The sequence below is a fragment of the Camelus dromedarius genome, chromosome 9, assembly GCF_036321535.1.
Source record: "Camelus dromedarius isolate mCamDro1 chromosome 9, mCamDro1.pat, whole genome shotgun sequence".
NCBI classification, from domain to species: Eukaryota; Metazoa; Chordata; class Mammalia; order Artiodactyla; family Camelidae; genus Camelus; species Camelus dromedarius.
The window spans coordinates 64,681,643-64,748,443 of record NC_087444.1 but is presented as its reverse complement, the minus strand read 5'-3'; the positions used below and the strand labels follow the sequence as shown (position 1 = coordinate 64,748,443).

General features: G+C 54.8%; 3 protein-coding genes across 9 annotated transcripts in view; all 3 read right to left on the bottom strand.

Moving 5' to 3' along the window:
- Positions 1-18,585: 18,585 nt before the first annotated feature.
- Positions 18,586-35,024, bottom strand: HPN (hepsin). The gene is made up of 13 exons (XM_031456900.2): positions 34,861-35,024; positions 34,220-34,289; positions 28,787-28,888; positions 28,651-28,692; positions 23,314-23,443; positions 23,103-23,225; positions 22,906-22,946; positions 22,553-22,718; positions 22,261-22,451; positions 19,822-19,917; positions 19,487-19,629; positions 19,140-19,304; positions 18,586-18,931 (listed from the first exon to the last, which is right to left on the bottom strand). The coding sequence occupies exons 2-13, from the start codon at positions 34,233-34,235 to the stop codon at positions 18,893-18,895; spliced, it is 1,254 nt and encodes a 417-aa protein (XP_031312760.2). The 5' UTR covers positions 34,236-34,289; positions 34,861-35,024; the 3' UTR covers positions 18,586-18,892.
- A 1,325-nt stretch (positions 35,025-36,349) lies between these two features.
- SCN1B (sodium voltage-gated channel beta subunit 1) lies at positions 36,350-45,026 on the bottom strand. 2 transcript variants are annotated; one of them, XM_064489285.1, is made up of 6 exons: positions 44,836-45,026; positions 43,053-43,219; positions 42,043-42,283; positions 37,674-37,815; positions 37,081-37,152; positions 36,350-36,995 (listed from the first exon to the last, which is right to left on the bottom strand). In XM_064489285.1, exons 1-5 carry the CDS (start codon positions 44,873-44,875, stop codon positions 37,086-37,088), a joined length of 657 nt encoding a protein of 218 aa, XP_064345355.1. In that variant the 5' UTR covers positions 44,876-45,026; the 3' UTR covers positions 36,350-36,995; positions 37,081-37,085. The 2 variants fall into 2 exon arrangements, with proteins under 2 accessions (XP_064345355.1, XP_064345356.1); XM_064489286.1 differs by lacking the exon at positions 44,836-45,026 and adding an exon at positions 43,980-44,496.
- Positions 45,027-48,101: 3,075 nt separating this feature from the next.
- The window catches only part of GRAMD1A (GRAM domain containing 1A), a 20,852-nt gene continuing 2,152 nt past the window's right edge, over positions 48,102-66,801 (bottom strand). For 3 of the 6 annotated variants that reach the window (XM_064489231.1, XM_064489230.1, XM_064489229.1), the window contains exons 2-19: positions 61,965-62,175; positions 61,855-61,875; positions 61,028-61,112; positions 60,790-60,893; positions 60,623-60,718; positions 59,832-59,912; positions 56,978-57,090; positions 56,658-56,808; positions 55,916-56,114; positions 54,762-54,905; positions 53,137-53,255; positions 52,906-53,048; positions 52,238-52,341; positions 51,978-52,151; positions 51,791-51,878; positions 50,477-50,584; positions 50,273-50,393; positions 48,102-48,568 (exon numbers count right to left, since the gene is read on the bottom strand). In XM_064489231.1, the coding sequence (XP_064345301.1) occupies positions 48,476-48,568; positions 50,273-50,393; positions 50,477-50,584; positions 51,791-51,878; positions 51,978-52,151; positions 52,238-52,341; positions 52,906-53,048; positions 53,137-53,255; positions 54,762-54,905; positions 55,916-56,114; positions 56,658-56,808; positions 56,978-57,090; positions 59,832-59,912; positions 60,623-60,718; positions 60,790-60,893; positions 61,028-61,112; positions 61,855-61,875; positions 61,965-62,066 (2,046 nt within the window). In that variant the 5' untranslated portion in view covers positions 62,067-62,175 and the 3' untranslated portion in view covers positions 48,102-48,475. Of the gene's footprint in view, positions 48,569-50,272; positions 50,394-50,476; positions 50,585-51,790; positions 51,879-51,977; positions 52,152-52,237; positions 52,342-52,905; positions 53,049-53,136; positions 53,256-54,761; positions 54,906-55,915; positions 56,115-56,657; positions 56,809-56,977; positions 57,091-59,831; positions 59,913-60,622; positions 60,719-60,789; positions 60,894-61,027; positions 61,113-61,188; positions 61,293-61,854; positions 61,876-61,964; positions 62,176-62,777; positions 63,658-66,801 lie in introns of those variants that run through there. The other 3 variants (XM_064489228.1, XM_064489232.1, XM_064489233.1) reach the window with 3 other exon arrangements.

Sequence of the window (66,801 nt, the reverse complement as noted above, 5' to 3'; positions counted from 1 at the left end):
CATACAGAAAAATTCCATGGGCCCCAAATCACTGCATTTTCACTAGAATATATGTCCCATGATTTTTACTTGGTTTGAGCCAAAGCACTTCTTTTAGCTTCAACCCATTCAGGCTTCTCTAAGGGACAATGAGTGCTTACCTTAGCCAGGTCCAATGTTCTCGCTCTGTAAACAAATCTGGGTCCCATTCACTTAAATAGACATCTTTGAAATGGACCTGTTCTTCTTTCCAACTTCCACCTTGAAAAAAGGCAATGAGCCAGAGGAGCCACAGGACCTGGCAAAGACAGAAGCACAAGTGCCTCGAAACTCAGCCATCCTCCCGTTGAAGGTGATGATGTGTGAGTGCCCAGAAGCCTGGCAGGTCCTGGGGAGAGCAGGTGGCACCCGAAGACCTCTCTCGGGGCCCCACATTTCTACCTCTACCTGGGCCCACCGGAGGAGGGTGAGGTAACGTAATGGTGTTGATGACTCTGGTGATGTTGATGGTGGTGATGATGATGGTGATGACGGTGATGGTGATGATGATGGTGATGAGGATGGTGATGGTGAGGAATGAGATGTTTAAATTAGTTCACATGTAAATTTAAGGGGAACATGCACTGGACATTTCAGGACTAAAGTTTCCATGAGGGGGAGGATTTCCTGCCTCCCTTTGGGTAGGCGGTTGAGTGGAGTACCTAAGACCAAGGACTTTGGCGCCAGGCTGCCTGGTTCCAATCCCTGTTCTGTCACTTTCTACTGTGAGAACTTGGGCAAATACTTACCTTCTGTGCCTCAGTTTCCCCATCCATAAATGGGCATAATAGTAGTTCCCACTACTAAGGACACCGCATGTTTGCTATTAGTGGCCTCTGTTTCAGCCTTGTCTGTTGGCCCGCTGTTTGCCCCCAGCCCAGCCTCTCCCCCAACCCAGGCCTCTCTGGTCCATTGTGGCCACTCACCCAGGCTGGCTGTCATGGGTCTGCCAGACATTGCCAACGTCAGCATCGCTGGGGGCGAGCACCCTGCGGGGGACACCTTGTCATCACCAGGGTCACACTGAAGTTGCCACTGAGGCCACAGAGGCAGCCCCAGTATTCGGGCCCCACCTGCTGGAATAGCGTGTTGCGGCTGTTGAACCACACCTGGAGCCGGGTGCCCACCTGGAGCATCACCAGGCCCTGCCCCCACCACGCATGGGCCTCAGGGCCCAGCTGCACCAGGAGGCTCACCACCTGGCCGTCAACCTAGGGGTGAGGGGCGCTCAGGGTCTGACTCCTCTTGCTACCCTCAGCCCCTGCCCAATGCCACAGGTAAGGGAGGGAGCACTAGGGGGCATCTGCAACTCCACACGTCCAAATCCTGGCTCCCATCATACCCCAAACCCTGCCCCCACCTTCTCCATCTCAGGCAGAGGCAGCTCCATCCTTCACGATGGAAGTCATCCTGGAACTCGCCCTTTCTCTCTCCTCTGATCCTTTCCAAATATTTCAGAGTCCCACCACTTCTCCCTGCCTTCTACTGCCCTCTCCCTGATTCCAGTCATAGTCACTTCCCACCTGGACTATCACATCAGCCTTCTCTCTGTTCTCTCTGCTCCCCTGTTGCCCCTAACAGCCTCCACATGAAACCAGAGGGAAATTCACCCCACTTACAATTATAACCCCCACCCCATACACACAGGTACTCCCAGTCTTCCTTTCATGTTTTATCTTTCTAGGACTTATTATTATCTGATATATTATATGTTTATGTTTTACTGCCTCCCACTGTTATAAAGTGAAGTCCAGGAGAAAAGGGACCTGTCTGTTTTGTTCTCTGCTGTGTCTCCAGAGCCTAGACCAGGGTCTGACTCAAAGTCAGCGTACAATTTTTTTGAACGGATGAACGATGATGGATGGATGGATGGTTGGATGGAGGGAGGCATAGACAGATCAATGGTGTGCTATCTTGTTGGAGATGGTTTGATGCATCAACGAAGGGAGGAACTGATGGAGGGGTAGATCAGTGGAGGAGCAGAAGGATGGAGAAGATAAGAGGGAGGGATGGAACAATGAAGAGATGGAGAGGTAGATGGATGGACTGAGGATGATCGTATGGAAGAATGGATGGATGACAGCTTGAATGCATGAGGGTAGGATGAGGGATTGGCCTGGCTGGGCTGACCGTGAGGCTTACCTTTCTGCCCTCTCACCTGAACTTGCTGCCCTCATTCCAGTATCACACAGGCCTTCAGTCCCAGGTTGCTGAGCCCCACCTCCACATGGTACAGGAAGCACACATGCCAGCTGCGGTAGTTTCTGTTGGAAGCCTCCAGGCTGAAGGAAGAGCCCCCAGGGTTGGGATCTGGCCCACAGGAATGGGCCAGATGGTAGGTGCCAGTGCCTTGGAAGCCTCTCCAACAGGGCACCAAGCCAGGCTGTAGTGGAAATGCCCTGGTCTGTCGCACCTGCAGCTGTGGGTGCCTGGGCTCAGCCAGACCAGGTCTCCCACCTAGAGAGGGAGGCCAGATGAGGCGCCCCTGCCGGGGCTGGCCGGCCAGAACAGGGCATGGTGGAGGCCTGGGGCAGGCAGAAGTGTGGGCCTGGCTGGAAAGAGCAGAGGTCGACAGGCTGGCTCAGTGAGGATTGGCATGAAGGCCATGTTCAGAGTCACCAATAGGTGCACTTAATGCTGATGCCCAGAGGGCAGCAACTGTGAAACTGTGTCCCTCGGCAGAGAGCACAGCCCAGCAGTTCAGAGCACAACTGGGGGTCAGAGAGACCTGGAGTCCAGACCTGGCTCTGCCCCTTGACTGCTCCGTGCACTGGGCAGTCTTGGCTTCCTCCTCTGCACAATAGACTCACACTGTTTGAAGGTCAGTGCAATTGTGGGCAGGAGGCGCTTAGCACCCAGCTGGCCCACAGTGAGCTGTTGACACACTTTAGCTAATATTACTATTAATAACCTACTGGCTCAGTGCTTGGTACAGAATGAGGTCTCAGAAAATACGACCAATTATGATGACAGGATTACACATGTCATAACTGACCAAAACATTTTCACCATTGTTGTTATTGCATATCATTAAATACTTAGCACAAAAACAGCAGACTGTACATATTGGCCATTATCATTGTCATCGTCATCATTATTTTAACACACTTACTTACAGACAGGTACATCGGAAATGCCCCAAATATATTAGCCATTGTTGCTGCCATTATTATTATTAAAATGCTTAGCCTAGACAGACACAAAGTACATACCCCAGACATTTCTTTCTTTCTTTTTTTTTCTTAATTTAAGTACAGATACAATGTATCAATTTCTGGTCCACAACCCTCCATACATTTTCATTATCACTAGCAGTAGTAAAAAGGGACCTGACATATATGGTCAGAACTCAGATTTGGCCACTAAAATAACACCATCAAAAACAATAAGAAGCAGAGGGTCTTGTACCTGTTCATGTTAAATAATTTTAGCTCTTGTGGTGATTGTTTTTTTATGATTATTATTATTGTCATTCTTACTATCAAAGTGTTCAGTTGGGGTCTTGAATTTTGTAAGCACTCAGCTAGTGGTGGCTAATAAAAACAGTAACACTGACAATACTCATCATCATAATAAGCACGTAGCACACAGTGCTGAGCCCAGGGAATGAGCTTGGTGAAAATGAGGAGCGGTATCAGAATCATCAGTAATATAGATGTAAATTGTAACACATAGTAAATTCCCAGTCCGCCATCCACACCAGTTGAGAATGCTGTCCTGGATTGGGAGCCCAACCTTGGCATGCTTTGGGGAACCCTGACCCTCAAGGTGGCCCGGCCCCCTTCACAGGAGCAAAGCCCAGACCCCCACTCACTTGGTAGGAGCAGCCGCCGTGTGCACAGCTCCAGACGCACGCACCTGGCCAGAGCCCACAGGAGCGCATCTTTGCAGGCACAGCAGGGCCGGTGCTAGGTGCTGGGCTGGTGCAGTGGGGCAGGGACTCAGAGGCGCAAGCGGCAGGGGGTCCAGGGGGTCCAGGCAGAGCTGGGAGCGGCTGTGCTTGGGGCACATCGAAGCTGAGAGGGAGGGGAAAACACAGAGATAAGGAGACCTAAGATCTGCAAATCCGGGTGCCCTAGTGCTTCAAATTTTGGCTCTGTCACTGACCCATGGTCCTGTGGCTTCACCTCTCTAGGGCTCAGTCTCCCCATCTCTAAAATGGGCTCTTAAGTACTGGCCTCAGACTTGTTTTGAGGATTAAGCAAGTTAAATTAAAGTGTTTGGGACCATGCCTGGCACATCATGATCCCACAATAAAGGTGACTCATTGTTATTCTAGAAACAGCCCCTGGCCTATCTTTCCCTCTCCATGAGCACTGTCTCTCCTCCCCCTGCACCCTCATTCCAAAGCTTTTGAGGTCTCTCTACTGCGTGGGTACCAGAGAGTCACATCCAGTTCTAACATCACAGGAGCAGAGCCCCCTGTCTGTTAGAGAATCATGCTGAAGTATCTACAGGCTTACAGGATGTCTGGGACTTGCTTTACAAAAAGTGAATAAATAAGGTGAGGACTAGGGTGTATAAAACAAGGCTGGCCACAACTTGGCCACTGTTAAGCTGCCTGATGGGTACAGGAGCCTCCATACTAGTCCCTCTACTTTTATGTTTGAAAATTTCTATAATATAGAATTAAATAAGAAACAAAGAGTTGAAGGATGTTGCTGTAATAGAACTTCTTCCATCCCTAGAAAAAGAAAGTCTCGGGCTCAAGTCTCAACAACATTCTTTATTAGTGTGGACAAATAACCTTACCTCTATGAGCCTCAGTTTTCCCAGCTGTAAAATGGGAGTAAGAAAAAGTCACTGCCTCTCACTCACAGGGTGTTTCCGAGGAGGGGACAGTCCCATGCTTGGGGCGGTGCAGATGCTCAGGAAGTGTTAGCAATTATTGGGATTATTATCTTGACATCTCTGGGAATTAGTAGATGGGCATCTCAAGTCAGGCTCTCTGAGGGTGGAAAAAGACACCCAGTCCACTTGACAAGGAGGCAGGGAGTAGCACAAGGAATCACACAGTCAGCTCAAAGCTGGCATTAAAATATACAGCAATCACTAGAAATGCTCCAAACCAAAAAGCGTGCATCCAGCTGGAGCCTGGGAGGAGTCTGGAAGCCCCTGCCGTGCCAGATTTTGGAACATGGGAAGTTGGGGGCTCTCAGGAGTACAGCAGAGTATCGGTCTGCTAACAGTGGACATGGCCATCTAGAGCATGCGGATGAGTTCCTGCCCTGCTCAACCATGACTCACCACAGAAGAAGGAATTCCTCCAGGGTTCAGTAGTGACAGTCACACCCTGGCAGACTGCGGCGTTCACCTGCCAGGTCAAGCAGAGGATAAGGGGTCACTGCCCGCAGCAAGACACAGATCACTGACACAGCTGGATGCATATGGATCTGGGTTGATTTCCCTGTGGCAAGAGGCAAAGGGCCCCTGGGGTCCTGCAGATGCCAGCACCACCTCCTGGCTGACACCAACCGCCCCTCGTCACTGCAGACTGGACAGGCAACCTTGCGGTCATCCCCAAGGTAGTGCGGGCCTTAGCATCATCACTGGGGGCGCCGCTGAAGTTGCCACCGAGCCCACAGGTATGACCCTCACTGGGCTGCAGCGGGGCGAGGGTGCGTCCATAGATGAGGTATGTGCAGCTGGGGCTGCAGCTCGGAACACGGCGAGCCTGCCCCCATCCAAGCCGACAGGGAGGAATGCTGCCTCACTTTCGCCTGAGGAACAGAGGAGAGGAAGGTTCAGGAGAACAGGACCATGCTTTTCGGTTCAGTGTTGCTTGGCACATAGTAGGTGTTCAGATACACGTAAAGTCTTTTTAAAGGGAGGGCCAAAGACAGAACATTCATAGTGAACATTTCTTGTTTTATCCTGCTCAGCATTCTTTTCTCCTTTCTCTGGATTTCCTGGAGAAACCGCCCCTCGAATCTCTAATTCACAGGAAGTTAACGCCACTGTAGCTTCCTGCGCTTGACCCAGGCCCAGCCAATCAGCTAGTCCACCTGACTGGGTCAGACATGGTCACATGACCCAAGCTGGGCCAATGACGGACAGCCCTGGGACTTTCAGGAAGAGGTCCTCTTTGTCCAGTGGCATTTGCTAAACTGGTATCCATCCTTGTCCTCCCGAGTTGGGGGCTGCACATGCCTGAAAAGGAAGCCACCATGGAGGAAAGTAGAGCCCAGAAACCACACCCCATGGGCCAAGCCTGACCCCCCACCTGATTCTGTACAGGCTGCCAGCTAAGAATGTGTGGTATAATAAAAATAAATAAATATTTGGTTTTTATCTTGGTTCCTGGCACACAGCTCCCCAAACCCCAGAAATTTCTGGCATGGTAAGAATGTCTTTTATAGGGTAATGAAATGGCTGGTTGGGGGGGTTGGGGGGGCACCTGGATAGCTTCAGTGTAGGGGCTGGTCACCCCTTGATTAGAAGCTTGGAACTTTCAGCCCCAACTCCCAATCTTCTGGGAGAGGGCAGGGGCTGGAGATGAAGCTAATCACTAGCGGCCAGTGATTTAATCAACGGTGCCTAAATAGCGAGGCCTCCGTAAAGCCCTTTAAAACAACAGGGCTCAGGGAGCTTCATATTTGGTGAATAATGTGCTGAGAGCGTAGCACACCCCAACTCCACAGCGACTCCTGTGAGAAACAAGAATATTTTTTGAGGCATGAAAATAATGTAAAATTCAAATTTCAGTGCCCATAAATAACACTTTAACGTGACTCAGCTCATTTGTCTATATATTGTCTATTGACTGCTTCTACGCCACGTCAGGAAACTGGAAGTCATTGTGGAAATGTGTGGCCCAGAAAACCTGAAATATTTATTATCTGGGCCTTTACAGTAAAACTTGTAAGAAATAAAAGATCATTTCAGGCTGAGAAACTAGGTTTTGTAACAGAGGGATGACCCTGTGGGCTGCATTGAGTCCAGTGGACAGACAGGCCTTTCTGCAGAGGAGAGGTTTTAATCAGGAGTCTGATGTGATCAGATATATGCTTTTAAAGGCCTCCTGCCAGGTTGCTGGTGACCCTGTGGTGATCAAGACAGATCCCATTGCTGAAGACAGACCACTCACCCCGTCTTAGGGGAGGTTTCAAAAATCAGGGGAAAGACAGATATTGGAAGAGAGATTGCATAGGAGGCGTGTGTGTGTGTGTGTGTGTGTGTGGAGGGAGAGTGTCTCCCAGTCTCAGAATTAATAAAGGAAATCAAGAAAGGACAAGTACTCTGGAGTAGGATGGAGTTGTTTTTCAGCTCAAAATTCATCTGGATTTGGGCGCCCAGAGTCCCGGGGCAGAGGAAGGATCTGCACCCTGCCTGGGCTGTTTTCCTGGGTTCCTGCTGCCTGGAATGCTCCCCCTTAGCCCATGTGACCTCCACACACACGCTGGCCATCCCTGACCCCGACATTTCCTACTGCATCTCCCCCGCCCCAGCCCCCGCCCTGCCTTCTTTTGCTGGCAGACCCTTTAATCCGTGTGTTTATCTGCACTCTGTCTTCTCACTGGACTGTCGGCCTCTTTAGGGCAGTGTTTTGTCTCTTTTGCTCACTACTGTGTCCCTAGTCAAAAACACTGCTTGGCATGTAGTAGATGTTCAGTTAACATTAGTTACTGTTATTGTGAAGTGAGTGATGACCTCAGGGCTTGTGTCTGGCTTTGGGAAGAGGGGGTGGGCCAGGGAGGGCAGAACCCCCAGCCCACCTACCACCAGTCCCTTCCGCTGGCCTTTGGAACATGCAATGGGCTGTTTCCTTTAGACAAAGAGGGGTTTTGTCTGAAGGTTGCTGAGCTCACTCCTCCTGAGAAGTGCGTGGGACTGGGGTGGGAGAAGGGAGTCACTGGCCTTGGGGGTTCCATGAGCTAAGGGGTCCCAGGACATCAGGATAAAGTCTTCACTCCATGCCTGTCATTCAAGGCTCTGCGGGCCCAGCACTGACCCACACCCAGCATCATCCCTCTCCAGGCTCCCTTCACCTTCTGCCTCCACTGCCTGCATCCCTCTGCACTTTAACTTCTCGCCTCTTGTTTAAAAACATTGTTCCTCCTTCCTGGAACATGTCTTCTTGTTCACCTGTCTGACTTTGACTTGTCATTCAGCCTCAGTTCAGAGGTCCCCTCCTCTGGAAACTTTCCCTGACTTCCCAGGCTGGTCCAAACACCTCCCAAGGGCGCCCACAGATCCCAAAGCATCCCTCACTGAGCCCTCATCGCTCTGCCTGAGCCTCCCTGACCCCAGCCCCAGCCGCCCTGGGTTGCTGCTGTCTGAGCACAGCTGTCTGCCCCAGTGGAGTGTGGGTTCCATGGGACAGAGCCAGGGACTTTCTTGGTCACTGCTATGTCCCTAGCATCGCCCAGGACAAGGTCAGGCCCTGAATGCCTCCTGCCCCACTCCCTAGCTATGTGATCTTAAGCCAGACCCCTTCACATCTGTGCCTCAGTGTCTCATCTGTGAAAGGGGTAACCCCTCAGGCCACCCCTCAGCTGTCTGCTGAACTGGGGAGGGTCTCGGCAAGGCTGACGCCAGGTTCCCCCAGAACAGGCTGACTCAGGGCTCTGGAACAACATTTGTCACCAACAGGGCCCTGGGATACAGAGCCCTGTGATTCTCATTTGGGGGCAGAGTGACATCAGTGCCGTGTATTTCCCTAAGGTGGAGATTATAAATCAATTGGATAATGACAGCTAATTCCTAACAGCATTCACTATCCTGCCAGGAACTGTTAGTGTATCTGATTCTCACAACCCCACAAGCAAGGTACCATCAGCATCACTTGTTTTTGTTAAAGGGGAAACTGGAGCATAGAGCGAGGTTACGTGACTTCCCCGAGCACAGCCAGCTAGGAAGTGGTACTTCCCGAATCCTAACCAGGGCAGGCTGGCGTTGGGATCTGTGCTCTCCACCTCAGGATTACACAGGTAACTTGGGCAATCCCTGCTTTTACAAAATAAAATGGAACAGAATAGAAGGGAATGGAAAGTACTATGTGTATGCATATATTGGTGTGGCCAAATAATGGCCTGATCCCTGGATGCTGGGAACCTGTTACATCACACTGGAAAAGGGACTTCGCAGAAGTGATTAAGGTTCTGGACCTCGAGATGAGGGCGATCAGCCTGGATTGCCTGGATGGGCCCAGGGTAATCACATGAACGCTTTAACAGTGGGAGACACAGGCAGAAGAGTCAGAAGGAGCACAGACAACGCTGGTGTCTGAGAAAGGGGACAAGAGCTGGACGGGGGGAAGGGACCAAGGGAGGTTTTCCAGGATGGGACAGATCGGAGCCTGTTGGAATGTGCTGAGAAGGATCCAGTAAAATGGGATGGACTCGGATCAGTGGGGCCCAAACTTGAATATGAGTCAGAATTCCTGAGAAGCCAGTTAAAACAGACGATAGGGTGTCCCCCAGAGGGGTAGTCTGGGAGGGGACCCAAGAATTTCCATTTCAAACTAGTTCCCAGGCTTCGCTGCTGCTGCTGCTGGTCTGGGCTCCCCTCCCCCAAGGAGAACCACTGATGTAAAAAGAGGGGTGGCAGGAAGATTCCAGGGAGAGTTTCAGGAACAGTCACAGAGTGGAGGTGGGGCCGCCAGGAGCACAGCCATCTCCCATCACCGCAGCCTGGAAGGGAGGGGGGCTCGGGCGGAGCTGCAGGGAGGGTGGTGGCGGGGCTCACAGACGGTTTCTGTCCATGTTTCCCAGTGAGATCCTCACAGCTGGGAGTGAAGTGATGTGGTCTGAGGGGAGGGGAGTGAACGGATCATCAGGGAGAGGGGGCCGGTGAAAGTACCAGGGAGGGGCTGGTGGGATGGCCCTGCAAGCTCATGATCACAGGCATGAAGGTGGCCCAGGGGTGATCAGCTGCCTGGCCGGGTGTTGCAGGAGGAGACGGGAGCCTTCTGAAGTGGCGTATGCTTGATGTGTGGGAGGGAGGGCACGGGAGGTGAGGGTGGAGGCCAGGAGGGACCACGGGAGGCGGGGGACCTAAAATCCGAGAAGCAGAGGAATGAGGAGGAAGCAGTAGGGTCAGTGGGTTTGGAGGCTGGATGGCCAGTGAGGTTGACCAGTGGCTAGAGTCAAGGAATCAGGGGGTGGGAGCCAGAGACTGTGTTGTGTAAGAAGGAAAGTCAGGGTTGGAGAGGTGACCCTGAGGCCCTAGAGGCCTGCCCTGAGGGGCAAGGCCTGTGGTAAGAACCAGGCCCTGGAGGGTTCCATCTCTCCTGGGACCATCTGTCTGCCTCAGATGAGTCCACCAAGTGGTTTACCATCTGCTTACCATTTGTCCACGTGTCCGCCTGTCTCCCTAACTTCTGTCTTGCCACCTCTTCTATTTATCCCAATATTCTGTCTTTCTGTTTTCCATCAACCTGACACTCTCTCTGTCCATCTGCCCGTCTATCTACCTAACCATCTTATCTTCCTGTTCATTGGTCTGTCCATCCGCCTGAGGGGCTGTCTTCTTGTCCATCTCTCTGTCTGCATGTCCATCCGCTGTTTGATCCTCCACCTGCCAGTCTATTTGACAGCCTCTGTGACAGCCAGTTCATCCAATTGTTCCTGTCACTCCATGGATGCCCCACCCTCTAGCCCAGCCCCCAGCCTCACCAGCGTGTGTCCTGTTGGGCCTTCAGATCTCACCACCGCCTCCTGGCCGTGGACCACCAGCCGCACTAGGGCCTCTGGTGTTGGGGCGCCCCAGCCCAGCTCCACCTCCACGTGGATGCCAGGGAGCAAGGCCCGGCCAAAGTGGCAAGGCTGGAGCCACAGCTGCTGTCCCAAGAGAGTGTGCAGATGGCCCTGCGGGGCCAGGCGGCAGGGGAGGTGTGTGCAGGCACACACTGCTAACCCACCTGGCAGCCCTCCAGCCAGCAGCGAGCCTGGCCTTCCTGTCCACAGTGGCACCGGTGGCCAGAGGCACTGCTATTCCAGAAGGAGGCACCGAGGGGCACAAACTGGGCTGTGGAGAGAGTAGGGCTGGGGTCGGGGGCTGGGCCTGAGGCCTGCAGGCCTGATCCTGAGAGAAGAGGGGACGAGAGGTCCTGACTCCTGGGTCTGAGGATGGAAAGGGCAGGGGACCCGGACCACTTGGTCCTGAAGGAGGAGAGGGCTGGGGCCTCAGGCTCCCAGTCCCCGTGGCCTTGGTCCTGGGAACAGGCAGGTCTCGGGCAAGACCCTCACCACCTCACCATTGTAGGCATGGCCATTAGGAACCATCAAGGCATCGATGCGGCAGGCCCAGAACCCCAGGACGCCCATGTGCTGGTGTCTGCCACATGCAGGACATCGGGGGTCCTGGAGCCTGGGATGGTGACGTAGTCCCTCTGCTGGCCGCTGTTGGAGTCCTGGGGTGAGATTCAGGGCAGGGTCATCCAGGCCATCTCCTCTGCTCCCTGAGGACTGGGCAGCCTCTGCTCTTTCCCTATCCACCTGGGCTGTGATGCACCCCCAGCCATTGTGGGGGCTCCCACTGCTGGCCATGCCTTTGGCCCACTGGATGTCCTTGTAGAGAAACAGTGCCCAGGAGGTGACGTTGGCTGTGGCCAGCACCACCTGGAAGGTGTTCACCTGCAGTAGGACAGCGGGGGGAGCTGGTGCATCACCGGCTGGTCCAGGAGCACCCTTGGCGTCCCTTGTGGTCTGCTCCATCAAGCTGAGCTGGCTTCTTCCCAGCTCTCCCGCCTTCCCAGTCCCCTGTCCAGGTCCCCCTCCCTCAGAGCCTGCGTCAGCCTCCCTCTCATTTTCCCTGAATCTCTACTTTCTATTTCTCTTTTTCTGCCTCTCCCCGGAACATCACCCCCCAACCCCCTACCATCTACCCTTTTCTTTCTTTTGCTCTCTCTCCACCTGATGGTCTCACTCCCCTTGCTATCTCTCTGTCTTTCCTTCTCCATCTCTCTCAGTCTGTGTCTTTCCCTCTCTCTCTGCCAACCATTTTCTCTCTCTCACTGTAGCTTCCCCTATGTCTCACCAGCTCTCCCATCTCTCTCCTGTTTTTATCTCTTGCTCTTTCCCTCTGTCTCTGACTCTCTCCCTTATGGTGTCTCCCACTTGCCAGGAACCCTTCTTCCCCAGGGGCTGTGCCCTTCTCCCCCACCCTCTTCCTCACCTAGGGGCCAAGGGCTTCAAAAAAAGGAACTGGGTCCCAGGTGGCCATAGACCAGGCTCGCGGGGTGGGAGGGGAGAGGGGGAAGGCACAGGCCGAATCTTGGGCCGCCCACTGCAGCAGCTTGGACTGGTGGCTCTGCTGGTACCACACGTGGCTCCATTCAGTGTGGACCCATCTGCCCAGAAAGGGGCCACAAAGGCTTGGCCCACCTCCAGGGGAAAAGCCTCAGGTGGGAACAGGGCCAAAGGCTCCCCAAAGGACACCAGCCCACAGCAAACCTGGGGGAGGCAGGGAAGGAAGAGACGGGTAGAGCGGTGTCATTGGGTCAGGGATCAGAGCGGGGAGGGAGCCCGGGACTCAGGAGGAAGAAGCAGATACAGACCGTATAAGGCCATAAATTAGGGCCCAGGGACCAATGATCAAGGGTCAGGTCACTGGCATAGGCCGTCCTGTGCATGACATCAAGGAATGTAAAGGGCTCCAGCAGCTGCACCTCCTCAGAGAAGCCACTGTCCTATGCTGGGGGTGCCTCACTCCTGTGCTTCAGCCCATAGGAGTACAGGAGCGAGGCTGGGGACACTGAGACCACTGAGGCCCCTCTAAGCCCCACCAGAGCGGGGTTATGTCCCCTCAGCCCTGCCTTCCAGTCCTACCTCCTCACCAGGAGCACGGGGAGCATGTCTCACCTCTGAGCCCCTCGCTCCAGGTCACTTGGTTCTTCAGGACTGAGGGGAGGGATATCAGCTAGCGACGGGGGTCTACCCGCCACGGCTGACCCTCTTCCAGAGCACCTGAGCCCACTCACCCACCAGCAGTAGCAGAGCACCCATGGTGGCTCCATGCGCTGGCCGGCTGCTCTGGCTTGTACCTGGAGTGGAGGTGGGGGCCCGGGCAGGGGCCTGTAACTCAGCTCCACCAACTCATTGTTCTGGAATCCAGTGGGCCGGGGAAGCGCCCAGGGATCCTGGTTCTCCTCCGGTCCGGCTGAGGCTGGGCCAGGCCTGCGGGTGGGAGGAGGGGCAAGAGGAGACGGGATGGCTTCCAAGGCTCTCCCAGTGGGCCGGGTTCTCAGGCACCGAGGGCCCAGGAGGAGGTCCTCACCCCATTAGCAGGGCTGAGCATCAGTCAGGCAATCCGTAGATGGATAAGCTGGAGCTCTGTCGCTGGGTCACCTTCTGGGAAGAACCAGTCTGACTCCATATTAGATCTGTTCCTTTGGTTCTAACCCTGTGCTCTGTTTCCTGTGCTTAGTCATGCTGGTTCTGCACCTTTTGTAAAAGAATGTTGCCTAGAGCCTGAAGTATCGGGGATAGCCCATTCTCAAGGCTCTGACCTTTAAGGGTATAACACTTTTCCATTCACAGAGAGATAAAAAGTTGCAGAACAGAAAATAACATTTGGCTTCTTGGAGGTTTACAGGAAATCATGACCTGGATCTATGCAGAAAGCAGCAAGAGCAAAGGATTCTGACACCTAGAAATTTGCAACAACCAGCCACACCCTCTCCCCCTTTTTAGTATAAAAGGAGCCTGAATTCTGACTTGGGTGGTTCTTTAAGGCATTAGTCTTCCATCTTCTTCTTCTTCTTTTTTCTTTAAAGTGGAGGAGGTAATGAGGTTTATATATTTAAGTGGAGGTACTGGGGATTGAACCCAGGACTTTGTGCATGCTAGGCAAGCACTCCACCACTGAGCTGTCCTCTCCCCCTTTGTCTCCCATCTTCTAAGTCTGCTGGCTTTCCAAATAAAATCGTTATTCCTTGCCCCAACACCTTGCTTCCAGATTTATTGACCTGTTGTGGGACGAGCAAATGAGTTTGGACTCAGTAACTGCCAGTTCTCTCCCTAGCAGGTTAAAGATGAACTCACAGCCTCCCGGGACCTAAGCGAGCATTGCTGGAGAGGGTGGTGGAGATGTGCACCTGGGGAGATGAAGGGGCTGCAGACCAGCCAAGGGATCCAGAGGGACGTCTGCAGAGAATGACGGGAGAGTCTGTGGTAGAAAGTCATAGTTGGGCGTTTGGGAACACGACTGGGGGACGTACGGCAGAAGGAGCAATTCTCCTGAAGAGATGAGTAAGGGATGGGCAAGGGGAGCTCAGACTGTGCACCTGTGGAGATCAGTGAGGGCCGCCCTAGCAGAGGAGATCCAGAATTAGGCAGTGAGGACTCCGTCTTCAAAATGGGGATCCCCAAGCCACTGCTCTGGCTCCCCGAACCCAAGCCAGCCCTTCACAGAGTCAAACCAGGTGGGACAGAAGGGCCCATTGGCCCTGCCCTGATTTATAGGCTCTGCCCGCCCCAGCATGAGTGAGCAGGCCCCTCACCTGTCTTCCAACTCTGAGTCATCTCTGATGAAGGCTTCTCACCTTCATCCCCAGAATACCCCCAGCATCTAGATACACAGGCTTCCCTGGGGACCCATGGAACCCCGGGGGCAGGGGCCAGTGTCTAAACCTGGTCACCCAAGAGGGAGTCGGTGGCTCAGTACTGTCTCCCGGGATGCCCCAGTCATGGTATGGGTCCCAACTTTGCCCCCTCGAGCAGATTCACAGCCCTCCTGTCTCCGTTGAGGATTAAAACCAGAGAGTGGCACGTGGGCCACTGGTGCGGGAATTCCAGGACCGTTTAGGAGGGTAATGAAGAAGCATTTGTCGTTATTTTACTGGTATTTGTTTATTTAATTTTTTTAAAACAGATTTGTGAACCAAATGAAAGCACACATTTTTGGCCTGTATTGTTTGTCTTATGAGGAGGAGGTAATTAGGTTTCCTCACTGATTTCCGCTTGGAGGAGGTACTGGGGATTTAACCCCTGACCTCTTGGGTGCTGAGCATGCGCTCTACCACTTGAGCTATACCTCTCCCCTTAATATTTTTTATTTATATTGAAAAAGGTATGCCATTGCCACGTGATACCCACTGTTCCATCATTACTACTGTTAAAATCAAGGCTAAGTTGAAGAAAAGGAGAGCGAAGAAAGAGAAGGGGAAAGAGTTGATCTAAATAATAATATAAATGGTCCCAGTGTATTTGTTCCTGGTCTGTCTCTCCTGAAGGCAGCCCCACAAGGCAGGGATTTTTATCTGTTTTGTCTCCAACTCTGTTCCCAGTGCTTAGACACCTAATAGGTGCTCAATAAATATTAGTTGACTAAATGAATGAAAGAAAGAATGAATGAATGGTAAAAATTAAGGAAACTATATTCAAACATCTAGATTTGGGGCAATACTGAAGTAACATGCATAAAACTCTCAGCAATGCCCAGCACATAAGAAAGGCTCAAAAAATCATAAATATGCTTATTATTCTAAAAATCATTACTTCTTAGAAGTACAACAAGGAGGCATTCTTGCCAAATGCTGACTAGCTGAGTATTATTATCAAGATACGCCCAGAGCTGAATATCATCATATTATCACTTCTGAGACATAAAAAAATCTGAAAATGTACTAAAAATGTATTACTGTCACAATTTTATTATGCACAATGGTGGCAGGCGAATCTTCCAGGTTGAACGCTTTAGTGAGGGGTAATTTCTCCCCTTGGTTGGCAGCCAGCATGCTTCTACAGTCAGTAAGCTGAATTTTTTGCCTAACCTCCCACCGTGAGGAGGGGTCTGTCTCTGTTTCCTCTCCTTGAGTATGGGCAAGTTTGTAATTGCTTTAACCAACAGAGTAGAAGAGAAGTGAGGCCCGGGTGTACAGGGCAGCATTTGCTGGAACACTCACTCTGGAGCCCCAAGCTGCGTGAGAAGTCCACATGTCCCAGGCCCAAGTCCCTTGAACAGACAAAGCAGGGGTGGGTCCAGCTGAGCCTGGCCTCTGGGCTGTTCCAGCCCAGGCACCAGACGTGTGGGTAAGGAGACCCTGTTCACCAAATCACTCCACCCTTTAGGACTTCTAGCTGAGGACCTGGACATCGCAGAGCAAGACAAGCTGTCCCTGCTGCCTGCCACCCCCCGCCCCCGACACTGCCATCCAATTTTTTGAGCATAATAAAACACTTGCTATTTTATGGCACAAAGTTTGCAGTGGTCTGTTACGCAGCAGCAGAACTGGGACAGCTGCTCAGTAAAGTACTGCAGCATTTAAATAGTGTTACTTTTTCTGCAGACACCAAACTCTATTCTCGACTGACAGCACTATTTAACGTTCACAATAATTATCTCTGAATACAGAATTCATGGCCATCACAATCATGGTTAATTACGGTGGCAATTTACTTGCAGAGTAACTCCGATGGAAAAATCACTATACGTTTCTCCTTCAGCTTGACTGGGAGAATGCCAACTTGTAAACCACATATGGAGCTTTCCATTCCCAGTTACATCCAGAAGGCTTTCTACATTGGAAAGTGAATATTCAGATATAAACACTTGCCAAGAATGCAAAGCCTTACTTGTATTCCTGAGGGGGTTACATGAATTAGATAAAATGGGCCAAATACTTCTGGTGTGGGGGTGCATGGCAATAACGGAAGAATGAGTTTTGCTATTGGGCCTTTCTGAAGATGGAGATCTGAGCAGAGCTTCAAAGCAACCCTATGATTGTTACTGTTATTTGAATATCTGCGTGCCTCTGTGGGGTGGGTGGCAAGGTCGGTGGGAGCAGGAGAAACTGAGACTCACTGATCCCTGGCAAATGAAGGAGATGGGGGAATGGCTGTTGAGTGAATCACAGTCTCCCCACCCCGCTTCCTGCTCCAAGAGCAATAATGCGGGCAGAACCCAGAGTGGCACCCTGGTTAACATCTTCCCACTGGACCCTCTATGGACTTTCAATGTCCAGACTTCCACCAGATTCTCAAATCTGGCTGCATCCCCTCAGATCTCCCAGGGCTGGACCATGCCCTCTTTAGTCCCACACAGAGCAGTGTTGTTTCTACTCAGACTGGCCCCCTCCCCGCCAGGGTGAGCTGTGTCTCCTCAGACCCCCAGGAAATGGTCACAGCTACTCAGAATCCCCAAGGATTCCATGTTCTCTCTGAGTCCCCAAACTTCATAAAGCACATCTACAGTACATTTTTCAGCTGACAATAGCAAAAGGGAATTTAGTCCTTTCCCTGTAACTCAATACATTTCTAGCAAAGCTGTGTGTGAGTCAAGTCTCAAATTACATCTCCAATATGATGGGTAGGACAGAGCAGCCCCGTGCAGATGTTTGGAAGAGCTGCATGGCGATGTGGGGCCGGGATGCTTCTGATGGACAAAGCAATGGTGGGGATCAACTTTGCTAAGGATTTAGAACAGATGCTTGGAGTATTTTCCAAATGGAAAGTCTGTATGTTATTCAAAGGCGCTGCCCTGTGTCTATTTAACTTTTAGGAAATTGCTTGGGGGCTTGTAGTTGATGGGCAGTTGACATTGTAAATTTTTATTTTATCATTGAAACTCAGGAGAGAGGGGTGGGTATAGCTCAGTGGTAGAGCACATGCTTAGCATGCACAAGGTCCTGGATTCAATCCCCAGTACCTCCATTAAGAAATAAATAAATAAACCTAATTATCTCTCCCTTACTCCCCCAACCCAGATAAAAAAAGTGTTTTAACAAAGTCATGGGAAACAGGCATATGGTGGGCGCTTTCCTGCAGAGCATCTGGTGTTCAGCAACACCTGGACAAGATTAGCCAGGAAACACCTTAATTTCTCACAGTTTAGGGGCAGAAGTGCCCCCTGTGGCCATCAGGGGTCCCACAAGATCTGCATATGCTCCAGGGAACAGAGTCCCCAGAAGCTAGGACCTGATCTCCAGCCCAGATGAAGGAAGAGAAGAGGGTCTCAGGCTGTGCTCGGAGCGCTTGGCACTTCTGTATCACCCTATAAAGCCCTGTTTCCCATTCTGATCTGCAGTGGATGTCTTTTTTTTCTCACTGGGCATCTGTGTCCCTTTTTTTTCTGGAAACAGCACCCCATTTTCCTTTGGACAGTCTTTCACACTCAATTAATATAGTTCTTGGGAATCAAATCTCCTCTCCACCCCATACACAGGTGCACAGTGATTTGATGAAGGACAAGCATATGACCCAAATCTGTCCTGTGAGAGCCAAGCCTGGGGCATTTTTGCTGTAGTTATTGGGAAAGAAGCATTCTTTTTCCACTGGGGCTGCTAGGCAGTCCATGGCACATAAGCCTAGAGTTTGGGTGGGTTGGTGGGACATCTCTATCCCTGGTTGTAGGAGAACTTGCTTAGAAATAAAGCTGACACAGAGAAAAGCAGATTGAGAGAGGAAATGAGGCACAGTCCTGAAGAAAAATAATTGAGCAGCTGGATCCAGCAGTACCTGAAGCCTGGATTCCAGTTAAGCGAACCACTTAAAATCTTTTCTCTTAAGCCAGTGGTAATTGGAGGATCACACTCCCTGTCTGATGTGTGCCAGGCCCGAATTGCTCTCTTCCCTCCCTTCAAAATGTCCTCATTGCTGCTTGTGTTTGCAAACTCAAGAGACCACATTAATCAAAACCATTTTTATTATTTAAAGAGCATCCTGTCATCAAGGGCACTAGATGGGGGTTCCCAGACGGCAGAACAATATTTACATGGGGATCAGGAGGGTGAGGCTCAGGTGGTCCCAGGGCTGAGTGGGCCCGCCACTGTGGAAGAGAGGACCTTGAAGGGAGGGTATCCTTGGACCTGTGGGCTGGGCCCAAGAAGAAAAATGTTCCATCCCTGGCCCAGGGTGAACCCCATCATGTGGGGCTGGAGCCACTGAGATCCGCTCAGGCCCTGGAGGCATGTGCATCGAGGAGAAGCCACAGGTCAGAGCTGGGTCATCATGCCGCTAGCTTCGGAGTGAGTCTGGGGAAAGACAACTAGGGGCTTCTGAGGTCTGAGAGGCTTCCCCCGAAGTCCCACAACTGACTTCCTCTCCCCAGGAGCCCTTTGAAAGCGATCTGTTCCCTCTTATAGGCCTGAGCATAGGTTTCCGGAAAACCCTGCCTCCCCTCCCCCACTGAGAGTCCCAAACCATCCCGCCCTCTGGCTCCCTTCTGGGCCCAAATTTCACCTTTATGGCCTGGAAGATCCACTCCCGGAAGTCACTGACTTTGGTGTAGACGCCTGGCTTCTGGGCCAGGGCACAGCCGGTGCCCCAGCTCACAATGCCACACAGCCGCCAACGTGGCATCCGAGAGATGTTGTCCTCACACACGAAGGGGCCACCACTGTCGCCCTGGTGTGGGAAGGAAGGCCTGGCTGGAGACCAAGATGGCTGGCCGGGAGGCCCTCCTCGGGTGGCCGTGGGCCATGGTCACAGAGCCTTCTGGCCCTGAGACAGGGAGCCCATCTGCCCACTGCCCTGTGTCTCCAGCCCTGGAGAGGCCGCGGCTGGTGCTGCCCCCCGTAGTCCCTCACCTGGCAGGCATCGATGCCACCCTCAGGGTAGCCGGCACAGAACATCTTGGGCTTGATCTGGTTCCCGTAGAAGTCAGGGCCGTTGCAGACATCATTGCTGATTATGGGGACTCGGGCCTCCTGGAGTACCCCAGCCTGCTGGCCTGGGGGTGTGCGGGCAAGGCTGGCCGAAGCTGGGGAGCATGCACACTCCCCTTCCCTCCTGGTGGCCCCCGGGACTCCTCAGTGTCCCTACACCCTGGGGCCAAGAGGCATTCAACCAGGCCCACTGCCCGTCCCTAGCCCGGTTCAGACTCTCCCTAATGGTGGCTTGACGGGCAGAGGACCGGACTCACCATAGTACTGTGTGTTGCCCCAGCCAGTCACAGTGCAGATTTTGCCGTCCACCAGGGCCTGGCCGGCCGCTGGGAGGCACACGGGCTGGATGTATTCTGTAAGAGAGACCATGCTGGTCCAGGCCCTGCTGGCCTGCTCTTCCTGGGACACACCTCCGTCCAGCTGGCTCCAGTGCCCCGTGCCCGCCCTTTCCTCTGTTATTTTACAACAACCACAGCAGCAGCTGCCTTCTACTGAGCGCTCACTATGTACTAGGTGCCCTCCTGGGTCACTTCCTCTACTATCCCATCAGCCCAGGGAGGTAGGGGCTCCCCCATTTAAAGAGGGGGACAAGGCCATGTCACTTATCCAGAGGCTCAGAATGAGTCAATGACCAAGCCAGAATTTGAATCCAGGTTGGCCCAATTTCCAAGCCTGTGTTCTTAACGATGGCCCATGGAGCTGCCCTTGCCTAGAGGGTGCCTGTGTGAGAAATTTAAACAGGCACCCTATCTTGAGATACTGGACTTCCACCTGTCAAAAAATCATAAGAAATACACCAGTCTACCCTATCCATGGGAAGAAGGGCGTCCCTGAGAGGTAATGTCCTTGTGCAGTGCACAACCCACACAAGAGGTCCTGGCAGCCCTGCCTACAGGTGACACAGCTCAGGCAGGTGAAGCCTGAGCTCAGGGCTCTCAGTGGAAAATAGAAAGAATAATCATTTTCCCCCAGAGGGGTATCATGACAAGTTGGTGAAGCGTTGAATAGCATGCCTGGCTAATAGGAAATGCTCGCGTAAGTAGTAACAGTAATAAACAACAATAGCAATGATTGTTAATATTAACTGAGTGTTGGCATGGCTATGACTCTTGACTCATATTCACCTTTTCACTGTCTCAATAACCCTCAGAAGTGATCTAGCAGATGCGAGAAACTGAGGCATGGAGAGGTGAAGCCACGTGCCCAAGATCGCAGAGCTGGCAGGTACCTGACCCCAAAGCCCATGCTGTTCCCCCTCAGCCGTGTGTCTCAAACCCAGGCCACCCCTGCCCATCCACCTGGATACTCCCCCACTTCAGTCTTCTTAACCCTCTCACTCCATTCACTAAAGAGAAGGGTTTGTTTTGTTTTAAAAAAAAACCATGTCTCACACTCTGAAACACAAAAGCAGTTTCCATGGATCATTAAAAAGAAAATAATCATAAAAATAAGAATAATGCAAACCACAAAATGGTACTGACTTCCCTGGCGGTGCAGCCTGGGGTTTACAGGCACGGATTCTAGCACCAGGCAGCCAGGGCTCAAATCTTTGCCTTTGCCAGTTGCGGAAATTGGGGGCACTGTTTACCTTCTCTGTGTGGGGACCTTTCCCCTTGTAAGAAAACAGGATCATAAGGGAACCCACCCTCCCCGGGTGGCTGTGACAACGAAATGAGTGCATGCTTGGGACAGGCTGAGAGCAGTGCCTGCGCACAGGAGGCGTGTGTAAGTATCAGTGTTCATCCCACCATCATTATTCTTGTATTCTTTCATCATCATTATCATTTATCAATAATCATTATTTATTCTTATTACTCCTCCTCCTGTTTCTCCTCCTCCATCGTAGCCTTCTGAAAGCTGAAGCCCACCGTCTGCTCTTATCTAAAAGGCACGTGTTGGTGAGGTGTTAAAGACACGTTGGCACCCAGGTGAGCCTTGCTCATTGAAAGCAAGGAAACAAGTCATTGGTTTTTAGAGGGGTTTTAGATACAGGTAAGTGGCCTGCCTGGCAAGAGGAAGGTGCAAACAGCACCACAATTGATTTTAGGACATTTCATCACCCCCCCCCCCACCTTTACCTATGACCTCTCAACATCCCTAGCCCCATGCCACCACCGCCAGCCCCGGGGAGGCACTAATCTACCTTCTGTCTCTACACATTTGCCTATTCCGGACATATCACACAGATGGAATCCCAAATCCTAGTGGTGGCTTGGTGTCTGACTTCTTCCTTAGCACAATGCTTAAAATGGTCATCCATTGTGTATTATGAATCAGGACTTCATTCCTTTTTATATAAGGCCTCATATGATTCCATTGTATGGATCTAACACATTGTGTTTATCCACGGGTCAGATGATGGACATCTGAGATGTTTCCATCTTTTGACGACTGTGAACGACTCTGCTGTGAGCATTGGGCACTAGTTTTTGTGTGGCTTGGTGTCTTCATTTCTCTGGGGTATGCACCTAGGGGTGGAACTGCTGGGCCAAATGGTAACTCCGTGTTTCACTATTTGAGGAATTGCCATGTGGTTTTTCCAAAGTGGCCGCACCAAATTGTTCCTGTCTAGTGAATGCCCAATTTGTGCCCTTCAAGATCATCTTCCTTATCACCATGGATTCCTATGGCCTAGCCCCTCGTCTGTCCTCCCGGCCCCCAGAGTCCCCAGGCCAGGGATGCCCCCCCCCACTTACCTGTGAGGGGCAGGGCACTGGAGAGGTGGACCAGGGCGATATCATTGCTGTTCTCCTCGCTGTTGGGGTCCCGAAAGGGGAGATAGCCCCCATGATAGATCACTGCCTGCACCCCCAGCTGCAGACCATGGGGTGAGGTCTGGGCCACAGCACCGGCAAACACTCGCCATCGGGACAGGACCCGGTTCCGCCTACCAGGGATAGGAGGGGAGGGTGGCAGCTTGCCCGGGTACAGCTGCCCCCACCTCACCGTTCCCCTGCCTCCCCTCTCAGCGGTGTGGGAGACACTCACTCAGGGAAGCAGTGGGCGGCTGTCAGCACCCAGTCTCTGGAGAGCAGGGATCCCCCACAGAGGTGTGCTCCGTCATAGCGAAGACTGACTTGCCATGGCCACCTGCCCAGGCTGGTGTCCTGGCCTCCCACGATGCGATCAACGGGCAGCTTCCTGTGGCCACAGTCTGTGGGAGAGGGGGCAGTAGGGGGCAGTGGGAGGCCGGGAGCCCCTGCCCCAAAGGGTCCGAGAGGACATGGCCCCACCCTGGGGGGCTCTGAGAAAACACAGCCCCATCTTTGGGGGACCTACGGGTACATGGCCTGGCCCTGGGGAGGGTCTCAGAAGAGGGCTCTGAGTTTCCAGGGTCTCACCTAGGCAGTTGGCAGCCAGGAAACGGCCCCGGGGACAGTCGCTGTGAGAGAGGCAGGGATGGAGACACGGAGGGGGACAAAAGACGGATGATCAGCCAATTAAGACTGAGGAAAGGCACATGGGGGGAGCGTGGTGCGGGTGCCCGGGGGCTGTGGGACCCGCGGTGTGCGCCCCACCCGCCCGCCGCCCTCCTCACCACACGGAGAGGACCTCGAGCAGCCTCTGCGCGTGCGGCAGCCTCCCCTCGTCCACGCAGAAGAAGCCCGACGTGCCGTTGGCGCCCGCCGTCCGCACGTCCAGCTCCGAGTGGTTCACGGCCCTGGGGGGGGGGGGGGAGTCAGGCCCGCGCCTCCCGCCCTCCCAGCGCCCCCCACCCACAGGGGCCCCCCCACCCCCGCCCCCAGTACCTGAGGAAGCCCATCTCCTCGCAGCTGAGCCCCGCCGCCCTGGCGTTGGAGCGCGAGGAACACAGCAGGCGCCACGTGCCCTCCGTCTCGTCGAACACGGTGAGCCGAGCATCGGACGGGCCGACCTGCACTGCAGGGCGACAGGACGGCTGCCTGGGTCGCCTCCCCGCCCGAGCCCTCCTGGCCTGTTCTCCGCCCGCAAGTGCCTAGTCTTGAGGCGCCAAAGGCCGGATCGGAGCACCCAGGGTCCCCCACATCCCTGACTGCGTCTGTAAGGGCCCAGGACTCGAGCTGGATCCTGGGACTGGCTGCCTCACTGGAACCCGGGGGCTTCTTCCCACCACCAGGATTCCTGAGCTGGCGGCCCGGGAGCTGGAAATCTGGAGCTTTGCTGAGACATTTGGAAGGAGGGCAACTGTTTTAACCAAGCTCCCAGGAGAATGGCATGCGAGCTGGATCTACTGGGGCCCATCTTTGCCCCTAGGAGGGGAAAAATAAGCCTACATAGAGAAGGCCAAGAGATTTCTGATAACATTTTTAAAGTCTCTTAATGGATCAGGCCTGAAGAACACCCAGAATTGTTACTTAAGTGAGTTAATCATTTCTCTTTTTGTTTAGCCAGTTTCTTAGTTTTTCCTTTTGTCTTCTGCAGCCTGAAGACCCTTCACTAACACATCACATTGCCAAAATATTTAAATAGATTTCCTACAAGCTTAAAAAAAATCTATCCTTTCTGGAGGACTTGTCAGAGCCTTGAATACACACTAAATTGCACGATAATTCTCCTAGCAGAGGATGCAGTATTCATTCATCTGTTCATTCAGCAAGTGTTAACTAGACACATCCTCCATGCCCAGTCCTGTGTAGGGTGATGCTGGGGAGGTAAAGATGACCAAGAAAGCCCTGGGCTGTGCCCTCACCAAGCCAAAGTCTACGGGTGGGTGAGACAGACACCGGTTAAAAAAAAAGAGAAGAAGTAGGGTGGAGATACACAGGCAGGCTGGAGAGAGTTTATGGGGAATCCATCATGCCTGGGGCTTACTGTGTTGACAAGTGATGCCCCCCTCAGCCCTTCACAGGCTGCTTCTCACACATGGCCAGAGGACCCTAAGCCAAGTCACAGCCCTTTGGTGTATTTATTTACATTTAGCAGACACTCAGTATGTACCAGGCTCTATTTTGGGCAATGAACAAATCAGACAAAACCCCAAGCTCTGCGGAGCTCCAAGGCCAATAGATGAGATGAATAACGAATGGGACAGAGAAGTAAAATAGGTGTGTCACAAAAGAAGGGGCCAGGGAGAGAAATCAAGATTGGCAGAGACAAGGGAGTGCTGGTGTTGGGGGTGGAGAGGTTGCACTGCCAATGGGTGCGCAGGGAAAGCTTCGCTGAGCAGGTGGTATGCAAGCACAGATCTGAAGGAGGTGAGGAAGAGAGTCGTGAAGACAGGTAAGGAACAGAGAATTGGGCCAAGGGAACTGCAAGTGCAAAGATTCCAAGAAGGGGGGTGTGGGGGGTGTCGGGGGAGATGGGAGAAAAGACGATTTGGCTTTTCCCAGGAGTGAGGTGTAGCCAGGGGCGGGCTCTGAGCCAGGAGGTCCCTGATCTGACTTAGGGGTTCACAGGCTCCCCCTGGCTGTGTGTGGGATACAGACTATAGAGGGTGGGGATGGGAGCAGGGAGACCAGGGAGGAGGCTGTGTGATGGTCCAGGAGGGAGAGGATGGAGGCTGGGCCTGAGCAGGGGCAGTGGGGATGCAGTGTTTAGATTCTAGACAGAGTCTGTAGATGGAGCTCAAAGAGACTGGAGGTGGGTGTGAGGGAAAAGAGGGGTCGAGGGCAATTCCAAGGTGTTTAGCCTGAGCCACTGGAAGGATGGCGCTGCTGTTGGCCGAGATGGGGAAGTGGGGGAGGAGTAGGCTTGGGGAAAGATCAACTGTGAACCCCTTTTCTCCTGAGCCGCCTGCATGGCTGGTATTCAGAGAGCACATTCTAGGAAAGTGAATCTGGTGCAAACTCAATTTTGCATCCTCTTAGGAAGAACTTGGCGAGGCCACACTCCAGCTGAGTGGTCTGCCCACCTCGTCACAGATCTGGACAAAGGGAGGCAGGACTTCCAGGGAGAACCCTGTCCTGCTGAAGACAGAGACAGGCAGAGAGAGGATTTGCATTCAGGCCTGAGTGACTTCAAACCCCAGGCTTTTAACATTGCCCTAGACAGCCTCTCAAGTGACTTTCCTCCTTAAGGTTAAAAATAATAACACAGTAATAATAACACAGGCTATTATGTTTCCTGGAGGTGTCAGTGGGCTGACCCCATGCTATGTGTCACAGCTGGAGTCCCACAACCATCATGGGAGGTAGAGATCATTTCTAAGCTCATCTTGCAGTTGGGGAAACTGAGCCTTGGAGAGGATATACTTGCCTGGGGGGATACAGCTAAGAACAGGCAAAGCCAGGATTTGAATACAGGCCTGCTGACCTGTATACTCCCTGCTCTTTCCATGGGTCTCACACTGACCCTTACCTGCCCCCCAGCCCAAATATACTCACCCTCAGCCCAGACTAGCAGCTTTCTGGCTGGCTTGCCTTAGTCATGGCCTCCTGCTCCCAGGTCAGGACAGGGGATGCTGGGCATCTCTGCTGGGTGGTACCCACCATCTCCTAAGTTCCCACACCAAGACTTGGGGTTTGAAACACTAAGGGAGGGTGGGAATGAATTCTTATTGTTAAATGACTTCTAAGGGCTCCAGAAATGTGATTTCCAGAAAGTATGAGGTTTTAGGAAAGAACTATCACTTTATGGATGTATTTGGAGGGAGGGGAGAGGGAGGGAGGACGGATTATCAAATGCCCCCTCCAAGTATTTTTAAAGCTACATCCTGTGCCACTGTTTCTCACTTTGGAACTCTTTATTCTTATTTGTATTATTTTAAGCAATGCAAAGTATGTTCTGGGTCACCTGGTTTGCTTACCAACTCATCTGGTATATTTAGAGATGTGAAAATCCCAGAAAAATGAGGTGGGGAATATCGTTTCTGGACTGTTTTTGTTTGTTTGTTTTGGAATTTCCCAGTGTTTTTGAAAACCCCAAGTACAATGGAAGGGCAGGGTACTGGCATTGGCCAGAGCCTGGTCTGAATCATGGCCCAGCTACCTTCCAGCTGGAGGCGTGGGACAAGTTAGTTCGTCTCAGTGATTTGTCCTCCTGCTACTCATTCAGCAGAGATTCCTCAGTATCTACTGTGCACTGGACACTGTCCGGGGGCAGTAAAAATAAATGCCTCTGCCCTCCTGAAATTCACCAGGAATAAATGATGGATGGGGAGCGTGAGGAGTTTTCCTAAGGGTGACAGGGTGGCCTGTAGGGGAGGGGAAGCATAGAGTCTGGGGGCCGAAAGGCCTCGCTCAGGAAAGTTAAAACCTGAAGTGTGAGATGCCAAAGCCAATGGTAACAAAGTTGGTTGAAACCCAAGTGTTGCGTGGATCATTACCACCTCCGATTCTTACCCCAAGTTTCCAGACTAGGACACGGAGACTTAGAGAGGGCAGGACAGGTGTGAGCCTCAGCTCACCGTCAGCTCAGTGATGGTGCAGGACCCTGAAACTGGCCTCAGGATGTGAGTGGGAAAGGGGGTAGTGAGCAAAGGCTGAGGGCCTGACAGCAGCCTGTGGGCTGGAGACCGGAGAGCGCCGGGAGTGAGCGTGAGATGAGGATGGAGAGGGGCGGCCCACTAGGAGACTTGGAACCTGCCAGGAGTTGGGATTTTAGCCCAGTGGCGGTAGGGAGCCATGGAGGGGCTTCCGACAGGCATGCAAGCCCTCCACCCTGCCACTTTTTTGACATGCGGGCTTGGACAAGTCAGTCCACTTCACTGGGCCTCAGTTTACCCCAACTGCAAAATCAGGGTGATGACAACAGCCCCAAGTTCACAGGGCTGTTGTGCAAAGTTTGCAGCCAGGGCCCTGCATGTGTTAGCTGTCACTATGGCAACGCCCGCGGCTGTTTCTTGAAAAACAATAGAGGATAGTGTTCTACACAAGGGCCGGATCCAGGCTGCCTGGGTCCCGATCCCAGTGACCTGGGGCAAGTCACTTGGTTTTTCCATGCCTCATTTCCCCATATTAAAATGGGCAGTGGTGAGGATTTAATGAATGAACATCTGCAAAGCCCTGAGGCTTGTGCCTGGCACAGACTAATACTCTCTGAGTGCGGGCTATGGTAGTTGACCTTGATGTTGGCTTTCCTGGTCTGGATGTTCATTTCTTCTCTCTTTTTTTAAATCGAAGTATAGTTGATTTACAATGTTGTGTTAGTTTCTGGTGTGCAGCGTACTGATTCAGTTATACATATAGACACATTCTTTTTCATATTCTTTATCATTGTCGGCTATTACAAGATATTGAATATAGTTCCCTGTGCTAAACAGTAGGACCCTGTTGTTGATCTGTTCATTTCTTCTCTTAATGTGAGCTGAGTTTTTAATGGAACTAGATGAGGCTTCTGGGGGTGAAAAATACATCCCATCACACAACTTCCTCCTTCTTCCTGCTGCCCTGGGCCGTGGAATGGCAGGTTGGAGGTGGCATTGGGGAAGTATTCATTCATTCCACAGTTTCTGCATCTATTTGTTCATGTGGCCTTTCCTTCCCACCTGCCTTTCCTTCCCACCTGCCTGCCGACAATCTCTACCAATCACGTCTAAGGGCAATTTCTGGCCCCATCATTCATCAGCAGCATGTCCTCTCTGGTCCTCACTTTCCATATCTGTAAACGGGGATAATGACAGCAGCTACCTCCGAGGAGAGCTGGGAAGTTCACTGAATTCATCCAGCACCTCTCAAACACGTTTTGATCACACTCCGCAGTAAGAGACATTCTACATTATGATGTCACCCTGACCTTCTGTTTTCTGGGGCAAACTATTGCATTGCTTTAAGCCTCAGTTTCCCCCTCTGGAAAACGGAGAGAATAACAGTCCCACTCTCATAAAACCAAAAGAAAGATGAACAAAGCTCTTTCTTACTGAGAGAGATGCACTCTGCTATTTTAATTTAATCATCATCAGACTTTTAAAAATATGATATTCAACTCACTAATTTAATTTCATGATGCACTAATGGGCAACACATTTAGAGTCTGAAAAACACTAGGTTAGATAAACGAGGTGCTCAGGGCAGCATGTGGTCCAGGGCAGGCCCGTGATGTGAGTGTATGAGCACCAGCAGCATTTCTGCAGGCGTTTGTGCATTTATTCAAAAATCCTTTCATTGGGTTCCCACCAGGTACGGGTTTCTGTGGGGGCTCCCCAGAGGGTCCCCGCCTAATCTACTCACCTGGATACAGTGGCTCCTGCTCGCTCCTGAGTAGAACGGTCACTGCAGAGAAGGCAGAGGTGAGGGCAGGCAGGCTGGGGGCCGCAGGGGGCCGCAGGGGGCAGGGGAGGGTAGAGGCGCAGGGAGCCACTCTCACCAATGGCCCAGGACGCCGCCCCGATGCCTGTCAGGAGCAGCACGGTCCCCACAGTGAGAGCTGCCACCTTGGGTCCAGAGCAGCACGGCACAGTCCGGCCACCTGCAACAGACACTGTGCTGGGGCCACCGCCAGGTCTGTCCTCACTGTAGCAGGATTTGGGCAGGGGACCAGCTCTGCCCTGCCCCCCAGGGCTAACTTAGCATGCCTGAGCCTGCCGGGTCCTGGGCCCGGTTCCTGGGGCTGAGCAGTTGTCAGGGCCATCCCTCCCCTGCAGTGAGGACAACCAGGTGTCCAGCCCTCAACGGGTTCCAGCTGGGAAGGGGCGTGGCTGGGACAGCTGCCACCTTCCCAGCCTCCTCTCCTGGCACGTAAAGGATTTCTCCTCCCTTGAAGTGGCCCTTCTTTTCTCCCTTGTCACATTGTGCTTTTTCTTAGACCTCTCACTTCTGCTCAATTTCCCAGAGGTTCTTGGAGCCTCTTGGGGGCTGTGACCCCTGACCTTTGCCCTCTTGGCAGCTCTCATCCCTGCTGTTGGCATTTCCTCACTGCCTCAATTCTCTCTGCTGTTCCAGACCCTGTCCCTGGGAACCCACCAAAACCAGAGCTCTCCCAGAGGACCCAGCTCCAAGGTCAAATTTGCCCTTGGAGGCTGAGAACCTAAATTTGGAAATTTCCAGCCTCACTTAAAAATATTGGCCTTATCCACTCCTATCTGGGACCTTGGGCCGGTGGCATCATCTCTTTGAGCCTCAGCCTCCTCATCTATTTTATGGGTGTCCACCTAGCACTCACCTTCAAAGATAATACTTTAAATTTCTTTTTAAACATAATCATAGCCAAACTCTTATCAGATGCTTTATGTGCCCAGCACTGCACGTTCTTACTCAGTCCTTATCTCTGTGAAGATTCCCATTTTTCAGACAGGGAAAACCGAGGCTCAGAGAAGTGGTGTCACCTGCCTAAAATGACTCAGTCAGGAGGAGGCAGTGCTGAATCCTGAACCGTGGGTAGATTTGGTGCTGGGGCCCAAGTGTATAACCACTAAGCCATGCTGCCCCTCCCTGTGCTGTAGTACTTGGCAGATAACAAGTTCTCAATAAATGCTTGCAAATCATCAGAGCTGTGTGGCCCTGGGCAACTCCCTTCACCTCTCTGGACCTGTTTTCCCCTCAGTAAAATGTGGCTTTAATCGTTCGTTATCCTACTGAGCATCCACTGTGTCCCTGGCACCATTCTAGGCTCCGGGGACTCATCCCCTAAGAAGACAGATGAGATGCTGGTTCTCATGACACCCACATTCTCATGGGCATAAAGTGAGAGGGAGACATAAGTAAGTGAACAAGGAAATGAACTTGATCATTTCCAGACGGTGGCAGAGTCTATGAAGAAAATAATGCAGGTTGAGGGCAGCAGGTGCTCAGTGAGGGCCTCCCCCCAGAAGTGACTTTTAAGCTGAGACCAGAAGGGTGAGGCCAGCTGGGCAAAGACCTCTCATGGAAGGGCACAGCGGGCAGAGAGGACAGCGCAGACAAAGGCCTTGAGGCAAGAATAAATGTCATGTGTGAGACGGTGAGAGAGGCCATGGATGTGGCCAGAGAGGCATGAGTTTTGGGAAGGCAGTGGGGCCAAGGCTGGGGCCAGCTGGGGAAGCCTGGCAGCCTGAGGGGAAGAGGGATTTGATTCTCAAGTGCAACGGGGGCCCATTTGCTAGGGACTGTGGGACAGCCAAAGAGAAAGGGCAGGTGAGAGCCTTTGCCAGGCCGGGTATGCGCCTGACTTCTCTCAGCATCTGCAAGGCCCACCTGGGCTGCAGGACCACCCAGCTCTCCCATCTGTGTCGTGGAAGTACGGCTATGGGCACAGGGCCAGGCCAGTGCCTGGAAGGACTGCCATCCTCGTAGGACCTGGGATGGCCATTGTCTGGGTGTCTTCAGAATTTGAGAGCTCAGCCGTTTCCGTGGGGCACTCCTCCCTCCAGAGGCCCCAGGGGGCCAGCCCGGTCCCACCCCTGCTGGCTGACCCCCTTACCCTCCGCTGTCTCCCTGAGGGGGCCTCTTAGGCCCAGTCCCCACCGAGGCCCCAGCCATCTTCCCGCTCCAGTGGGAGGTCATCACTCCCAGAGCCATCAGGCCAGTCCTGGTTCCTTTGTTTTCAGATATGCCTGCCAGAGCTTTGGGCCACTCAGAGCCCAGGCTAGAGGCTCTGGTTCCTCTGCCGGAGTGGGAAGCATTGTCACCCCGTGTCTCTTAGGGTAAGAGGAAGAACCTGCTTCCAAGCCCTCTGGTTCAGGGGACTTCGGGCACCCCCCAAACAGGTGCCTCTGGTGGGACAGGAAGTATCTTGCTCTGGGTCCCCAGGGTGAGAGGAGTCCTCACTGCGTACCTTTGCTGAGGCAGGAAGGGTGCTCACTGTGTAAGAGGCAGCATCTTTGTGTGATTCTTTGGGGGCGGATAGGGCTGAATAAGCCCCCGACCTCCCTGAGGCTCTGACTCTGCTCCTCTGGGGCCACTAAGCAGCCCTTGTCTTCCCAAAGGACAGTTCGTCTGCCCCCACCATGTGGCTACAAAACCCTCACAAGTGATGTCTTTGGCTCCTTGTCTCTAAAACTCCACTCAACTGACAGCTCCATGTCTCTCCTCAACGTACCCAACTCCAACTTCCTGAACAAAAGTCTCTCTTCATCTGACCTCGGGGACACCGCCTGACCCTGATTCACCTCCTACTTTTCCATCCCCTGACCCTCCACACACTCCTTGAAATCTGGGGTTCACAGGGTGGCCATGGCCTCCTCACCCTCATGCCTCCCAGCTCCTGTCTATCCTACCCACACCCACAGCCTGTTTCCCTTTTCTGGGACTCTCCTTAGTCCCAGATCAGGGGTCCTGCAGCCTCTTAGAATCCCATAGGTCCCTCACACCTCCCATGTCCCATACTGGCCTCAGTGTCCCCCCAAATCCCCAGGTCCCGTCTCAGAGGCCCTTATCCTCAGGACTGTCCCTTATCTGTAGGACGCCTCACTCTCCCCACAGTTACAGGCCTTCGGAGTGTCCCCCTTTCAGCTCTCTCCTTCCCTCCCCCCTGCCCCATCCAACCCCTGGGTTCATTCTCTCCTGGTCCAGCCTCCACACGGAAGCCTAGGGCCTCTTCCTAAACACCAAATCCAACCTGTCCCTTCTTTACCTAGGACCCTCCATGACTCCCCAGTGACCCCCAGGACAGAGGCTAAGACCCTCAGGACCATGGTACCAATCCCTGTATGATATAAACATGGCTACTAGAGATTTGGGGGGTTGAACATTTTCCATCAAATTCCCAGATAGCCATAGGGATCCTTATCAGAGAACTGATAGAGCTTCCCAAAAGCAACCAAAACCACAGGACTTGTAAAATACAGGTTAGAAAACAGAAACAAAGAATAACCACCAGCGCCATCTCGTGGAGAGACCCAGCACCGCCCAGGCATCAGCCTGCTGCTTACCTTGGTCTAGACCTTCCTTGGTCCAGTTTGCACACTTCATCACCCTCCCGGCTCCTTTTCCAACTTTACCCCCAGAAATACTGAATTATCTACTGGCCATTGCACTGCACTGCACACCTAGCAGTCTGTCACCCCCAGCTGTCAGCCTTGCTTCTCCCTCTGCCGGACGTACCTACCTACTCTCTCCTCATCCTGTGTGTCAACTCAGATGTCACCTTTCCCGAGTCTGAGTCCCTAGGGAGCAACAAGAACCTGGCCTTGGGCATATGTACTTCAACAGCAGAATGGTGACACAAACATTAACACAACCGCAGCCACAACGGCTCTCAGAAGCGCATGCCAACCCTAGCCCTGTCCAAACCCCGTCCTGCAGTTTCCTGAAATCCTTGCAACTGTTAATGAGGACGGTATCATAATCACCATCCCTGGTTTACAGACGAGGCAAGGAGGACCAGAGAGGTGCAGCCACCTACCCCGGGTCACCCAGCAAGTAAGCGCAGCACCAGAACTTTTCAGCCTCCATGTCCAGGTCTGACACGACTGCAGGACTACCCGCCACGACCCGGCCCGGGCTGCCTGGGGGTGCGCTGGAGCCCAGTGCGCCTCGGTTCTCTCTGTCCCCAGGCCAGGCTCTGGCCACCCTTCTGGGCACTCTCTGCTTGTCTTTCATTCACCTGTAGGCCCCAGGCCTGGTGACTCCCTTCAGTTGGCTCCGGGGAGGAATCATCACCAAGGTGCAGGGCTCTGCAGCCCATCTGCTCAGCAAGAGCGCAGGGCCTTCTCTTGAGTCCCTGGGAGACCGGTTACTCTGGGCCTCAGCTGAATGGTCTGGGGTCTGATTTGCCAACTATGCTGAGACTCCAGGAGGCCAGAGATCCATGCTGATCGTGTCCACCAACACACTCCACGCTTCCTCCTAATCATGGCATTTAAATCCTCACACCACCCTGCGAGCTGTGCGCTGTTAGCCCTGTCTCTGTTTTTCAGAGGAAGAAACGAGGCCCAGAGAGAGTGAGCTGCTTGCCCAGGGACACACAGCTAGAAACTGCTACTGCCTGGGGCCGAACCCAGCTAGCCTGGCTCCAGGAAGAAGAGAGGGAGTCAGCCTCAGCTGGGGAGGGCGGGAAGGAAAGGCCACCCTTAGCCGGGCCCCTCCAGGCTCCCAAGTGTGGAGGAGGCTGAGAGAGAGCCAGGCTGTCTGGAGCCCCAGCCAGGGGCTTCCACAAGCCCTCAAGTGCCTGCCACACCGGGGAGTGGTTTCTCTGTTGTCTCTCTCCTCTCCATCCATCCAGGTCAAGTCCAAAGTCCTCCCTCTGCTCATCCACCCACAGTGTGAAGAATGTCAGGAATTGGTGGGGCTCTTGGGTCCGTGGGACTCCAAGCCGACCTCTGTCGTGACAGCTCTGGCACATGGCATGATGTGTCTTACACGCTGAGCCCCACACTGGTGCCTCACGTGTGTTCCATGCTCCCAACAACCTCGCGTAGGTAAGCGACAGCATTAGGATCCATGCCTGACCCAGCGGGAAACTGAAGCCCAGAGAAACAACAGACTTTCACAAGATTGCACAGTAAAAAAAAGTGGCAGAAGCAGATTCAAACGCAGGCCTGTGCACTCGACTCCAGAGTCTGTGTCCTTAATGGTGATAGCTAGTCTGCTTGCCTTGGCCCCAGGTCGAGGCCAGGTCCAAGGTTAGCTGAGAAATCGCTGGGGAATGAGGGGAAACTGAGGCAAGGAGCCAGGAAGGTCATATGCCCTGGCAGGGAGGCAGGGGACGGCACAGCCCCACAGAAAATTTGGTTAATAGTTAATCGGGCGGAGGAGGCTTCAGAAGTGGGTGGGGATGGGCCCAGGAGGGGTACCAGAGACAGGGGTCTCTGAGGGGGCAGATGGAAGAGAGCACAGAGGGAGGGGCGCCAGGTAGAGCCCAAGTCAGGGAAAGGGGACTCACCCTCCTTCTCCGCCATGTCACGGCCTCTAGTTAATGATTCCCCGGCTGACCTCCTGGGCCGGGGTGGGACCTGTGGGGAGATGAGCAGGGAGGCAGGGCCTGGGGAGCCCAGCCCAGCCCCAGTGCCCCCAAGTCCCAGGCGCCCATCCAGGGAGGCAGGAGGGACTGGGCCCTGGCCAGAACACGCAGTGATCACGGACACAGATTGGGCTGGGTTCAAGGATGGGGTCAGTGTCTGACCAGTAGCCAGCGGGGGTGCCTGGATTTGCAGGGTTGAGGGACCCCATGCCTGGGCCTGGGTGAGGAGGGGAATGAGGGTCTGAGCTCCTGGGTCTGAGGGAGGACAGCTGGGGGCCTCACCTCCTGAGTCCTGGGAAGAGAGGGATGGGGGCCAGCACCCTTTCTATGAGGGAGGAGGGGCATGGGGGCCTGGTCTTCTGGGTCTGAGGGAGGAGACTGGGGCCTGATCTTGGAGTCTGAAGAAGTGGGGCTACAACTCCAAGGTCCTTGGGGAGAAGTCAGACAGACAGCCCACTCTTGGGGGCCCTGGGAGCCACTCTACTGGGAGGTAGGGTATGAGGTTGGGTGCAGGTGAGGGGACCCATGTCCTGAGGACTGAAACTGAGGACCCTGGTTCTTACCCTGGGGTCCAGCAGGTGGGGACGGAGCTGAGAGATGGTGCCGGTTTAGGGTCAGTCTCCAGGCCTGGGCAGAAGCATGGTGGCCCCGCGCAGCGGTGGCCCCGGAGGCAGCGGCAGCGGCAGCAGCAGCGGCGTGGGGCCTGCTAGGCCTGGCTGCCTCACCTGAGGAGGAGGGGGCTGGGCAAGAGGCGGGGGAAGGGGCGGGGAGGGGCAGGGCAAAGGGATTGGCAGCGCTGGAGGCCACCTGGCTGGTGGGGCAGGGTTTGCAGGGGCTGGACCAGGCCGGCCCAGCAACCGGCCTCTGGCCTGGAGGGGGCCCAGGTGTGCCAGTCTGAGGGGAGGTGGGAGCAGGGACAGGCTTGGCCTGAGGGCTGGGAGTTTGGGCAGACAAGGCAGATTGGGGTTGCTTACAAGGACCGAAGGAAGGAGGTACGAATTGGAGGAAATCCCATGGAGGGGCCTGGCTGCCCTAGCCCACCCAACCGCTTCTCCTGCCTCCTGCCCAGCCCCTGCCCTGCCCCAGCTCAGCCTAACCTGTCCCTGTCCACGTCCTGGACCCTTCCAACACCCCAGCTCCAGACCCCCCACTGCCTCTGCACCCCTTGTCCAGCACAGGTGGACAACAAGGCAGTCCCAGTTCCAGGCCGGGCCTCACTTGGCCCAGCCTTTGCCCCAGACTCTTCCAGCACCCCAACTCCTGCTCCAGCCTCCGCCCCTTCCCATGTCCCCAGCCCAGCCCCAGTCCCAAGCCTGCCCCAGCCCCCTCCCCCCAGCTGCTTTCCTACAAGTCACGGGGGCTGGTTTGCTTTGGCAGCCTCTCTGCTGCCTGCCGCAGTGACCTCTGGAGCTGGGAAGTCCGAGACAGGGGGGATGGGGACTTGGCCTGGAAAAGGCAGCACTGAGGGCTGAGGCCCAGGCCAAGTGGCCGGAAGTGTCCAGAGGCAGATACACACTGTCCCGCCAGCAGCCAAGAGTCATCCACGTCAGACCCTGGGGCCAGATAAACACCCAGACACACAAGGGTCACCAGCAGACACCTGCCTGTGGACAGCCATGCACCTAAACACAATCAGACCACCACTGCTCACCCTAGATAGGCCGGCCCTGCACAGCTGGACCCACCCGCTCGCCTCACGCACCCCATCCACTCAGAGCCACAGCGTCCCCCAGGGGGACACGCTGGTGTAGCCTTGGCGCTGCCAGCCCCAGTCTCTCTCCGTCTCTCTGTTCACAGCCCTTTCTCCTTTCCTCTCCCTTTCCCTAATCCACTGGTCCACCTCCTTGGCTTCTGTCTGGTTCCCTTGAAACTCTTGGTCCCCATTGAGCTAATGACTCCCCCAACCCCAACATTAATCAGGTAGTAAGTGACTGCACCCGCTGGGCCGGCAGGTCGGCACTGAGTCTCAGACGCTGCCCCGCCCAGGAAAACGGAAGCTCTTGGATTTGGAGGGGGTGTAGAAGGTGATGGGCTCATGAGAGAGACTATGAATCAAGTCCAAGAATCTTTATTTCATGAACAAAACTACTTGTGTAAAGAGAGACGAGGCTGAATGGGCCCCTTTCTAAGTGGCCACAATCCAAGGCTGGTGAGAGAGGGCGGGTTGGGCTGGGGCAAGATTGCATCACAGGGAGAGGAGACCCCAGGTCCAGCCAGAGGAAGCAGGAAGGGACATGTCGCTGGGGGTCAGAGTGGGTCCCAGAAGCCCCTGCCCCAAACTGTTCCAGCCCATCACAACCCCCGCTGGGCAGGGAGGGGGCGGGGAGGAGCTGGGTCCCCAGCAGTGCGTGTCCGTGTCCGAAGCGGCCAACGTGTGCAAATCAGCAAGAAGGAGGGGTGCGGAGCCGCTGCCCCCACCTCACCGCCCCCTCCTCCCAAACAGGCAGCAGAAGCAGGGGTGGGGGCAGCGGCAGTATTGCTTGACCCATCATGCATGGCGCGGGTGGGTGATGGGGCAGGAGGAAGAGGCTGGATTAGGGGTGTGAGCCAAGCCCCCTGCCCCTCCCACCCTGGAGGCTCCATTGGCAGGTCTCTGAGGCTTGCGGAGGCCCAGGAATGGCCAACCCCCATCGTGGGGAAGGCTGTGCCCGGATGTTCCCCATTAGGGCTGGCTCTTCCTTGAGGTGGAGCCCAGGGCCTAAAGGTGAGGGAGACACAGGATCAGGGACCTAACGGCTGACACCTCCCAGACCCTCCAGCCCCTGTCTGCCCACCCAACTTACCGGGGCTATTCAGCCACCTGGACGCCCGTACAGTTCTCCTTGCTTTCTGAGGTGATGGCCAGGTATTCCGAGCTGTGGGGGCAAGGACCATGTGTACAGCAACCCATCACCAGGCTGGCCCACCCCCAGGAGACTGAGGGTTGAGGTCTCTGTCCCAGGCGTACAGGGATCCAGAGTCAGAGAGAGGAGGGGGTTGCAGGCTGGACCCGAGGGATCTGAAAGAAGCCCAGGCTGGGGACCTGAAGTCGAGAGTGAGGAAGGACAAGACTGGGGAGGGGAGTGGGAGGCTCGGACTCCTGGGTCCTGAAGAAAGAAGGGGCTGGGGCCTGGACTCCTGCATCTCTAGGGCAGAGGATACTAGGACTGAGCCCTGGGTCCTGACAGAAGTAGGGGCTGAGAGTCCGAGGGAGGAGGGGCTGGGAACTGACCACGACCTTGTCCCACCTCTGACAACAAATGCTCCCCTCTAGGGAAGACTGGCAGACGGCGCCCTGGGTTGCTCCCCTGCTCGCCTCCCTACTCAGCTCATGCTGCCCCTGGGAAGTGCTGGGTGTCCTGGGCCGCCTCTCCCCCTCCTCGCCGACCCCACTTACGCATTTTCTTGTGCAGCAGCCTCCGTGGCAGCAGCGATCTTCTTGTAGCAGTAAATCATCTCTGCCACGAGCCATATGGTCAACACCACGATGAGCACGTACATCATGATCTCAGACACGATGGACGCCATGTCTCTGTTGGCTGCAGGGGCCAGGCGGGGTCAGGTGGCAGCCTGAGTGTGCCTCGAGTTTGCTGAGTGAGCCTGGGCAAGGGGTTTGACCTCCCTGGGCCTGGTCTGCAAACAGGGCCATGCTGCTTCACTACAGTCACTGTTGTCACTGTGGTTCTCAGCCTTGGACGGGCTTTGGGATCACCCTCAACCTGCCTCCCTGTGTAACTTGAGGGTACCTCCGTGTCATTAGGTGGCTGTAGGTGCCTAAGAGCTGAAGCTCTGTAACCAGAAGGCTCAGATTCAAATCCTGGCTCTGCCACTTGCCAGCTGTGTGACGTTGGGCAAGTGATTCAGCCTCTCTGGGTCTCAGTTTCCCCATCTGTAAAAAGTTGATAATCACAGTATCTCCTTCGTGGGAGTGGTATGAGAATTACATAAGCTTTAAAAATCCTTAGAATAGTGCTTGACATGTAGATAGCACTCGATCAATGCTTACTACTGTTACAATTATTTCTGTTATTATTGGGGCAGTACAGCATAGTAGTTAAGAGCAGGGGCTCTGGGGCCAGACTGTCAAGGTTCAAATCCTATCTCTGCCTCTTATTAGCTGTGTGACCTTAGGCAAATGACTCCACCTCTCTGGGCCTCTATTCCCCCTCCCCCCGAAAATAAGGATGATAATACTCATGTCTTCTCATGGAGTTGCTGGGAGGAGGAAATGTGTTATCATCTGTAAACAGCATCCTTGGACGTGCTTGCCATCAGCAGTGCCTAAGTGTTGGCTATTTGCTGGTGGTTTCCGGAAACCCTCTATCCTTTCCGCAGCACTGGCTCTTGCCAACGTCAGCTTCCTTTCATTGAGCCTAAATTTAAACTAAGGGAGCATGCTCAGCCAGGGGACCAGAGTGGAAGGCCACTGTGGCATCCTCGGCCGGATTTCGCAGGTGTCCCCTCCGCATCCCTGGCCCCCTCCTTCCGGTGGCCGGGATCTCATTTTCCCCGGTTCTCACATGGTCTTCCTCCCCTGGGAGCGGGCACTTTCTGCCGCTCCACCCGGGGCAGATGGCACCAGTGCTTTCTGGGCCACCGTGAGGGGGGTGCAGGGCCAGAAGTTTCTCTCCTGCTTCCCAGAGGAAGAGCTGAGAACAGGGTTCCACACTTCATCTTTTTGTTCATTCGTTCTTTCACTCAAAAGATACCATGAATTTGTCTCATGCAGTGAGTGTCTACTCTCAGCCAGGCTCTGTGCTCAGTTCTTTATCTGAGCATCCCCTGGACTCTTTGAAACAACCTCAAGGAGAGAGACAGTCCAGGCTTGCCATGTCAGCTGACTTCCAGAAGCACAACGAGTTGGATACATGTTGGATAAAGTCAAAAACTGGAATTCTCACTCCTGCTCCCAGAACTCAATGCCCAAAGGGATTCAGGTAATCTGGTATCTCCTGCTCTCCCAATCAGATGAGGACAGTGACAGGCACGGCTCTGCAGCCCACCTTCCAGACAAGGACACTGAGGCCCAGAGAGGGGAAGGTACTGGACAAGGATGCACAGCCAGGATTGCTCTCAAAGTCAAGATTCAACCCCAAGTATAACTGACTGCAGGGTCCGAGTTCTCATCTGCTCTGGGAAGCTCCCAGAGCCTAAGAGAGACTTGGGAACGGCTGTGGCATGTGGGGCGCAGTCTCCATTAACCCACCGGACATCTCAGGAGGTGGGACTGTCAATCTCCCACTGCCCAGATGAGGAACTGAGGCAGAGGGGCGACACAGAGGAGCAGAGGCACCTTCTCCAGGGAGACCTTTGATTTCTTCAAAACCCCAAATCTTCTGAGGGCTTCACCTGCCTGCCCACACAGGCAGCCAACAAATCTGAAGCCCCAGCCTGCACCTCTGCAGGCAGGAGGCCTCACCGGCCTCAGACACTGCTTCACCTCCACACATTCTCCCCTCGTACTGGGTGCATCTAAATAGATTTAGCCCTCCTGTCCCCCGCTGCCGGCCCCGCTCCTGGTGAGGGACCCTCAGGTGCTTCCTGCTATCTTCGGCACCTCTGCCAGGTCAGCGAAGGCCCCACCACCTGCACCCACTGCCCCTCCTTTGGAAATGACTCAGTTCATTGCTAAGGGGTTATTACCAGGAGGCAATACAGACTGACTGGGAACATTTGAAACTGCTGTGAGACACTGGATTATAATAAAAAAAAAAAAAATACAGCACAGCCAGCAAGGCTAACAATACAATAACATCACGGGGAATGAAAGGAATAGTGTAGAGTGATACATAATGTTAAAAATACTACAGTATGATGGGTGATGCTGAGTATAGTATAGTAAACCAAGCAAAAATTTTAAATACTACAATCTGATTGATAGTATTTTAGAATTCTCTAGCACGGTAGGTAATGATAAAAATATGATAGTATGGCTGATAACACTAAAAAGACTCTGGTATGATGGTTATGATAAAAAAGACTGCTGTATGAAGTGGGACGGTATAGCTCCGAGGTAGAGCACATGCTTAGGGTGCATGATGTCCCAGGTTCAATCCCCAGTGCCTCCTCTAAAAATAAATAAACATAATTACCACCCTCTCCGCAAACACACTGTTGTATATATGTGAAAACAGTACAGCATATAGTATAATACAAAATACTACACTGCCCTGGGTGGGGTTTAAAAAAAAGCAATACTATGGTGGATAAAAAACAAGGTATGGTAGATGATGCTAAACACACAGACTCTGGGAGGTAACAGAAAGAGCTCGATATTACATATAATATAATATAGATATGAGAACGCAGGCTCTGGCAGGTAGTAGAATGTGGTAGACAATGTTAACAAAGGGAGGCTCTACTGGGTCACGGGCATGCCTGAGCCTATGAGCAGATGAGTCGGTATCCTGAGCAAGGGCCGAGCCACAATGTGGAAAGAACCTGGGAGCCTGAAGGGCATCACGGAGCCTCCCTGCCTCCTGACCCTTCAACTCAGCACAGACTTGGGAGACAGCACTGGCACAGATTTGGTTAAGCCACAGTATTTGGGAGCATCTTTGTTACAACCACTCTACTTTCCCCCAACTCATGCAGGCGGGGCTCCATCTTCTCTCTCTGTGGGCGGCCGCCCACTCAGCATCATGACCTACACCAAGTCGCTCAGATATGTCTTCTGAATTGAATTCTGCTGGATCACTTTGATAATAAACGTAAAAATGCTAATTATCAAAAGAAACCCACAGGCTCTGGCTGACAGCAGAGTAGAGTGAGTCATGCCAAGAACAGGAACAAAAGTCACACAGGCTCGGTTGGGTTCAAATCCAGGTCCCAGCTCTGTGACCTTGGCCGTGTGATCCTACCTCCCTGAGCCTTGGTTTCCCTATCTGTAAAACGGGGACAGGAAGAGCTTCTGCTCCCAGAGGGTGGGTGGGAGGCTTCAGTGAGGGGCTCCACATAAGGTGCTGAGGGCAGAAACTGTCTCAGGGAACTGGGGACGATGCACAATGCCCGTGATGATGTGTGTGCATTGTGGGCCCCGCGGGACCCACTTGCCAGGCTCTTTGGTAGCGCAAGGTATCTCCCTGACTCTCAAAGCTAATGGTCCAGAGGGCCCTGGAAATTTTCCAATTTACACCCATCAGAAGATGGTTCAGGGAAAGGGTTCAAGGCAGCTGAAGCCAAAATGAAATGGTTCAAAAACACCTTAGATCTTTGCTGCTCAGTGTGGCCCTAGACCTGCAGCTTTGGCCTCACCTGAGAGCTTGTTTGAAATGAAGCTTCAGGTGACACACTCCTATCTCTCGCCCCACGTGACAGAGGGAGGCAGGGTCAAGGCTAAGCAACAGTCAGAAGCACCACCACCATCGCCCCCATGTGCTGAGACCCCACTGTGACCGGCAGGCCAGCAGCTGACACTCAGTTATTCCTCAGTCCTCACCAACACCACCAGGAGAGGGAGATACTATTACCATCCTGTGTCCATACAGAACAAACCTTCAGCTCAGAGACAGGGAGACACCTGCCGGAGGTCACACAGCACAGGTGGCAGAGCTGAGTTCTGCACCCAGCACTTTCATGGGAGTGGCCTGCTGTGACCTCTCCGTGGCTGAAGGGAAACGGAGGAGCCCAGAGTTGGAGTCCAGGAAACAGGAAGGAGGTGCTGCTGCCCCTGCAGCCGTGGGTGGTTGGCTGGCCCAGGCGCGGAGCCAGCCCGTCCCCTCCCCGCCATCTGTCCCTCCATCTGGCTGCCGGTGGGCTGGACTCACCTTTGTCCACCACCTCAAGGTGGATCTTCTTGACGACGCTGGTGTTGTGCTCATAATTCTCGAAGAAGAGCAGGCGGTAGACGTGGCACTCGTAGTCGCCCGAGTGGTTGTAGGTGACATTGGTGATGAAGATGGACAGGTCCTGCAGGTCCTTGGTGCCCCGGCTGCCGTTCCACACCACCCGGCCCTCAAAGCGCTCGTCCTCCTCCAGCTGCAGCACCTCGTTCTCGTAGCGCAGGATCTGGGGGCGGCGGGGGGCGGGGGGCGGGGTCACGGTCGGGCACCTCCCACACCGGGCCCTCTCTTCGGTCCCTCGCTACGACACACACAGACAGACACGCGCATGGGCTCAGGCACGGAGGGGACAGGGGTCAAGGCTCTCGACTGGGTCTGCCCCAGACCCTGACTGTGCCCGAGCCCTGACACACACGCTCACACACGTGTGCCTCAGTCATCCTTCCAAGCCCCAGTTTGGCCTTCCTGGCCTTCATTCTCCACAATTCTTCCTCTGCCCCCAGACACGCTCCTCAGCCAGGGAGAAAGGAGGCCTGATTCCGACCGCTGTAGACCCTAGCTCTCCAGCAGATCCTAAAGTGCGTGGTGCCCCTTCATACGTAATTCAAAATACACGTAGTGAAAAGGAGGTCACAAAAGTTCTGTTTCCTTCCGTGATGACTCTCTAAGCCATTTTTGCTGGTAGTGAATAATTCCAGTGACATTTATTTTGTGCCAAGAACGTGCCAAGTGCAGCAACTCAATCAATCCTCACACAAGCCTTGGAGTTAGAGACCACCTCCACCCTATCTTTACAGAGGAGGAAACTGAGGTTCAGAGAGGCTTAATGACTTGCCCAAGGTCACCAGCCGGTCAGTGGTGGAGCTGGAATCTGGATCCAGGTCATCAGTAATAGCACATTACTGAAAACAACCAACCAGTCCCCACTGGAACCCTGCCCCTCCCCACTCGCACACAGACACCCACCCATCGCGCCGTGCCAGGCGACCACGCACCTTGACAAAATCCTCAGTGCCCTTCTGGCGGAAGGTCCACTCTGTGAAGGTCTCGGCGGTGGTCTCGCTGCGGCGCTTGCAGGAGATGCACAGAATTTTGAAGGTCATCCCGTACACGGCCTCGGTCTCCGAGTCCACCTCCACACAGCCCCCCCAGGCTGAGGACACTGCGGGGACAGCAGGCTCCCATCACCCTCAGCAATGCCCGACTCACTGGCTGTTGGCTCTCGGGCCCCTGGGAGACCATCTGTTTCCCCTTAATGATCAGAATGGACAGAACCTGACCAGAGCCTGGCCCTGCCACCTGCTGCATGCCGTTGGCCAGCCCCGCATCTTCTCTGAGCCTCAGTTTCCCTCTGTGAATGGGGAGGGAAGCCATCATCTCGGCTTCTGAGGGTTGCTGGGCAGGTTATTTGAGGTAAGGCCCCAGCAGGGGGCCTGGCACACAGGACGCCCCCAATAAATAGGGTGTTACTGTGGTCAGTAACTCAGAGCCTTTGCTACCCAAGTTCCTCTTGTTCAGAAGGCCACTTGCCCAAGGTACTGCAGCATCTAGTGGTGGGACCAGAATTCCAGCTGTGTTAGAAGTTCAAGGTGGTGGTGTCAGCTCTACCATTATTGCTCTGTAGGACCAGCCAGCCCCAGAGAAATGGGTTGGGAGAAGGCAAGGCCTCCAAGAAGGAGATGCGTACGGGAACCAGGGCAGATCCACACTCCAGCCCTGCTCCCCAGTCTCATAAGTTCCTGCGCCATCCACCCCTCCCCAATTCTGCCTCAGTCCCCTCTGTTCCCAGGCTCCTCACTTCCTGATGCCAATCCCACCTCCTGTCAGCTTCTCAAAACTTCCTGAGCTCTTTCCTGCCGCTGCAGGGCCTTTGCACCCCCACAGGATTCCAGTCCCTTTGAGTCCCTCCTCCACATTCTTACCTGCCAACCCCCTTCCTGCTTACTAGCGAATGCTGTGTGTCTCCAGCCCTAGGTCTCTTTGTCCCTGATGATTCTTTCCTCTATTAATCTTGGGCTTTCTGCCCTCCTCTTCTGCTGTCTCTTTGCGTCCCCCTGAGCGCCTGTCTCTCACTCTTTCTCTCTCTTCGGGACCTCTCTGAAGATCCCACCACTTTGTGTCCTCTCCCCAGGCTCAGACACCTTCTCCTGGCCTCTCACTATCTCTCTCTCTACCTTTCCCTGTCCTTTTGAAACTCCATCTCTCCCTGTGTCTCCATCTTTTTCTGCCTCTCTCAAGTTTTTCTCTCTCCACTGCTCAGATTCTTAACTCTCTTCAGTCTCTCTCTCGAGCACACTCTGCATCTCCCTGTGTCCCGGCCTTTACTTCCATCTCCCCAGTCTCCCAGTAGAGCACTTAAGAGTACTCCGAGACCTTCTGTGTCTCTTGCCCCTTCCCTTTTGTCTCCATCTCTCCCTGTCTCTCAGTCTCTCCGTCCCAATCTCTGCGCGCCGCCTTCCCCCCACCCCCTCCCGCGGCTGTGGGTGTCACATTGCAGCCTGCGGGGCTCCGGGAGCAGCTGACTCCGCGTTTCCTCGCCCCCGGCTGGGCGCCCGCAGCCGCCAAGCTGTGCCAGCCCGGCCCCCGCCCGCTCGCGCCCACCCGCGCCCTCCCTAGCCCGGCTCCCCGCGCTCACAACTTCTGAAGCGGACTTAGCCGGGCCGGGGGATGGGCGGCGGGCCGCCAGCGCCGGCGGGCCGCCAGCGCCGGCGGGCCCGAGTCCAGAGCGCGAATCCCGCCGCCCGGTCAGTGCCCCGGCTGCGTCCCCCGCGCACTCACCCAGTGCCGCGCCGACCACGAAGGCCAGCAGCGTCCCCATGGCTGCGCCGCGCACGCTGCGCCCCCCTCCCGGGACTCCGGTATTAATAGCGGGGCGAGAGGCGGCGGGACCCGGCGGCGCTTAGAATGTCCCCGGGAGCGCGCGGGCGCAGCAGCTGCGGCTCTGGGACCGGCGAGGGGGGAGGAGGGGGGGCGCGGCCCCCCCCGCTCCGGTTACCGCCGGGGGCCCAGCCCCGGGGCCCGGCGTCCGGGCATCCCCGCCGCGCGGGCGGCGGCCGCTGCTGGGGCTGCTGCGCTGGCGCGCACAGCCGGGCACATCCGCCAGGTGCGCGGACCCCGGCCCCGCTCCTGCTCGGGCGCTCTAGGGCGCGGGCCGCGGTCTCCTGCGCACTGCAGCGGCGGCGGCGGCCACGGGAGGGAGGAGGGAGAGGGAGGGGGCGGGATGAATCACCGCGGGGGGAGGGCGCGGCTGCCCAGCCTTTGCCGCAGCGGCCCGGGAGGCGCCCGCTGCACCGGCCTCTCCCGGTGGCGCGGGGACCACGGCTTCTGGGGCGTGGGGCGCATGGTCTGGGTGTGCGACCCCTCCAAGATTCTGGAGACCCCCAGCATCAGAGTCTGGGAAAGTCACCCCCAGTGTCATGAGAGGGCTTGCAGGGTGGTTTGAGGGCCGGGCTTCGGACTTCATATTATGGAGGTCATTCTCATGGGATCTCCAGAAAACTTGGCTGGACCTTCTAAGCGACCTCCCTCTCAGATCCTTGGCACTCTGACCTGGAGATCACTGTGTGGGAACCCAGGTGGGCATGGGGCGGGTAGTGCCAAGCTAGGGTTAAGCCATAATACTCCAGACCCCTCCCAAACACGAGAGGCAACCTGAATCCGAACCAGAGGCTGCTCGGGGGATTTGGGGTGCCATGTTTCAAGACGAGGGTCCTTCATGACCCCCCTCCCCTTTTTGTCTCTGACGTCATCTACTCCCCTTTCCCCCCCCGACTTCCCACTGCTGTCCAGGCCTTTGCTGTTTCCAACACACCAAGCTCATTCCCACCTCGGGGACTTCACCCTTGCTCTTCTTTGCTTGGACCACTCTTCCTGAGGCGACCAAAGGGCTCACTTCTTTTCCTCCTGCAGCTCTTGGCCCCAATGTCACCTTCATCAGGCCTTCTGTCCATTCAGGGCAAACTGCCTCCACCATCCCTTACTTGACCTCCTTTACTAGTTTTTTTTTTTTTTTTTTTTTTCTCTTTTCCATGGTGGTTGTCACTACCTGACATTATCCTCTTCTTTACATGGTTTCTCCGCTCACTGCTTGTCTCTCCAACCCTGGAAAATGACCTCCCCCCGGGTGAGGACATTGTCCTGTGCACTGCTGTCTCCAGCACCTTCAACTGTGCCTGTCACATTGTAGGTGCTCAATAAACAGTCATCAAATGAATAAATAACTGCCAATGCCAGAGGCCTTCCAAGATGCTGCATCCATTTCTATCTCCCCAAACATTCTCAGCAATTTCTGTTATTATCTGCATTTTACAGGCAAGGAAACTGAGGCAGCAGCTGGCCGCAGATGGATCTGGAACCCAACTGGGCGATGGCAGGTGGCTCGTCCTATCAATAGATTCTGCTAAATGGAGAGGATGAGGGTGGGTTCTGGGCTGTCAGGACCAGGGTGGGAATGAGAATTGTAGCTGAGGGTCATTCCTCAGAGGTCCCGACCTCCAGTTCTGGATGGGGTGAAGTTCTAGAAACCCCCCAGCCCGGCCCTACCAGGCAAGATGAACCAAGGGTGGAGCTGGCCCTGGGGCAGAGGGACAGGAAGCCAGAGATTCCAAGCCAGGGACACTGGACAACTTTGTGGTCTGGGCCTCTGTGCCAGTACCTCCTGGGCTGTGAAATTCCCCTGCAGAAAATAACTCTCTGGCTGTTCTGATTCCTCCCTCTCGCGGGGGCGGGGGTGGTGGTGGTGGCAGGCAGAGGCACAGTGAGGACAGGCCTCAGGTACCAGGCAGGGGCACCTAGTGACAGTCCTAAAAACATGTCACTGAGCACCTACTGTGGCTTGGTGCTGTTCTAAGCACATTACTAATACTAACTCATTTAATTCTTCCTACAAGGTGGGTATTACCATTATGCCCATTTTACAGGTATGGGAAACTGAGGCTCAGGGTGTGTAATTTGCCATGATCACATAGCTAGAGGATAGGAGAGGCTGGCTCTGCTCTTTGCCACTTGTGGTCCATCCTGCCCCTGCCCAACCCCTCCGCCAGTCCTCTGCTCCAAACCATCAATTAAGATTCTTACAGCCCGACTATGACTTGTCAAAGGTCTTTTTTTAACCCCTCATTCACTCTGGAACCAGCACAGGGTTTAAGTGAGACCTGTGTTCTACCTCGACCAGAGACCGTGCCTCTAGGCCCATTTCCACATCAGTGAGATGGGGTCCAGTTGGCCTCAACCTGGACAGGCTGGTGTAGGGTCCTGAAGGAGGCCCTGGCATCTAAATGTGGAGATGCCAGGGGCTAGACCCTGCCTCCCTGCTGAATGGCCCCAGGCATTTAGCTGTTTGTCTCCATCCCATGGAGTCACTGAGAATGAAATGAACATCAGAGCTTGGCACAGAGCCTGGTATGTACTTGGTGCTCACTACATTACTTCTTCCTCAATTTTTCTGCCATAAGAGTAACATTTATGGAATACTTCGTCCTGGCCCTGTTTTAAGTAACCACCTTTATTAACTCCTTGAATCCTTATCAAGTGGTTTTCAAAGTGGGGTCCCTGGACACTCAGCATCACCTGGGAACCTGTTGGAAGTGCAGAATCTCCACCCACCCTAGATGTGCTAAGACAGAAACTGAGGGTGGGGTCCGGCAGTCTGCTTTGTAAAGAGCCCTCCAGGAGATTCTGATGCAGCTAAAGTTCGAGAACGACTCACTTCTAACAACCCTGGGAGACAAGCGCTGTTCTAATGCTCATTGTGCAGAAGAGGAAACTGAAGCTCAAAGGGGTTGAACTGCTCCGGACAACATGGCTGCCAAGTTATCAGAAGGAGGACCGAACCCAAGCCATTGGCCACCAGTCTGTCCTCAGAGACCCCACACTGGCACCTGATGGCGCAAGGCTTGTGAAAGATGCTGGGGAATTCCAGGTTGTGTCAGTGACCGTGGCCCCAGAAAACGAACCCTCCTCCCCACCACGGTGGGAAGTGAGGGCAACAGGAGGCTCCCACCTGCTCCCCGGGCCCCGCAGCCACAGCCACAGCCACAGCCACAGCCATTTCCAACCCTTTATTGGGGCCCTGTCAGCCCCAAATAAATATAATACATTAAACCCAGAGCTGAGGGAATCGTGCACCCTGGGAGGCGCCCCCCACAACCCCAGTTGGGCAAAATAAGTTAGCAGAGGGCCTGCCGAAGGCCGGGCCAGCTCCCTGGCTGGTGGCTGGGCAGGCGATGGCAGCTGGGCTCGCACATGCTGGTCTAAAGTGCAGCTCGGTTCCGTGGTCCCCGTGTCTGCGTGGCCCCCTGGCCGGGCCACTGGGAGGGGTGGGCGGGAGGCTCCCGGTGCTCACACCGTGCCAGCAGTGGCCACCGAGCCTCTGTGTCCATCTGTCCATTTAGGGGGACGGCCACGTGGCCAGGTGTCCTCAGGAGAAGCTGTCGTCAGGCTGTGGCTGGGAGTCGAAGGGAGGCTCTGAGACGGTGATGCCTTGATGCAGCTTCTCCAGCGAGAACTTCATCTGTGGGAAGAGGTGGGCAGGGGTGGGTAAGTGCTGGTAGGGGTAAGGTATCCCCCAGTTCTGCGTTTGAGGAACTGGGGAAGGTCCGAGAGGCCAAGGTCACCCTTAATGAGAGCAGAGCCACTCTGCACCCAGTTTGACTTCTCACAGACAGCAGGTGGAAGAGGCCCAGATGGCCTGGGTTCAAGTCCCGGCTCTGTTCCTTACTGGGTAACCTTAGGCAGGCCCTTTATGGGTCCCAGGTCCCTCAGCCAAAACACGGGTCAGTAAATACCTGCCTCACAGGATGATTTCAGCGACCGGGCGGGTGAACTCCTAGGACCTGGCGCACAGGAGGCATTCAATACCCATTAGCTATTGTTACCTGCTGCCGCGTGGCCTTGGGCACCCCTCTACCTCATCGTTCCTGTCCATTAGATGGGGTGCGGGTTGTAACAAGTGCACTCCCGTCCTATAGGCCAGCCATGAGAAGCAAACCAGTTGGTCATTCTAGCTCTTAGAACAGCCTAGCTCAATTGGTGTCTGCTGTTAGCATTAGTTTGTGCAGTCAATTCTGTGCCCTTGGCAATTTGAGAGGAAAATAGTCAGAATTTAACTCATGATAGGAAGGCCCTGACCTCCCTCTCACTGAGCGATGGGACCACAGGCTCCATTCCCCCTCTCCCCTGTCCTGCACAGCCCTTCCCTGTGTAAGCATCCTCCTCTGAGCATGATTTCAGGCTGCAGTGAGGCCCCTAAAGGTGGGGCTCAGCGGAACGGTCCATGGTGATTTTCACCGTCACCCACCGATGTGGGCTGTGATGCCCTTGGGCACCCAGCCAATGCCAGATGCTCCCCAGCCTGCCACGGCCCTCCTCCCCACCCCAGGCACTTACCGCAGGCCTGACATCTGTGCGGACCCACTACTACATTTACTGAGCACCTGCTTTGCGGGATCACACTAGTAACAGCAAACACAGATCAGCTGTTTGCATGACCTCCGCGCTACTCAAATGTTAAGTCCCTTAATCCTCACAGCAGCTTTCGAGGTAACATCGATTATTATCCCATTTACAGAGGAGGAAGCCAAGGCCCCGGTGGTGAAGTCACTTGCACAGGTCACATGTCAGAATTTGAACTTGGCCGTCTGAATAGATGCTGCCCCTGAACTACAGGGGGTGTTTGGGGCAACCCCTTCTGGAGGTGAGACCCCTTTGGAGAACCTCTCTCCTACCCTCATGTGACCCCTTAGTCACCTCATAGGCGGGGAGGGGTTCAGGGACCAATCCTCATCTACCCCTGGCTGCTGTGACTGGTTCAGGGATGGGCGTGTGACCCCAGCAGCCAGGGAGAGTGAGCTCCTTCCTTTGGATGTTACCCTAGAGCTGCAGGTACCATTTTGGTCATCCTAGGAGAAAGGATGCCCAAAACAAAGCCAACCCTGGGGGTGGGCAGAGTCAAGAGATGGCATGAGACCGGTTCTTACTACTACTGAGTGGCTGGATCCAGCTGTGCCTGAAGTCAGACATCCCTGGACTTTTTTCCCAGAATGAGAACCAGTAAATTCTTTCTTCCGTCCCACAGATTTTTCCAGCAACCCTGGGAGGTGGGGACTACGAATGGCTTCCTCATTTTACAGAGGAGGAGAGTGAGGCCCAGATGCATATGTCTTGGGATTTGAATGCAGGATCCCGCAGCCCCAGTCCCACAGCCCCGGTGCCTCACCTCGTCCAGGAGCTCCACAGAAGCCCGCAGGATCTGCCTCCACTTGTGTACCTCGACGCTGTGGAACTGCTTCTGCAGGGCCAGGATCTCCGCCCACTCGGTGGCCGTCTGGGGAAACTTGCTGTGGGGGATACAGGGCCTGAGTGGGGTCCTGGCCTCCCCTCACCTGCCCAAGCTCCCAATCCCCTTGGGCTGGCCACTCACCCCTTGGCCAGGGCCAGACTGTGCCAGGACTCGAAAGTGTGAGCTGTCCTCTCAAGGGACCAGAGGCGGTAAAAGAGGAGGACATTGAGGGCGATGAGGATGATGAGGCTGGGGGGCAGGAGTCAGAGGTCAGGAGTCAGGTTACCAATGCTCCCACGAGTCGGGCACCCACACAACCACACCCTGAAGGGGCACCACAGTTACCCCTCTTTTCAGAGGAGGAAACTAAGACTCAGAGAGGGTGACAGACATCCTTAGGGTCACACAGTCCATAAGCAGCAAAGTCAGGGTTCAAACCCAGTCCTCTCTGACACCCACGCCCTTAACTGTCACTCCAGGTCACCTGGCTGGGGGACCAGGGGTCGGGGGCACAGAATAGGGAGAAGGGGCTGCAGCTGGGGGTGAGACACGAGGTAAGGGGAGTGCAGGATGCTGGACCCTACCTCACACAGATCCTGAGGAGGCAGAGAGGAGGAGACAAAGAGAGGAGAGCTGCTCAGCCTGTCCTGGCCATCTCCTGACCCCTGAACCCTGACCCCCGACCCCGGCAGCTCTGAGCTGAGCTCACCACACAGCCTCTCTCTGGACCACTGTTATTGGGAGACTGAGACCAGAGACACTGTCACCTCCCAAGGTCTGCTGGGAGCATGGGTCTCATTTCCATTTCCTCAGAGCACCCTGCCCCCGACGCCCAGGCCTCTGTGCATGTCTGTCTCCCTGCCTGGGGCCTCTGGGGTCTCAGCTTGAGTCCTCTGCTATCCCGGGAGGCCTTCCCTGACAGCCGCCTGCCTAGCCTGGAAGAAGCCTTTTCTGGCTTTCCCGTCCCGGCCCTATCCCCTCTGCCCATGTTTCCTCCATCACAATCCCCTCCCTCTGGTCTGGGGCCAGGTCTGTCCATCTCTACCACATCCCTCGCATCACACAGCTCAGGGCTGGGCACGGAAAACCTGAATGAAGTGTGTAAGCGACATTGCTTCTTTTGCACACCTCTCCTGGTTCACCTAATTCCAGCCTCCTTTGGGAGCCTACTCCTCCAGCCCGCTGGGTGAGGTCGGGCCGCTCTGACCTCCCGAAGCTCCCCAGGCTTCCCTCTCCCTGCAGGGAAGACTTCTCCGTGGCAGACTGAGCAGTACGCCGTGTGAGGCGCCCTGCTGGGCACATCCCAATCATTGCCTCCTATAATCCTAGCTATGGGGGTGAGCCCACATTCCCACGTAAGCAGAAGCCCAGAGAGGCCAAGGACTTGCCCAAGGTCACACAGCCAGGGTGCAGATCCAGGCCTGTCTGACCCCAAAGCCTGGCCGCCTTACTCACACAATGCTGATGAGAACCAGGGCGCTGGGGATGCCTGCCCCCGGGCCCTGGTCCACTGATGGTTCCGAGAAGCGGGAGCTGAGGGAGCCTGCGGGAGAGCAACTCGCAGTCAGACAGACTCGTCCCAGCTCACCCCACGACAGCCCCCAGCTCCTCCACCCATCCGACCAGGCCTGACGGAACGCACCTGAGGTGTGCATGCCAGCCCGGGCGCAGGGGTCAGGGTCCGGGTGCTGGGGCCCATCACCATGACCCCTCCAGCTCAGGGGCCGCTTCCGCCTCCGCAGACCGGACAGCAGCCCCCGGGCATCCTTCCCGCCTTCCTCCAGAGACAGCTTCTCAGCCTTGGCGAGCTCTCGCTCTGCGGACACAAGAGAGGGCTCTGCGAGTCTGCACCTGGCCAGGCCACGACCCCATCTGCCCCCTAGCCAGACCTCTGCTCCCTACCCAGGTGGTGGAAGTAGTCCTCGATGCCGCTCCACGAGTTCTTCTCAATGAGAGACTTCACGAGGCTCCAGGGCTGCTTCCGGTAGCGGATCTCGGAGGACACCCTGGGGAGGGGCGGGGGGGGGGGGGTCAGGGTCTGCCCCATCCCCCACGGCGGTTGGGGGGTGCTTTCCTTCCCCTAATTCTGTTTTGTCACCCGCAGACAAAACAGACACACCCCCTGCAAGGGTTCCCTGTGATCCCCGCTCAGCACCCCACTCGCCCCCAAGGCAGCCAGTCAGCCTGCCGCCCCTTCTCTGTCTATACCCACTGCCTTGGCAAGTCTCCCTCCTGAGGTGCTGCCCGTCCCAAACTGCATCTTAGCCTGCACCTCACCCTTGAACCCCTTCCGTCTTGCTGCTGCGCCCAACTCCACATGGGGTTTAAGAGCCCAACATGTCCCAAGCTGAGCTACTGATCTTCCCCACACCTACCCCTCCCCACCCCGCCCCGCCCCGCCCCAATCAATGGCATCTCCATCTTCCTGGTGGCTCAGGCCAAACACCTCAGGGTGTTCCTGACTTCTGCTCATCTGCCAGGGAGGCAACCAACAATCTGTGGTGGTGAGACTGGGGCAGGGGCCCTGTGGCCACCAGGACGTCCAGTGGAGGGGCCGGGCAGCTGCTCACCGGAGACGGGCCTTGTTCCGGGCGAGGCCCAGGATGCAGTAGCGGTGGGCAGTGTAGAAGTAGTCCTGGTAAGGGATGCCCTGCGTCAGCACCTCTGAGTCCACCACACACCCACCTGCCTGTGGGCCGCGCCGGAACAGTGTCTGCGGGGCGAAGAGAGGAGCAAGGAGTCAGCGCCACCCACCATCCGCACCCTGGCCACCCAGCCACCAGCCATCCCGCCTGGCACACCTGCGTCTCCACCACCGAGGCGCTCTTGGGCCCCAGTGGGTTGCTGATGGGAATGGTGTAGGTCAGCACTCGGCGCTGGTGGCACTTGCTGTCCCCGCTCCATGGGCTCAAGGTCACGTCTGGGGGAGACAGGGGCAGAATGAAGACACTATTGTCCCATCCTGTATCCCCAGGCTGTGGGAGACTCAGCCTTTTGGAAGGTTCCAGTTCTCTGGGGACTTGTCCCCAACCCCCCTCCTGCATGTCCCCACCCTGGTGTCTGCCCTACCTTCCTTCTGGACACCTAAAACTTCAGGTGGTGGTGATCGTCAGAGCTGGATCCTCTCCCCTGCCTACACTTCTCACCCCTGCCCAGGCTATCTCATCCATTCCGGCAGCCCCTGTCTCCTCTCCTTACCAGTCCTAGCCTCTCCCCTGAGCCTCAGACCTAGGGTCCTGCGCCCTCCTGAACACCTTCCCCTGGAAGTCCCCAGGGCCCTCATACCCACCAGGCCCCATCTCAGAGGTAGCCCCACTGTCCTCCAGGCTCCACGCAGAGTGCTGGGCCTTGTCCTGGATACTCTCTCCCCATCTATTCACGACCACATGAGCATTGTCCTGGTTCAGCCCATCCCTGCCTGCCGAGGGCCTCTCTCCAGCCTCTCCCTGAGGTCCTAGCCTCAGTCTCCACCTCTGGCTTAGGGATAGCTTCTTAAAGCCAACCCTGACCAGGGGTTATCCCTTATCTGCCTACAACATTCCATGGCTCCCCAGTACCCCTGGACAGAGTCTGAGTTCCTCAATCTGATGTGTCAGTCTCTCCAGGATATAAGCATAGTTTGAGGGACTCATGTGCCCCCAAGACAAGGCATAGTCTTACTCATTCTGCCTGGTTCATTTTCATTAATACAGAAAAAATAAATAGAGAAAAATTAGCATCTGACTAGTCCCTCCCCTACCTGAATCTCTTTTGAAGCCTCCTGAGCTCCCTACTGGTCCCCTGGTCAGCCCTTCCGCCTCCCCCGGTGCTGTGGCTTCCCCTCTCCACATCCATCCACAGGGGCCCAGCCCCAAGGGGTTTCTCCTAGTGCCGCCTCCAGCCTCAGGGCCTTTGCAGGTACCCTCCTGGCCTCCTGGCTTCCTTTCCCCCACTCTCTTCCCTGGAAAAGTTCCTCCTTCAGGCCTTAGTTTCAATTTCACATCCTTCCAGCAGCCTTTCCTGATAGCTCCCAGCCACAGCCACCCCTCTGATATTCACTTATCTGTATGAGTATCTATTTGCTACCATTCCCACTAGGTTGTGGAGTTCATCCACCCTGGTCTCTGCAGCGGTTTGACAGAGTGGGCACAGAAGTGTGCTCGTTAACTCATATTAGTTAAATGCTTACTATCTGCTCCTATTCTAGGCACTTTTCTAGTATTAACTCATTTAGTTCTCACGAGACCCTGACAAGGCAGGCACAACCATCACATAGGAGACACCGAGGCACAGAGAGGCTCCACACCTGGCCCAGGGCCACCCAGCTAGTAAGAGGCGCGGCCCCTCTGGTCTCGCTTTCACTCCCCCACCCGCCCGCCTGAGCTGCACAGCCATGCCTGCTCCTCCCCGCCCCCTCCCCTGTTCCTGGGCCACCTGGGCACCTGACCTGTGAACTTGCACTGCTGCAGAAAGCCCTGCAGGAAGGGCGAGTCTGAGAAGAGCATCTGCTGGAGCCGCTCGGCCCCCACGTGGAAGACGGAGTTGATGAGGAGCCGGCCGGAGAGGTCGGGAAGCAGGGCCGCCAGGTCGGCTGGGCAACAGGGAGGACAGGGGGTGAGTCCCCAGCGTTCCTCGGTCTCCCTCTGGGTGACAGCTCCTCCCCACTCCCAAGCCTTGTGGGGTGGCTGGGGAGCCCCGTACTCCTGGACCAGAGCGGACACTGACACGGAGCGCTACTAGGTCCCCTCTGCCACGAGGGTAGCTTTAGGGTGGGCGTGCGCCCCAGGCCCAGACAAGCAGAGCCACCACGATGGGTTCAAGGTGGAGCACACACGTAGGCCCAGCCGCCTGCAAGCCCAGTGATGACAGGGGTGCGCATGCGCTCCCAGACTCCAGGCCTGAGCTCTCGGCCAGTGATTGGGTCGGGGTGTGCATGTGCATGTGCGTGTGTGTGTGTGCCCATGTGGGTGAGGCCCAGGCCAGGCCATCAGCCACAGCCATGGGCTCAGGGGTGGGCTCGTTCTCCAATCAGAGCCAACCCGAGAGCTCCTGGAGCAGCCGCTGGGAGAAGCATGCTTTCTCTCTGCGAGGCTTGCCTGGGGCAGGGCTGGGCTCTCTCTGCCCCCACAAGAGTAGAAACTACCTGAGAATGGAGCTGGCACAGAGAAATGGAAATGATGATGATGATGATGGAAGTAGTAACAGCCAACACCTACGAACTGGCCCCAGCACTTCACATGTGTTAACTCAATTCTCTTAATGACAACCCTATGAAGTGGATGTTACTACTGCTAACCCCATTTTTCAGATGAGGAAAATGAAGCTCAGAGTGGTTGAATAATCTGCCCAAATTAAACAGCCAGGAAGCGGTGTGGCCAGGATTGGAGGTCCAGCAATCTGGCTTCAGAGTCTATGTGCCTATCCACTCTGCTACACTGCCTTCAGAGCAGAGCTAAATATGGACAGATTTCTGATAACACCGTCTGAATGCCTCACCTGCTCACCCTTGGATTTTTGAGTCCTGTGAACCAGCAGATCCCTTGGTCTGAGTAAGGTTTGTCACGTGTAACCAAAGCAAATGAACTGGACCCGCTGCCTCACCTTCCTCCCCCGTGGACGAGGAGGAGTTACTTGTGTCCGTCAACAGCTCCTCACTGGGCAGCAGATCCAAGGGACCCAGGGAGGTGGGCCCGTCAGGTGGGGTGGGCTCTGCGCTCGGGGGTTCAGCCACTGGGGTCACTGTCTGGCTGGAGGAGGCATCTGGTTGGCTGTCTGTCTGCTCCTCCTTGTCCTCCTCTGCCTGCAGAGAAAAGCTTAATATAGCCTTGTCCCACCTCCATCCCAGCCTGAGAGTCCTTGTGTGCCCACACCCAGCAGAAGGCTTCGAGACTGGGGAGGTCATGTGCATACCCAGGGCTCATAGCTGAGCTCCGGGGGGCCCTGGGCGACCCAGGCAAGGACTTCTCTCAGCCTCTGCCAAGCCTGTCTTCGATGCCTGGGCCGTAAGCTTTCTTACGCCTGTCCTGTCCGTCTGTCCATCTTGTCCACGCCTCATCTGTCTGTTTCCTACCCTATCCATCCATCCATCCATCCATCCCTCTCTTGCCTCTTCTGTCTCTCACCCTTTCCATCTGTCTACCTGTCCCCATCTTTGCCCTCTCTCTTTCCTCACCTGTCCCTATTTTCTCTTCCCATCTTCCCAGCTCCATCCCATCCCTCCATCCACACCCTCACGTACCCCTCTATCCACCTCTTCTCTATCCATTTCCTACCCTCCCCCATCAAACTGTCCCTCTCCCCAGCACCACCCAGCACCTCCTCTCTCCTCCTCCCTTCTGCTCACCCCATGGTCTGCATCACTGCTGGCCTGGGAGAGGTTGGGGGTGATGCGGCCACGGCGAGAACCTGCTGGGCTTGGCTCCTGGCTGTGGTTAGCCGCCCCCGAGGGGGTGATGTCACTCAGGGCGATTTCGTCTCCCACTTCCTTGGGGCTCCTATGGAGAAGGAGAGGGTGGGGATTGCTCTATCTTTGAGACCCCACACATCCGCCTGGTCTCCCAGACTTTGTGCATCCACCTCAGTCCATTCAGGACTCCTGGAGCTCTGCATGCAGCCCCTCCTGTCTCTCTGACCCCAGGAACCAGCCACCAACCTCAGACTCACCCTAGACCATTCAGCTGCAAGGGGCAGACGTAGTCCTCATCCTCGCTGGTGAGGCCCAGCTCTGAGCCGTAACACTGATGCACCAGGTGCCAGAGCTCGCGGGGACTCAGCGTCTGGGCAGGAAGGACATTGGGTTGGCCTCCACCTGATCAAGAGCCGGAGCCATTCTCACCTGTCCTCACCAGCCCTCAGCTTCAGCAGTTCCCCTGGTGTCCACAAGGGGGCAGCAAGCGCTCCCATCCCAGACCTCCCTCAATCTGCTCCACATTCTAGAAGCCTGCGCCCTTAGGCCCTCACAGTACTTCCACAGCTACAGGTTAATGTTCCCAGTTTTACAAAGGGGAATACGAGGCCCAGGGTGGAGAAGTCACGTGCTTGCGGTCAACTCTGTGCTAACTTAACAAGTCTTCCCAACAGTTCTGTAAAGTAGGTGCTAATGTCGTCATCATTTTAAGATAATGATGCTGAGGCACAGAAGTGGGTAATGTCACCCAATCAGGAAGTGGCAATGCTGAGATGGGATCCCAGGGGACTGGACTAGCCCTGGGACTAACCACTGGACCGCACTGCCACCCAAGAGCTGACATTACCAAGCACTTATTCTGGGCCCAGCCCGGGTGCTGTGAAGGAGGGGTGGTCCCCAGCTGACCAACGGCGTTCAGTGACTTGCACTCAGTTCTTCAGTGATGGGGCTGAATTCCATCCCCACCAGCCTGGCTGCCTTCCTTGGAAGCTGACTGCACTGTCACTCCCTCAGGTTCCTGCTCCAGCACCCTTGCCCTTGAGGACGGCCATAGCTGGAGCCGCCCCAGGACAGGACGTGACTGCAGTCCTGCTGGAGGAGTGGGTTTGGGCCTTCCCAGGGGTTACAGGCCAGCAGCAGCAGACTCGGTGCGATGCCTACTCACATCTATCCACCCTCCCTCCCTGCCAGCAGAACCCTCATCTGTTTGGGGTGAAAATCTTCTCCAGCCCCAGGTAATTTTAACTGGCTTATACCAATTGAGTTTGGTTTTTTTTTGTTTTGTTTTGTTTTTTTGCCACATACCCAGCCTCCCATGCAACCAAGTTTTAGCCAGAGAAATGCAAGAAGTCAGCTAAAGGAGGATTTCCCTTGCTGATAAAGGAATGCTCACTTTCCATCCATCCCTTTCTTCCTTTATGTTGGGACACTTGTGTGATGGCATGACACCTGGAGGCGTAGCAGCCATCTTGCAACCATGAGGCAACAAGCATGTGCACAAAACATTAATATGCAGGATGATGGGGTGGAGTAATGGATAAGAGCTTGGGTCCTTGATGACATAGGGAGCTCTCACACCCATTCTGGACTGCCTGCCTCCAGATCTCTTGTTACATGAGCCCAATGCAGTGATTCAGGTAGACTCCAGAACCTGACTGTATGGGATCAGAACCTCAACTCTGCCCCAGAAAAGCATATGTGACCAGGGACAAGTCTATCCCTGTGTGCTTCAATGCTGAAATAAAGATAATAACTCTACTGCCTCAAAGGGTGGCTGTTAAGATTAAATGAGTTAATTCATGTAAGGCTCAGAATAGTGCCCGGCACCCAGTAGCACCATAAGTGTTAGCTATTATTATTACCTTCTGAAATTATTCACTGTCTAAGTGTTTAAACCATTGTTTGGTTGAATGTTCAGTTACCTGTCGCCAAATGCATCCCTACATAAACTCACGCAACCAAAGTGGGTATTCCAGGAGAGCCCCCTCAGGGCTGGCCCTCAATGGACTATTAGAATGTTATAAAGTCTAAAATCCCTTACTCTAAATCTATGAGGTAAGACTTGGTTCAAAATTAAGAAACTGGGGGATTTAAGGAAGATAATGCAGTGCCTATACTGTGATACATAACCAATAATACTAGCTATAAAACATTTATTTCGTATCCAGTATAATGGCTACAATACATTTAGTACAGTGTATACTGTACTTGATGTTCTCAATGCATGATTCAAGGATTTCTGGGGGTCCAAATTATTTTTGGAAGTATGATGTGTTACTAGTAGTATGAGATGTTACTTGCCTTTCTCAGTTTTATTCTTTCGTGAGTGTACAGTGGCATTTCTCAGAGCCTATAGGACATTTGATGCTGTCATTGTTCTGACAGCTAATGCGATGCGTGCTTGTGCGTCTTGTGCTTAAAAATCTCCCAGTTTCAGTTTCGGTACATATTGATGGACATACCTCACTTAAACAAAAGCTCTTTAGAGTCTACAATTATTTTAAAGAGGTAAAGGGTTCCTGACGCTCTAAAGTTTAAGGACCACTGGTATATTCTATACTGGATCCTATAACTTTACACTGAATCACGATTACATTTAAGATTTACCCCAGTCATACACATTCATATTTTTTCAGTCCTGAGACATATGAAGAGCCATGTTAATTGAGATGTAGACCTGTGCTATACAAGACAGACACGTGGCCATTTAAGTTACTTAAAAATGAAATTAAATTAAAAATGCAGATCCTCAGTCCCACAAGCCACATTTTGAGTTCAAGGGGGCGGTGGTGGCCAGTGGCTACCACACCGGACGGCCCAGCACCAAGCTCTCTTAGTGCCGACGGGGACTATAAATAACCATGTGCGCTCAGGTCAGAGTCTACTGCCAGACACACCCCAAACCTCCCCAGTTTCAGAGCACTTCTGATTTGTAGATGGTGATCGAGGGGCTGGGGACATGCGTTTCTTGTGGGCAAGGTCTGGCCCTGGGGCCTGTGGTGGCCCCCTAGTGGGGCCCACGGAGGAGGGCCGGAGGGCACCCCTGGCTCTAAGGCCCCCCCACCGCCCGCCCGCCCTCACCCCACCTCCCCAGGCCGCGTCCCGGCCCACCTTTTCAAGCAGCGCATTTTGCCAGAGGCGGAAGATGAGGAGGAAGCAGCGGTCCCGGGCCCCGAAGGAGGTGAAGAAGTGCTGCAGGAGAGAGGGAGGTGTGAGGGCGGGGAGGGAGCGCCACCCCACGCACACGGGGTTCCCGGCTCTCCATCCTTGTGTGGCTACTCATTCCTTCACTCATTCCACAAAATGTGTGTCCTGCACCCAGCCCAGCACTGGATGACCTGGCGTCACCGTGACGAGGAGATGGCCCCTGGTCCTGTCGCCAGGCTCACAGTCCAGGGCGGGAGACAGGGTCAGCCCAGAGCGGCTGGGCTGCTCAGAAGGAAGCCCAGGGCACTTTCCCAGTCTCCTGTGCCCACTGAGGGTGTGGCCAACGAATCCACTTTTGGCCAATAAAGCACAAAGGAAAGTCTGCTGTGAAGTCTTCCCTCCCCATTTCCTTTTCCTGTCCTGTCTGAGCCACAGGTGGGAGGCAGCCGTCTTGGGACCATGAGGCCACAATCATGATAGAATGGAGCACGAGGGAAGGCCTCCTGGGGGTGGAGGCATCTGAGTTGATAGACTGTTACTATTAACACTCTTCCTGAGCAGCTGTGTGAGGGGACAGAGGGGACAGGGCCTGAGACAGGAGCCGGTGTGGGGGTCCAGGTGGGAGATGGTGGGAGCTGGGCCGGGGCTGGGAGAATAAAGAGAAAGGGAAGGCAGGGATCAGCTGGGTGCGGAGTCAACAGGGATCTGGGTGGTGGGGAGGAGAGAGGAGGCCCTGTCAGCCAGTCCCCTCTCACCTTCTCGCTCTCCGTGCAGATCTGGATGGCGTTGGGGATCAGCTTGGCCGTCTTTTCCTTCTTCAGACACGTCACTTCCTTCAACTGGATGGAAATCTGAGGACGAAAGGCAGGTCAGGAAGGGCAGGGCCCTGCCCAGCCCGGGCCCCTCCTCGTCCCTGGCTCACTGTTGTCTCCCAGCGGAAGATGTTGCTGTAGAAGCAGATCCAGTTCTCGGAGAGATAGAGGCGGCCCTGGAGGAGGATCTCGCGCTGCAAGGCACAGGAGTAATCTGAGGCCGAGGGAGAGATGGGCAGACACCTGAGTCACATGGCTGTCCTGGCCCGGCAGCGCAGGCTGGGGAGTCGGGAGGGCAGGGCCGGAGATCGGGGTCAGGACCAGTGCTGGTCGGGCTGGGGGACTCACCCACAATGAGGCGTTCGGCTTCAGGGAGTTTGTTGAACAGCTTCCGGAAGTCCTCGTTCCGCTGTTTGTACGTGGGGCTCAGCATCTGGGGGAGGTTGGGGGGTGAGAACCTGGATGGGGGTTCACGCCCCTAATCCTGCCCCAGGAGGCTCCCAGCTCACCTCAGTCTCCTCGGCCCGGGGCGGGCTGTGGCTTCGGTGTCTAGCTTACTTATACGAAAATGAATATATGTATGTTCATGTATGACTGAAGCATTATGCTGTATACCAGAAATTGACACAACATTGTGAACTGACTACAGTTCAGTAAAAAATACATATACAAAAAAATGGATAAACAACAAGGACCTACTGTATAGCACAAGGAACTATATTAAATATCTTAGAATAACCTATAATGGAAAAGAATCTGAAAACCAATATGTATATATAAATGAATCACTTTGTTGTACACCTGCAACATTGTGAATCAACTATAGTTCAATAAAAAATTGTCTAAAAGATTTTTTAAAAAAGAATAACCATGAAAAGAGCCATTCACTGCTTTCTGTGTAAGCCAGACCCCATGCCACATACCCACCAGCATCACTGACTCTCACTGAATGTTCCCTTCAGCCTTGTAAGGTTGGAACTGTTTCTCAAGGAGAGAGAAGCCCAGAGAGGCTAAGCAACTCACTTAAGGTCACACAGCATGTTAAGCGTAGGATGAGACCCTAGGTCTGCTGACGGCAGCACCCACTCTTTGACTATGCAGCCAGGGGCTCCTGGCCCAGCACCCGTCCCCCTCCCTCTCACCCCTCCAGCATGGCCCCCTGCCCAGATACTTACGCTGTACCAGCTCTGCATCTTCTGTAAGAGAAAGGAGTGGAGTCAGAATGAGCCCCTGGGTCCCTCTGCCCTTCCTCCCCTTCCTCCATGCCACCTGGGCCTACACCAACCTTGCTGTTGCGGATGAAGTTCCGGCTGCCCAGGCTCTGGATGCTGGGTGTCCCCGGCACCCCACCCTTCTCTGAGGAGCTGTCTGAGCCCTTCTCCACCATGGTGCCTGGTTCCGGCTCAGGCGGGGGTCGGCTTGGGGGCAAGAGCTGCAGCCGCTTCCGGAGAGATGGGGAGCTGCTTGGCGTGCTCCGACCAGAGTGGGGGGTGGTGCTGGGTGGGGAGAGAGGAAAAGGGGCACCCTGGGTGAGGATGGGCCTGTCTGGGGGGGCCCACCCATCAGCCCATTGATCCCCACCCACCCACCCTACTCCACCTCCTCGCAGTGTGACCAGGTTCCCTAGCTCCCCGAGCCTCAGTTAGCTCATCTGTAATCCAGGGCGGAGAAACACATGTCCTCGTCTGGTGGTTTGGAGGGTTAAAAGAATCAACACATGTGAAATGCTTCTAAAAGAGTAACAGAGCCTGGCACGTAGCGAGCTCTCAGTAATGCCTGCTGTTTTTAAAATGAACTTATTCATTCATTCATACAATAAATATTTCTTGAATAACCACTTTCCACTCAGCTGCTTGAGCTAAAACCCTAAGCACCTTCTTTCTTACCTCACCCCTCATTTTTCATCAGTTACCAAGTCCCACCTGCTCCAGCTCTAAAATCCATTTCCATTATTTCTGTTATGTCCACTTCCCTCTGCTCCAGTGCCCTGGTCCAGCCTCCATCCTCTCCCTCCGGGACATCTCAGCAGCCCCCTCCCTGGTCAGGTCAGGGCTCTCCCCTGGCTACATCTCACTCCAGGTAAAAGCAAAGTCCTCACCTTGGAGCCCCGGCCCCTGGTGTGGTCGCCGTCACGCCCTCCTCTCCAACCATCCCTGCCTCCTTTCATCCCTTCCTGAAGCTCACCAGCTACATGCCCGCATCAAGGCCTCTGCACCTGCTGTCCCCTCTGGCTGGAATGTCCTTCCACAGCCCCAGCATAACTGAATCACCTCTCTCTGCTCAACCGCTCCTCCTCCCCTGGGGACCAGCCTGGAGGGGCTCCCCAAAGCCCAGTCTCCCCGTCTCATCATCTCAATTCAGCCTGCTCACTTATTCAGTCTGTTAATTGTCTGCCCCCGACTGTGAACTCCAGCTCTTGGTTGCCACTGTGTCCCCAGCACCCCACACTGTACCTGGCACAGCCAATTATCAAGAAACATTCTCGACTACGTGAATAACCGTGCACTGGCTGGAGCTGGGTGCAGCCAGCCAGAGAGGGTACCCACCTTGGGAAATTAGCCTTCGGGTGGGAGGCAGACACTGAACAAACAGAACCCTCAAAAGACTGAATAAATAAACGTGGACTCTGTATTAGGACTACAGCAAACTCTCTACATGATGAGTCATTACTCCTCACACACCCCGTGCCTTTGATATTACTACCATCCCCTAAAGAGGAAGAAACTGAGGTGCAAAGCAACACATGGCTGATTTAATTCAGGGCAGGATTCCAACATGGGGGCCTCCATCTACCCTGGGGTGGAGGTGGGAGTCCCTCAACCACTCAGGGCTCCGCAAACTTCTCTCTCTTGCCTCTAAGCTTTAGCACAAGCTGTTCCCTCTGTCCACACTGTCCTTTTTCTTCTGTGCCCAGCAAATTCTTCTGCATCCTTCAGGATTCTTGCTCATACAGTCCCTCCCTCCGGGATGCTGCCTCCCTTCTGCGGGTCCCCACCACCCCCTGGCAGCTCCCATCCCACCCCTATCCACTCTGCCTGCGCTTCCCACAACCCAGAACTGACTGCCCAGGGCCGTCACTGCCTGATGACAGCTCTGTGTTTCCCCCACAGGTCTGTGAGCTCCTTGATGGCAAGTCTTGGTCTTAGTCACTACTCTGTCCCAGTATTGCTCAGGATGGGGCCCAAGGTAGGCATTTGTGTCACACCTGTGAAACGAATTTGTGGGGAAAATAAATAAACGAAATAGATGGTGACCCGGGCCACCGCCATTCCTCTGGGCTACAGAAGCCACCTTCTCTCAGGTCCCCTGCTCCCATCCCTGTCCCTGTCCCCTTCAGTCTGCTCCCCACCTGCAGCCAGACGGAGCCGGGGAACACCTGAGTCAGGTTGGACCCCTCCTGGGAGGTCTCCCCTGGCTGTACCTCACTCCAGCTGAAAGGCCAGAGCTGGACCCTCTCATCACCCCCTCACTGGACCCTCTCATCACTCCCCACCCAGCCTCTGCTTCGGCTGCTCCCTTGGCCCAAACAGCTGTCCTCCCAGATGTCCACAGGCTCCCGGCCTCCTTTAGGGCTCTGCTCAGAGACATTTCTCCAAGACTCCCTCCCGCACCTCTCCTGAGCCCCTTCCCTCTTCATCTTTCTCCTCGGCACTTCTCCCACCCGACCTTCCGTATTTTCTCCATTTTGAATCCTCCTACGCCAGGAGGTGCACTCCAGCCGCACCCCCTTGCCTAGGGTGAGGCCTGGCACACAGCAGGTGCTCAGCCGGCTTTGGTCTTGTGGACTGAACCAGTGATTGACACCTCTCCCCCTCCCAAACTTGGATTCATCCAGGTGTGTGACTTGCCCAGCCCTTGGCAGGCTGAGACCACCGCAGATCTCAGCTGGGCCACTTTGCTGTGTGACCTTGGGCAAGTGTCTGGACCTTTCTGTGCCTCAGTTTCTTCTTGAGTATAACGGGAATAATAACAGTATCTATCTCACAGGGCTGTCTGGAGGAGGGCATGCATACGTAAAGCCCCCACCTGGAAGGCACTTTGGTTTATTAGTGGTTGTCAGACAAAAATGGAGCACACAGCCCTGCCGACACACCCCAGTGAACCTGAGTCCAAGGTGATACGCTGACCCCAAAAGGTACTGCACAAACACCTCAGCCCGGCGTTCGGAGCCCAAACTGACCCCCAACTCCAGTCATTTACTCTCCAAGAGCACAAGAAGCACCTGCCCTGCACAAGGCACTGTGCAAAGACAGACACGGAACTGAGCAAAACGGAACTGCCCCCGCTGGGGGACAGACAACCAGTAAGAGCACGTGGAGTGAGGGCGATGCTCTCAGGCACTCGTCACCGCTACAGAGCAGCACCACTCCCAGGAGCAGCCCCCGCAGCACCTGGAAGTGGATGGAAACGCAGAGTCTGGGACCTACTGCAGACCCCCTGAATCAGAGCCTGGGGGTGGAGCCGAGGAGACCCTAATGCATGTTCTAGTTTGAGGACCACAGAGATAAAAGAGGACCGGAGGTAGGGGAGGGGGTGCTATGCAAGGCACACTTGAGCTGAGCCCAAAAGACAAGGAGCAGATCTGGCAAAGGGCCAGAAAAGGCTGTTTCAGGGGCCGGAACAGTGAGTTCCAGGACAGGGCTGAGCTTGGCAGGTCTGAGGAGGAGCGCGGGGGCCAGTGGGGCTGGGGAAGGAGGACAGGAGGGCACAGGTCCTCCCGCAGGCCTTGTGGGCCCTGGGCCAGAGTTTGGGCTTCACCCCGAGCCCTGGTGAACTTGGGAAGGGTTCTGAAGGAGGGGTGGCCACATTCCTCCTGCCTCATCTTCTTGCTGCCCCTCTAGCCAGAATCACAGACCCCTCCTCCACCCGGCCAACTCTCCTGTGGCCACAGGGCTCGAGAGGGCATCGGAGGCACGTCCGACACACACAGACACAGCACGGCCTGTGTCCCCAGATCCTGCTCCTTGGCAGGACAAAGAGGAAGTGCTCAAGCCTGACAGCCCTGAGGCTGCCCAGCCAAGCAGGCATCAGGAGAGGGAAGGGAGGAGCCCGACATGGCTGGAGGGCCGTTATGGGGGGGCAGGGACTTGGAAGAGAATGGGGTTTTGCCACTGCAGACACCTCACTTCCAGCTTCCTGGGCCTAAAGAGGCCCAGAGCTCCCTCTGGTCAGAGAGGGGCAGAGGCAGGGACAGGTGTGCACAAAAGGGAACCTCGACGTGGGTCACACACAGCCAGTGTCACAGGCAAATTGCAATTCCCCACAGTTATCAGAAGTCTCCCCCTGCCCCCAACACACACCCAGCAGTATATCACAGGTGTATTACAGTCACACACAAAGCCACCGGGTCCCATTACACACATGCTCAGCACTACAAGCATGCTACAGCCACACCCAAAGTCCCAGAAGTGACCCACACATGCGTGTGCATGTATACACACATGTGGCGGCAGAGGGTCACAGAAACAGAAAACCATGGAAAGTCCCAGGTGAGTGACAGTCACACATCCAGCCACAGGAAAGTCTAAGGGAAGAGCTGAAAGCAAGCACCATTCCTGCTGTCACAGAGAGAGCCACACGGAGCAGTCACAGAGGACCCCAGCAAACACGTGCACAAGGCAGGTAAATGAAGCCTGGGGTCAGCTCAGCTCTCCTGGCGTTCCCTGTCTGGAGGGGAAGACAGAGCAAAGGCCTGCCTTACATGACATGGGATGGACGTGTCAACTGCTGTTGTAACTGACAGGGCGCCCCGACACTCAGACAGCCATGAAAGGCTCAGGAATAATGCAGCCCCAGGAGGCTGGGGACACGCCTCGACAACACAGTGGCCAGGTACTGAAATCATGCACGGGACATGCTTTATAAATCGCAACAGGGGGACGATGTCAGTTACCATTATTGCTCCCAGAGAGTCGAGGGTACACCCAAGGTCTCAGGAGGGAGGGTCCCAGGACCACTAGGAGCCACAAGGGGTCTCTCTCTCTCTTACTCTTTACACACACAAAGCCCCAGATGGTCCCAGCTGCTCACATGGAAGCCCAGGTACACACAGTAATGTCACAAAGGGACACACACAGGAATTTTCACACAAAGATAGAACCAGAAGTAGATTCCAGGCACAA

Excerpts from the sequence above, each read along its gene's own strand:
- HPN (XM_031456900.2), bottom strand. Across the intron at positions 23,226-23,313 it reads GAGGAGATGGGCTTCCTCAG|GGCCGTGAACCACTCGGAGC; the intron begins GTACTGGGGGCG and ends CCCCCCCCCCAG. Across the intron at positions 22,452-22,552 it reads GCCGCCCACTGCTTCCCTGA|GCGGAACCGGGTCCTGTCCC; the intron begins GTGAGTGTCTCC and ends TATCCCTGGTAG.
- SCN1B (XM_064489285.1), bottom strand. The coding sequence starts at position 44,875 with ATGGGGACGCTGCTGGCCTTCGTGGTCGGCGCGGCACTGG. Across the intron at positions 43,220-44,835 it reads CGTGGTCGGCGCGGCACTGG|TGTCCTCAGCCTGGGGGGGC; the intron begins GTGAGTGCGCGG and ends CTGTCCCCGCAG. Across the intron at positions 37,816-42,042 it reads CCTTGAGGTGGTGGACAAAG|CCAACAGAGACATGGCGTCC; the intron begins GTGAGTCCAGCC and ends TGGCCCCTGCAG.